We start from the raw sequence: 72089 nt of genomic DNA, 5'->3' as shown, positions 1-72089 counted from the left end.
CATTTGGATGTTCTTTCTGAAAATATTGAAGCCTGCCTGGGTGGACCACTTCGGGGGCCGATTTTGAGTTTGTGTTTCCACACAAACTGTCTTTGTAATCTTGTTAATCTAGTTTTTTTTCTCCTCTGTAAAAAAAGGTAATTTACTTTGATGCATCGCATGTGACTTATTTTTTTAGTACACATGGAAGGGTGCTCATAAAGTATGGCTATATAATTCAGGGTCTGGGTTTCCTCAAAAACTAGTTAGACTCTTAAAGAAGTTCCAGAGTCTACTCAAAACTAATGGTAACATGCATATGGATTATTAGTCATCTGTACACAGGAAATAAAGAAAACTTTATTAAAAGATCATATGAAAAAAAAAGGACATTTTGAGATGTTACAAACTAAGATACATAAATGTTTTGTTTGTCATTAATAATTTCCCTTTCGAGTGTTTACAAAGTGTGTACAAACATTGATTTTGTTGTTGTTATGATAAAACACCCTACTAAGCATTGCTAACAAATTTGTCTAAACATTTGAAAGCTCCTATATAATTTAAGATTTAATAAGATAAGTCTTAAGCTTTAAAAACAATTTTGGTTAGAATAACGTTATGGGTTTATGCTCAAGATCTGTCAATGTCCAAAATTAAAATAAAGATTTCAGATTTAGATTGGATTGCAATAAAAAAAAATTTCATTCTTTCTCTCTCTTTCTCACTTGTTCTCTCTCTCTTTCGCAATTTTGTGTTTGTCTATCGTTCTCCTTGTTTCCCTGCCTGTCCCACCTCTTGTGCACTACGTCTAGAGCCTATATCTAAACATGTATAGAGCATACCTTGAAAAGGAAGCCTTCACTCTCAGATCATCAGCTATACAGGCGACAACAATGGCTTCAAAAGTACCTGAAGAGAAGAAACTTCCATACGTCTTTCTGGGCAAGTCTGGCCTCAAAGTCTCCAACATGTGTCTTGGTACAATGACGTTTGGAGAATCATTTGTAAGTATTTTGAACTTACAAAAGCAATATTGTAAATATCATTTAATTAATGCGCTCGGTTTCGGAGTTTGAAATTTTTGGTACTCTTTTCAAATTGACTATGGAGACCCCATTAGTACGAACTGAGAAAGCTTTGTTACGGTCCTGCCCTTAGACCTTTTTGTCAGTCAAACGATTTCCTGCATTCTTTTGGGTTGCAGATTCGGGCAGAATTCCATCACTGATGAGCACAGATATAAGCAACACTATTAGAATATGGTAATTAATGGCTCATTAAGCGTTGAACTTACGTTTTGGATAGTCTTAGGTCTACTAAAAATTAATAGTCATTTTTGGGAGCACTTAAATATCAAAATACAGAATGTTGGTAGAGTCTTAAGCCCTTTTGCTACTTATCGAAAATTTTTCAGATTTGATTTGTTCGGATTACATATTTTTAAATTATTCCACTTCGATATACTGCTAACTCATATTTTTTTTTGTGGTCTTATCCGCGCAAAATTCTTACCATTAAAGCAGACGTTTTGTATTTTGCTTGTGTGCTGCACAACTAGGTTTGACCAGTAAAATCCTGGTATGACAGTAGTCTCTCTCAACACCCTGTGCTTCCCTCTTGCAGGTGATATGGGCTACTCACTTAGTGTCACAGTGTGTATTGAGTTTCTTTCTAAAAGAAACGTCTGTACCACACAATTAAAATGTTCTGAAAAGAGATTTGATCATGCATTACACTTTTTAAAAACGTTCCTATAAATGAGCGTGTATGTGTTTGTACAGTTTGGATCCCCCGGCCAGTGTGACGAAGCCACATCTCACCAGCTTATAAACCGTTATGTGGAATGGGGAGGCAATTTCTTGGACACTGCAGACATTTATGGCCGAGGCAACTCTGAAATGATCGTTGGCAGTTGGCTGGAAAGGTAAAGGTTTAAAAACCTAAGTAATTATTTGTCTCTGTTGAAAAAAAAATACATTTTACGTTTTTACATAGACCATCATTTAAAGTTTTGTTTTCTTAAAGAAGTCAAGATTGTATTTGTACGCCATATTAAATGAGAATGTTCTTATTTTGCTCAGACAAAAGAGAGATAACTTCGTGATTGCTACCAAGGTTCGTTTCACTATGGGCACGGAGACTAACGTCAATAACGTTGGACTCAGTCGACGTCACATCACCGCCAGCATCGACAACAGCCTGAGTCGACTTCATACCAACTATGTCGACCTGTATCAGGTAAGTTAGTCAAAGAATTCACAATAATTTAGGAAAATAGCTTTTTTAAAAAAATAACGAGTTTTGCAAATTTAAAAACAAAATAAATCAGCCATTAAGCCACGAATTCATATATGCGTTAGCATGTACGCATGCTCATTCAAAAAGTCCCGGAGCGGTGTGATTACCTTTCCTTTGCTCCACCAGATGACATGGCAGATATTCCTTGGTCATGACCTCTTTGCTTTCTAAAAATAAATAGGACAAGGTACACCACACTTGAAATGTAAACATTAGACTTGATAACAAATATATAGATCTCCTATCTATGTCATGTCGCACCCTGTACAATAACGAAGATTTTGTTGCTAGCTTAGAGAAAGCCCCCTCCAACTTTCGAGGGGATGACCAAAGTATCTAATGTATGGTGTCCATTTGAAAGGCCCGCATTCTTAGCCTGCTATTTTTTTTTTATTTCTCTGTCTCCCTTGCAATTAATACGGTACAACTGGCACATTTTTAATTGATAAGGTACATCTTCAATGGACATTTTCTTATCGAGTCTGTCAATTACAGGATCAAAAATATTAAAATGAATAAAAGTCACGTTCAAAGGCGGATAGGCGAGATTTTTGTTTAGCTTGGAGAGATTAATGTTTTAATTAAAACTCATTACCAGCGAGAATGAAAAAGTACAGGAAAAGAAAAAGAACGATAAAGTCAATAATGATCAGGATTAAAATGTCGAACGTTGCCAGGTAGTAAGAAGAAGCTAATTTAAAAATTATCAGACCCATACTTTCAACTGATTTTAAAGAATCAATTCTAATGTGTTCCTATTATAAGAACTATCTCTTTAACTCAAACGTTTCCCTACACATCAGTCCCCTGGTTGGGGGGGGGGGGGTGTAGCCCTTTTTCATAACGGTTTCGCTCTATAAAAAATAACAAAAGTTATGGTAAAGATGCGTGACTCATTTATTTTTCCACCGCTCCTTTTATGGTCTAGAACAAACTTGCTGTGATACATATTCAACCAATGAAAGCATTAATAATGTGTTATTCTAAACGACCTTACGCTGCAGGAATACAATCTAAAAAGTAACAATAACTTTGGCTGTTTTATGTTACGTGATATACCTGAACATTTTATGCACCGTCCTAGGTAGACCATTAGCTGGACTGTCAAATAGAAGAACTTGAGTGTGCAAAGCTCACTGGAAAAGACTCCTTGCAATAATAAAACATTACAAAGCAAGCAAAATATAACAAATCCTTTTAAAAAAATACAACAAAGCTTATTTAAAAGGGGAAGAACACCTCCCTAAATAACTATATCTATCAATAATTTACAATTTAAAATCAAACAAAATAATTAGTTGCGAATAATTAATTTACTGATAGGTATTTTTAAAAATTGATTCATGTTTTGTTAGATACAATAAACAACTGTTTAAAGTATCAACTTGATAGGAGAATACGTGAGGGACAAATAGCGTTAACAATTATTTAAGGGGACTAAACCCAACAGATTTATCCATATCTGGGACATGGGCGCCCGCAGGTTGTTTTTTTTTGCAGGGGGGTGCAAGTTGCCACCTATGGCTCAAAGTCGTAGTTTCAATTTTCTTGTAACGGAGAATATTAAAGAAAAGAACTGATGCCCCCTCGCCTCCCAACCTTATAAACTGATGTCTCCTTGCCTCCCAACCCTATGAACTGATGTCCCCTTGCCTCCCAACCTTATGAACTGATGCCCCCTCGCCTCCCAATCCTATGAACTGATGCCCCCTTGCATCCCAACCCTATGAACTGATGCCCCTTTGCCTCCCAACCTTATGAACTGATGCCCCCTTGCCTCCCAACCTTATGAACTGATGCCCCCTTGCCTCCCAACCTTATGAACTGATGCCCCCTTGCCTCCCAATCCTATGAACTGATGCCCTCTTGCCTCCCAATCCTATGAACTGATGCCCTCTTGCCTCCCAATCCTATGAACTGATGCCCCCTTGCCTCCCAATCCTATGAACTGATGCCCCCTTGCCTCCCAATCCTATGAACTGATGCCCCCTTGCCTCCCAATCCTATGAACTGATGCCCCCTTGCCTCCCAATCCTATGAACTGATGCCCCCTTGCCTCCCAACCTTATGAACTGATGCCCCCTTGCCTCCCAACCTTATGAACTGATGCCCCCTTGCCTCCCAATCCTATGAACTGATGCCCCCTTGCCTCCCAATCCTATGAACTGATGCCCCCTTGCCTCCCAATCCTATGAACTGATGCCCCCTTGCCTTCCAATCCTATGAACTGATGCCCCCTTGCCTCCCAACCTTATGAACTGATGCCCCCTTGCCTCCCAACCTTATGAACTGATGCCCCCTTGCCTCCCAATCCTATGAACTGATGCCCCCTTGCCTCCCAATCCTATGAACTGATGCCCCCTTGCCTCCCAATCCTATGAACTGATGCCCCCTTGCCTCCCAATCCTATGAACTGATGACCCCTTGTCTCCCAACACTATGAACTGATGTCCCCTCGCCCCCTATGAGATAACTAGTGCACTGTTATTACTTGTTTCGTTAAATGAAAAAAAAACAACAACTAAACATGTGAACAAACTATTTACTGCACACATCCGTGCAACCCATGCCTCCCAACGGTCGATCAAACAAAAACTGCAAACGTTGACTGTGGCAGGCGAAACTGTCAAAAACTTTACTGATGAATTCCTTCTCGTGACGTTGGACACATTTGCGAAGTACGCTTAACGTGCAGTTCTGATATTCTTCTTGACTTTCCAACTCTTACATCGTTTTAGGTTGAACTGAGCATTAGTATTGCTCGAAAAGCGAGACAACGAAGAAACTAACCAATCAAGATGCGTAATGTAAAGCCGTGTTCTTTAATAACTCCCGAAATCCAAACATATGGCTTCGCTCGGTGTGTCTGTAGACTGCACATTTTCGGCAGCACCAACTCAATACCCGGTACCAAGTTTGTCTGTCAGCAGTCTCGACTTCCTCAAGATGCCATCCCTGAAGTTTTCCTCGATATGGTCAAGTTGGTTTTTGATTATGTCTTTAATGTGACTGAAAATGTGCTGTTGAGCGACCACTATGTTAAGTTGTACAGACTGCAACATCAGGGAAACTGGTTCAAGAACAGATGAATTATTGACGACGATTTAAAGAAAACCTGCACGTGTGGAGTCAGTGCCTGCTCCTCTTGTGTTTCATTTACAGCTATTTAAAGTTACGCCAAACAGTAACAAAAAAAAATCTCTTAAAGCGCGAATGAATTCGTATTTCACAGCCAATTATATCTCACACAAAAAAAAGCTAAATTTAGCTCCAACGTTCTCGCTTGGGACTGTTACGGTCTTTATGTGTGAAATAGATAATGTTCTTGATGACACCAACAGCATTATATATCTTTGAAACTTTATTCAGGTCATTGATAACAAAGTTAAGTCTGTGAGACGCGCAGAGAACAAAAGCTGCATTTGGATATATTTTTACGTATATTTGCTTGAACACAGTTCTGATTGCTAGCCATCATAGGGCAGCCATGGTAGCCTTGGCCAAGTACTTTGTTCATGTCTAGACAGTACATAAGGTATTGATGTTAGTCACAGGCAGTGCTTCTCTGAACAGAGGGACACAAACAATGAAGTCTTCTCGAGCACAATTGCTATCAACAAACCGAACGCTCAAAGACATTTTCTCAGTGCCTGACATGTGTAGTTTCATCATTACAATGCACAGCTAATGCAGTTAATTCAGGATGCTGTTGCTCGAATTTTTTTTTGGTTTTCTTGCTGCTGCCAGTGATACAAATTAACGTTTTGACTCAGACAATAGCATTTGAAGAACTTTATCTCTTGCATCGTAACCTGGTGGACGTGTTTCACCTATTTTATCTAGCGCTATCACCGACCGCAACTCAGCAAGACGTAAATACATTTACCAAGATGACTGCACTCTTCAATCCTGTTCAAAGAAACTTTAATATTTACCACTTCGAAAGACAGCTGGAAAGGATTTCTTCTCCAAGGAAAAAAAAACATTTATCATATTCTAGGCTTTAACTAAAAATAATAATAACTAGAATTATGAAGATAAGAAGAGAAATCGTTACGACTAACGTGCTACATAATATTTGACACCTTTATAATGCTATGAAGTGCAAGCCTTTAATAAAACGTATATGGTCGGCCATCAACTCCTGATTAGCCTATTCTAGTGGAAGCACGACTTGTTCAGTTGCTACTTAGAAGTTCATTGATTTGATGGTGCAAAGAAAAAAAAAATGGCTAGAATTTGGTTTCTCAGAATCCAGGGAGTTGCACCCCCCCCCCCCGCAGCGGGCGGGCGCCCATGATCTGGGAATACTGAAGGATTAGTTTCCCTTGCTACTATCAAATAAAATAATTTATTAACTGTAATTAACTGACTAGTTTGTTACTTTTAATTTAGTCTTGTCGATGCCAATGAATAATTGTGTGAAGTTTCAACTTGATCCGAGATTCGTTGTGGGAGAAATAGCGTGTAGACACTTTTTTCCAGACAGACAGAGTGAGCTGATATAAGTTTTGTAAAAAAAAAAAATAGGATGAAAAAGAATAGACTTACGTCCTATTTATAAAAACAACAACTTATTTCCCTGTGACTTGGTCCAGTTCTAAATTGTATCTTTCATTTGTAAAACTTGGTTTCCACCATTCGCCCTCGATCATTTTTTTTTCCTTTATGTTTCTCCCTATCGTGTAAAAAAAAATGTTCCCCCACTGTTGTTACCGGTCGTTGACTTGTAGCACCAAACTGCTAGTAGACAATTAGACCGTTGTAGGCGTATTGTATAATAACTAATAAGACTTCAAATAACATGAATAAGTTCTTTTAGTAAAAAAAACTAAATAGAACTTTCTTTATAATATTAAAAAAATCAAGTTGAAATGAGATAAAACAACAGTAGTAGACTTAAGTAATAATATTCTTTAACAAAATTGAACTCACTACAATAACACAAACTTTCAGTCTCACGTTCTGGAGTCGTCTCTACCAAGACCAAGTGACGAAAATGCCACCTATGTTGCATCATTTGCAACCAATCGTTAACCTCTTCCCACCATATAAACACACACACATTCTATCACACCCATACTTTAAGAGTATTCATTTTTAAAAGATAATTTTGACAGGTTAATTAATATTGTTTCAAAATCGCATCTCTCGAAAGACACATGGTTTTGATGACGCCACGCCCTTGGAAGAAACATTGCGCACTTTAGATGACCTTGTACGCTGCGGAAAGGTGCGTTATGTCGGAGCCAGCAACGTGACAGGGTGGCAGCTCCAGAAGATTATCAGCACCTCGGAGAAACTGGGTTTAAATCCAATAGCCAGCCTACAAGTAAGTCATTTGATTGGCATTTAATTTAATTTAATAATTTTAAAAATATACCAGCTATATGAAGACCCGTTCATAGTGGCGGAAATAAAAAGTAACAGAGTACGTTAGGCAGGTCAGAGAACAGAGGAGCAACGATTGTGCACCGGCAAAAACCAAAAGGCAGGCGCCCCAAAGGCAGACCACGGTAGCTTGATAACGTTGAGGCAGAGCTACAACAGCTCAAAGTCCGAGCACAGGGTAGATCAGAACAGAGAGATGTGATAAAGCAGGCTGGGTTCTCTAAGAGCTGTAGCGTCACTAGAATGGATGGAAATATTTCCTGCTCTAAAACTAGTCTAGCACAGTAATTATCTGCTCTTTGTTTCAATGTTTATTTTTAAAATCCATCTTCCATTCCTGAATAAAACAGAGAAAGAGAGAAGAAAAAAAAAAAGTGATTAGCAATGTGGGTGTGACGTCATGGAACAAAAGAAAAACTTAAGATTGGAAGACATTTTGAACTAAACTATGACAATGTCCAAAACATATTGAAAGATCACATCTTCCAGCTCAATGATTAAAACATTACGACAGAGTTTAGACATTTAATTTTCTATCTCTAAAAGGTGATTAAAAGTTTTAACTTGATTATACAAATACACTGCTTATTAATACATCAATATCGTGACACAGAATACACCCGAACCTCCAATTATGAAAATCAACCACGTAACTAAGAAAAAAAACCCTCTTTGATTGGCAATGATTTAATACAACTCAAGATAGGCCTACATCTTTAAAAACATTTGGGCTGATAGTAAGCTGAGAAAGAAAAGAAAGAACAGATGAAGTTACCCCAGCTATTAAAAAGAAAAAAGAGAATACATTTGAAAGCGATACTATTTGTGATCTACTTCCTCTGTCTTACAGTAGAACCACACATCTTATAGTTAGTACTGAGTTGTAGGCACGCAGTTAATGAACGTTGACCACGTTATTCACTATGATACAATTTATTTACTCTCGTTTCCACAGCAACAATACAGTCTCGCCAGCAGAGAGTCCGAACTAGAGCCTTTTCAAGTCTGCAAGTCAGCTGGCATTGGAGTCATGCCTTGGAGTCCACTCAAAGGGTAAATGTATTAAATGGTTCATTCGTACTGTCTTTCTATCTGGTTTTCTTTCTTTCTAGTTTTCTTTTATCTTTTAATTCAATCAAACAAACCAAAAATTGTTTCACTCTATTTTTTTATCTTCCCCTCTGATCAGCCAAGTGTTGTGTCCATACCTACCTAAACAATATTAACGATAGTATTAGTAGGCCTATGTCATATGTCTTTCAAGCTATCATGTTTATATTCCAACTAATTGAAGTAACTATCTGAATTTAGTGGGCTGCTTACTGGAAAGGTAAAACGAGGCGTGAAGCCCACAGAAGGTCGACTGGCTTTTGTGGCGGATAATGAAAACAAGGCCATTCAAGCGGCACCCTCCTGGAAGACATTCGATGATCAAATCTTTGACGTGATCGATGCACTCCAGGCTATTGCTAACAAATATGGTAAGCTTTAAATACCTCCTGTAGACAATTGTGTAGTCATTTTCGTTTACAATACTTCTGTGGACACTGGACACAGATCTCTAACGATTTTCCTAGAAATTTGAGAGTTAATGTAAATCTTTGGGGGTAAAAAATATTAGCTAATTGGCCAAACAAGGTTTTGATTTTTCTAAATATAGTCATCTTAAAATTTAATTTGGTCTGGAGATCTGGCGATCTATATCTTGAAAACACGTCAGTAACAATTCCCGATTATACTGACTTTACAGGACTAAAGTATTAAATTATACTGACTTTACAGGACTAAAGTATTAAATTATACTGACTTTACAGGACTAAAGTATTAAATTATACTGACTTTACAGGACTAAAGTATTAAATTATACTGACTTTACAGGACTAAAGTATTAAATTATACTGACTTTACAGGGCTAAAGTATTAAATTATACTGACTTTACAGGACTAAAGTATTAAATTATACTGACTTTACAGGACTAAAGTATTAAATCATACTGACTTTACAGGACTAAAGTATTAAATTAACAACCAGACGTTTAGGAACATTTTGCGCACTGTCTTACCTAGACCATGGCTAGACTATTGTCTTACCTAGACCATGGTTAGACTAGTGTCTTACCTAGACCATGGCTAGACTACTGTCTTACCTAGACCATGGCTAGACTACTGTCTTACCTAGACCATGGCTAGACTACTGTCTTACCTAGACCATGGCTAGACTACTGTCTTACCTAGACCATGGCTAGACTACTGTCTTTTTATGTTTCTAAGCCTGGATCTTATCACCAAACTAGAATTTTCTATTCCATATCTCTAACTAGATCTAGATCCAGTATTCTTGTCTATACTAGCCTACTTGTTTCTGGATCTCTATTTACAAACTAGAATCTTCTATAGGCTACCATATCTCTCACTATATCCAGTATTCTTGTCTAGACTACTGTCTTTTAATGTTACCAAACTAGAATTTTTATATGCACTGATTAGATTTATACATAGGCGTAACCATGACATTTTCGGGGGTTCGGGGGATTGCTGCGGGGTATATTTTTTTTATTCAATCATAAATTAGTTATGAGCAAAGTTATCGCTCTTAGAAGACGTTACCAGCTACACAGAGGGGGGATGGTCTTTATAACAAATAAAAAGTTCTTGTATGTTACTTGTTTTTTGGTCCTTTCGTAAAAATAAATTATAGGCTATTCAACCCAAATACACCTGCCTCTAAAAGTGCATCGACTGTAAAAATTGAAATAGGCTATCTGCTATAAATTCACCCAACGAACTTGCTGTTTTCAATTTTTTTCGCTTTAATTATCTCATGCGTGGTTGAGTGGTGTAGACCACTTCCCTACTTAACAAGGGGCTTTAGTTCGAATCTCGATGAAGAACAAGAACCTTAAATGAGACACTGAGTTGTTTTCTGAGCGTCTAAGGCAGTACGTAACCCCTCCTCTAGATACTCCCTCCTCCACATGACTAGAATAGAGATCGCACCAGAGCGCATTGAACATACGGGACGGGACAAACTATAGCAATATTTTAAAGTTATGTACAGTTTAAAATATCAACAACTTCCAGTTCTTAGACTAAAAGAATCCATTAACAGGCAGCCTTACAGGTTAAACAAAGTCCTCGGGATACACATTTGAGACCAAAAGAAAATCCGATGCCGAGGACAGAGCGCAAACAGCGAAAAGAAAACCTTAATCGACCATAGGCGGACAATGGTTATGCTTGCCCTGGATGTGGCAAAATATGTAGGTCACAGCTGAGAAATACTGCACTTCTCATTAATCTTCGGACTCGAAGACAAGCCTTATTATATATATATATATATATATATATATATATATATATATATATATAATGTCTTGAGGAAGTTGACAATACGCAGAGGAGGACTTATACAATAGGTCTAAACTACTCTAAACTGACTCACAACTCTTAATAAAACCGGTTAGTCATCTAGCTAGCCTTAGCTAGTCGCCTTTAGGCACACTTCTGTATTTATCTTGCCCTGTTTGTTTTCAAAGGTCGCAGTGTTCCTCAAGTTGCGCTTCGCTGGCTATTACAGAAGGATGTCGTGTCGTCCGTAGTACTAGGGGCAAGAACCATGTCTCAACTGGAAGACAACTTGGCTGCAGGAAATGGATGGTCTCTTACCAAACAGGAGGTAAGTGTGGGCCTAGGATGTCCTATTAGGCCTAATTTAATCACAATAAATTGAGCCGTATCATTTCAGAGATTGTCAGTTTTCAATAACCAATGATGAACACAGCTGGGACCAATATTTTTTTGAAAAGGGGTGGGGGGATGGCAGGGAGAGGACGCAGCAAGTAGGGGGGAGTATTTCCTCCCGTTGTCTGAGATTCTCTTTGAAGAAAAATTTCCTATAGGGCTCAAATGCGTTGCCGGAGGGAGGGGGGGGGGGGGGCGATCGCATGTGCATGTGAGCGTCTTTGTTGCATGGGCGTAGCCAGTATTTTTTTAGGATTGGGGGATGGGGTAATTTTTTTTCAAACCTTATTCGAGGTGGCAGTGTTTTCTATTGCTAGTAGAGACAGTCTTTGACGGAGCTTGCTTGCATCAACATTATTTTGTGTACCTCCACGATTATGTAGAAATAGATATTAGATGTATTATATACATTGTTATATTTTCTAAATGTACACTTTTTGTTTCACTTTTTTTTCTTGATCTCTCTTGCTTTGGCCAACAGATGCAGCAGTTGGATACCTTATCAAAGCCCAACATTACATATCCTTATGATATGGTATTTAAGATGAACGAGGATCGCCAGAACCCAAATTCTGATCATTACGTTAAATCTGTTGCAACCTGCTAGGCCAGTGGTCTTTGTTAGCAATACAATTGAGATCATGATATTTGATCCAAGAAGTTCGTAAATTCACACACAAGCGGAAAACGAGTTTCAAAAACAAATAGACTACAAAGGGAGATAGTGTTGTGAAGATTCCTTTTAGGCAATAATATTTCTAACAATGCTTGCTTTTTATACATAATTCTCGCAGTAGAAGGTCAAGATTGTACATTTTCTATTGTAGTTGATTGTAAAATAATAAAAACTTTATTTAAATGTGAATTATTGTTTTAAACATACAAGGCAGCGACATTGTTTAAAGAAACAGATTAATGTTATCAAATGTGCTAGTTTTGTAAGACACATCTCTGTATACTAGAAACGGGAGATGCGGAAGGAAAAATAGTTCTCTTAATTTCGGGCTGAACTGGTGGGTGTGGGCAGGTGTACAGTAAGCAACTTTGAAACTAAATTTATTTATTACGACTTATGATTAAATAATAGTTTTTTTTAAATTGATTTATATGTCGTTTCAACGGAAGTGGGAGGAATAAAGTTAAAAATTTGCAACAGACAGACAGACAGAGTGATTTGAGATAAGCGAGGTAGTAAAAAGATATTTACTTTGTTACGCCAAGAATAGGACATTGGAAGATTATAAAGTACACGCCACAATTACAATAATACTTTCTTTTGTGCACCAAATTATTTTGTGTTTAGTGTGAGTGCCACTACTGTATCAAGTAGGCCCTTATGTCGGGGTTCCACGATATTTGAAATATATCTTTGAAAAAAAAAATAAAACATGTTTTTAGAAAACAAAAGACGTTTTTTTGCTTCTTGACTTTTGTTCATGCATCCATTCATCCAGTTAATCCATTCTACACACTTGAGTGAGGCAGAGTACTTGGAGGGCGCAAAAACAAAATTTCGAATTGGATGAATCTTGTTCATTTATAGTGGGGAGTCTTTTTTTTTCTATTTGTACATTTCCCCCTTTAATTTGCATTCTCTTCATGGCTCAAATGATTTCCCTAGAAATTTGACAGTTTAGTTAAATATCTTTCGGGGGAAAAAAATAATACCTTATTGACCACTCAATGCAAACTCTGGTTTGGCCATTAAAATTTTTAAACACACAAAATTAAAAAAAAAATATTTTTATTTCAAACAAAGCTTATCTAAATGTAAGAATCGAGAAATCGCTGACACATGTAGCTACCTTCTTCTATATAAATCAAAATTAATTAATTACTATTAATTGATTAACTATTTTTTATTCATGCATTAGCGTTGACTATGAATAATTGTGCAGTTTCAACTTGATCAGAGATTGGGAAGTAGTAGAAAAACACAGATAGACGGAGTGAGTGAGCTAATATAAGCATTGTCAAAATATAAGCATCTTAGTACATTTCGCTAAGGCTTTTTTCACGACCTCCGCGGGAGTTATCACAAGAGACTCAAAGGTGTCTTTGTATTGGTGCCAAACCCGATGGAAAGATTTCTTGCAATAAAGAAACACTTGGAAATATACATAGAGGAGAAATGAAAAAGTATTGATTTCAAAATATGTTTTTTTTTTATATTACGGTTCTTGCTATGTGGATTTTGAATGAGATGTGACTCAAACGGTCAGAGCTGACTCCTTCCCCACAGATTGACTTTCCTATTCTAAAATGGTCAGACGTTTATCATAAAGGGCTTTTCCCTCAAGGAAAGCAATTTGGTTATTTCAATTCTCATTCATTAGACATTTTCATACTAAAGTTTATAAGGTGCTCTTTGTGGCATTTATGTTTGTTTGTAAAATGTTTTCCATGTTTCGGATGTTCCTTCAGAGTGAAAGATAATCTACTACTTAGTCTAAACCTACAGCAGCGGACAGGGATTCAACCCTGGACCATCTAGACGACAGTCAAGCGCGGCTAGCGCGCATACCACATGACGAGACAGTAATCAATAATGCTAAAAAAAAAGGGCACACAATTTATTTCATGGTCATTATATGGCTTTAAAATTGTATAGTTTATCAATACCATAAACCAGTGATGGGCAAACTACGGCCTGCTGGCAAAGTCTGGCCACAGGTAAGGTTTAGTTCGGCTCGCGACATGTTTTGTGATAATTATTAAAAATAACAAACTTCATTCACAATGTAAGAATTTAACTTTTCAATATCATATCAGATCAATCATTGGAGTAATATTGAGAAATTAAAATTCTATGATTCACTCAAAGTGTTCCATGAGTAGCCTAAATTAAAATTCTATTATTCACTCAAAGTGTTCCATGAGTAGCATAAATTAAAATTCTATGATTCACTCAAAGTGTTCCATGAGTAGCCTAAATTAAAATTCTATGATTCACTCAAAGTGTTCCATGAGTAGCCTAAATTAAAATTCTATGATTCACTCAAAGTGTTCCATGAGTAGCCTAAATTAAAATTCTATGATTCACTCAAAGTGTTCCATGAGTAGCCTAAATTAAAATTCTATGATTCACTCAAAGTGTTCCATGAGCAGCCTAAATTAAAATTCTATGATTCACTCAAAGTGTTCCATGAGTAGCCTAAATTAAAATTCTATGATTCACACAAAGTGTTTCATGTGCAGCCTAAATTAAAATTCTATGATTCACTCAAAGTGTTCCATGAGAAGCCTAAATTAAAATTCTATGATTCACTCAAAGTGTTCCATGAGTAGCCTAAATTAAAATTCTATGATTCACTCAAAGTGTTCCATGATTAGCCTAAATTAAAATTCTATGATTCACTCAAAGTGTTCCATGAGTAGCCTAAATTAAAATTCTATGATTCACACAAAGTGCTCCATGTGCAGCTAAATTAAAATTCTATGATTCACACAAAGTGTTCCATGAGTAGCCTAAATTAAAATTCTATGATTCACTCAAAGTGTTCCATGAGTAGCCTAAATTAAAATTCTATGATTCACACAAAGTGTTTCATGTGCAGCCTAAATTAAAATTCTATGATTCACACAAAGTGCTCCATGTGCAGCCTAAATTAAAATTCTATGATTCACACAAAGTGTTCCATGAGTAGCCTAAATTAAAATTCTATGATTCACACAAAGTGCTCCATGTGCAGCTAAATTAAAATTCTATGATTCACACAAAGTGTTCCATGAGTAGCCTAAATTAAAATTCTATGATTCACTCAAAGTGTTCCATGAGTAGCCTAAATTAAAATTCTATGATTCACACAAAGTGTTTCATGTGCAGCCTAAATTAAAATTCTATGATTCACACAAAGTGCTCCATGTGCAGCCTAAATTAAAATTCTATGATTCACTCAAAGTGTTCCATGAGTAGCCTAAATTAAAATTCTATGATTCACTCAAAGTGTTCCATGTGCAGCCTAAATTAAAATTCTATGATTCACTCAAAGTGTTCCATGTGCAGCCTAAATTAAAATTCTATGATTCACTCAAAGTGTTCCATGTGCAGCCTAAATTAAAATTCTATGATTCACTCAAAGTGTTCCATGAGTAGCCTAAATTAAAATTCTATGATTCACTCATAGTGTTCCATGAGTAGCCTAAATTAAAATTCTATGATTCACTCAAAGTGTTCCATGTGCAGCCTAAATTAAAATTCTATGATTCACACAAAGTGTTCCATGTGCAGCCTAAATTAAAATTCTATGATTCACTCAAAGTGTTCCATGTGCAGCCTAAATTAAAATTCTATGATTCACTCAAAGTGTTCCATGAGTAGCCTAAATTAAAATTCTATGATTCACACAAAGTGTTCCATGTGCACCCTAAATTAAAATTCTATGATTCACTCAAAGTGTTCCATGTGCAGCCTAAATTAAAATTCTATGATTCACACAAAGTGTTCCATGTGCAGCCTAAATTAAAATTCTATGATTCACTCAAAGTGTTCCATGTGCAGCCTAAATTAAAATTCTATGATTCACTCAAAGTGTTCCATGAGTAGCCTAAATTAAAATTCTATGATTCACACAAAGTGTTCCATGTGCAGCCTAAATTAAAATTCTATGATTCACTCAAAGTGTTCCATGTGCAGCCTAAATTAAAATTCTATGATTCACTCAAAGTGTTCCATGAGAAGCCTAAATTAAAATTCTATGATTCACACAAAGTGTTCCATGAGTAGCCTAAATTAAAATTCTATGATTCACTCAAAGTGTTCCATGAGTAGCCTAAATTAAAATTCTATGATTCACACAAAGTGCTCCATGTGCAGCTAAATTAAAATTCTATGATTCACACAAAGTGTTCCATGTGCAACCTAAATTAAAATTCTATGATTCACTCAAAATGTTCCATGTGCAGCCTAAATTAAAATTCTATGATTCACTCAAAGTGTTCCATGAGTAGCCTAAATTAAAATTCTATGATTCACACAAAGTGTTCCATGAGTAGCCTAAATTAAAATTCTATGATTCACACAAAGTGTTCCATGAGTAGTCTAAATTAAAATTCTATGATTCACTCAAAGTGTTCCATGTGCAGCATAAATTAAAATTCTATGATTCACTCAAAGTGTTCCATGAGTAGCCTAAATTAAAATTCTATGATTCACTCAAAGTGTTCCTTGTGCAGCCTAAATTAAAATTCTATGATTCACACAAAGTGTTCCATGTGCAGCCTAAATTAAAATTCTATGATTCACTCAAAGTGTTCCATGAGTAGCCTAAATTAAAATTCTATGATTCACACAAAGTGTTCCATGAGTAGTCTAAATTAAAATTCTATGATTCACTCAAAGTGTTCCATGTGCAGCCTAAATTAAAATTCTATGATTCACTCAAAGTGTTCCATGAGAAGCCTAAATTAAAATTCTATGATTCACTCAAAGTGTTCCATGAGTAGCCTAAATTAAAATTCTATGATTCACTCAAAGTGTTCCATGAGTAGCCTAAATTAAAATTCTATGATTCACACAAAGTGTTTCATGAGTAGCCTAAATTAAAATTCTATGATTCACTCAAAGTGTTCCATGAGTAGCCTAAATTAAAATTCTATGATTCACTCAAAGTGTTCCATGAGTAGCCTAAATTAAAATTCTATGATTCACTCAAAGTGTTCCATGTGCAGCCTAAATTAAAATTCTATGATTCACTCAAAGTGTTCCATGTGCAGCCTAAATTAAAATTCTATGATTCACTCAAAGTGTTCCATGAGTAGCCTAAATTAAAATTCTATGATTCACTCATAGTGTTCCATGAGTAGCCTAAATTAAAATTCTATGATTCACTCAAAGTGTTCCATGTGCAGCCTAAATTAAAATTCTATGATTCACACAAAGTGTTCCATGTGCAGCCTAAATTAAAATTCTATGATTCACTCAAAGTGTTCCATGTGCAGCCTAAATTAAAATTCTATGATTCACTCAAAGTGTTCCATGAGTAGCCTAAATTAAAATTCTATGATTCACACAAAGTGTTCCATGTGCACCCTAAATTAAAATTCTATGATTCACTCAAAGTGTTCCATGTGCAGCCTAAATTAAAATTCTATGATTCACACAAAGTGTTCCATGTGCAGCCTAAATTAAAATTCTATGATTCACTCAAAGTGTTCCATGTGCAGCCTAAATTAAAATTCTATGATTCACTCAAAGTGTTCCATGAGTAGCCTAAATTAAAATTCTATGATTCACACAAAGTGTTCCATGTGCAGCCTAAATTAAAATTCTATGATTCACTCAAAGTGTTCCATGTGCAGCCTAAATTAAAATTCTATGATTCACTCAAAGTGTTCCATGAGAAGCCTAAATTAAAATTCTATGATTCACACAAAGTGTTCCATGAGTAGCCTAAATTAAAATTCTATGATTCACTCAAAGTGTTCCATGAGTAGCCTAAATTAAAATTCTATGATTCACACAAAGTGCTCCATGTGCAGCTAAATTAAAATTCTATGATTCACACAAAGTGTTCCATGTGCAACCTAAATTAAAATTCTATGATTCACTCAAAATGTTCCATGTGCAGCCTAAATTAAAATTCTATGATTCACTCAAAGTGTTCCATGAGTAGCCTAAATTAAAATTCTATGATTCACACAAAGTGTTCCATGAGTAGCCTAAATTAAAATTCTATGATTCACACAAAGTGTTCCATGAGTAGTCTAAATTAAAATTCTATGATTCACTCAAAGTGTTCCATGTGCAGCATAAATTAAAATTCTATGATTCACTCAAAGTGTTCCATGAGTAGCCTAAATTAAAATTCTATGATTCACTCAAAGTGTTCCTTGTGCAGCCTAAATTAAAATTCTATGATTCACACAAAGTGTTCCATGTGCAGCCTAAATTAAAATTCTATGATTCACTCAAAGTGTTCCATGAGTAGCCTAAATTAAAATTCTATGATTCACACAAAGTGTTCCATGAGTAGTCTAAATTAAAATTCTATGATTCACTCAAAGTGTTCCATGTGCAGCCTAAATTAAAATTCTATGATTCACTCAAAGTGTTCCATGAGAAGCCTAAATTAAAATTCTATGATTCACTCAAAGTGTTCCATGAGTAGCCTAAATTAAAATTCTATGATTCACTCAAAGTGTTCCATGAGTAGCCTAAATTAAAATTCTATGATTCACACAAAGTGTTTCATGAGTAGCCTAAATTAAAATTCTATGATTCACTCAAAGTGTTCCATGAGTAGCCTAAATTAAAAATTCTATGATTCACTCAAAGTGTTCCATGAGTAGCCTAAATTAAAATTCTATGATTCACTCAAAGTGTTCCATGTGCAGCCTAAATTAAAATTCTATGATTCACTCAAAGTGTTCCATGAGAAGCCTAAATTAAAATTCTATGATTCACTCAAAGTGTTCCATGAGTAGCCTAAATTAAAATTCTATGATTCACACAAAGTGTTTCATGTGCAGCCTAAATTAAAATTCTATGATTCACACAAAGTGTTCCATGAGTAGCCTGAAATAAAATTCTATGATTCACACAAAGTGTTTCATGTGCAGCCTAAATTAAAATTCTATGATTCACACAAAGTGTTCCACGAGTAGCCTAAATTAAAATTCTATGATTCACTCAAAGTGTTCCATGAGTAGCCTAAATTAAAATTCTATGATTCACACAAAGTGTTTCATGTGCAGCCTAAATTAAAATTCTATGATTCACTCAAAGTGTTCCATGTGCAGCCTAAATTAAAATTCTATGATTCACACAAGGTGTTCCATGAGCAGCCTAAATTAAAATTCTATGATTCACACAAAGTGTTCCATGTGCAGCCTAAATTAAAATTCTATGATTCACTCAAAGTGTTCCATGTGCAGCCTAAATTAAAATTCTATGATTCACACAAAATGTTCCATGTGCAGCCTAAATTAAAATTCTATAATTCACACAAAGTGTTCCATGAGTACCCTAAATTAAAATTCTATGATTCACACAAAGTGCTCCATGTGCAGCTAAATTAAAATTCTATGATTCACTCAAAGTGTTCCATGTGCAGCCTAAATTAAAATTCTATGATTCACTCAAAGTGTTCCATGAGTAGCCTAAATTAAAATTCTATGATTCACTCAAAGTGTTTCATGTGCAGCCTAAATTAAAATTCTATGATTCACTCAAAGTGTTCCATGGGACCATGAGTAGCCTAAATTAAAATTCTATGATTCACTCAAAGTGTTCCATGAGTAGCCTAAATTAAAATTCTATGATTCACTCAAAGTGTTCCATGTGCAGCCTAAATTAAAATTCTATGATTCACACAAAGTGTGCCATGTGCAGCCTAAATTAAAATTCTATGATTCATTCGAAGTGTTCCATGTGCAGCCTAAATTAAAATTCTATGATTCACTCAAAGTGTTCCATGAGTAGCCTAAATTAAAATTCTATGATTCACACAAAGTGTTCCATGTGCAGCCTAAATTAAAATTCTATGATTCACACGAAGTGTTCCATGAGTAGCCTAAATTAAAATTCTATGATTCACACGAAGTGTTCCATGATTAGCCTAAATTAAAATTCTATGATTCACACGAAGTGTTCCATGAGTAGCCTAAATTAAAATTCTATGATTCACACAAAGTGTTCCATGTGCAGCCTATATTAAAATTCTATGATTCACTCAAAGTGTTCCATGAGTAGCCTAAATTAAAATTCTATTATTCACTCAAAGTGTTCCATGTGCAGCCTAAATTAAAATTCTATGATTCACTCAAAGTGTTCCATGTGCAGCCTAAATTAAAATTCTATGATTCACTCAAAGTGTTCCACGTGCAGCCTAAATTAAAATTCTATGAATCACTCAAAGTGTTCCATGAGTAGCCTAAATTAAAATTCTATGATTCACTCAAAGTTTTCCATGAGTAGCCTAAATTAAAATTCTATGATTCACTCAAAGTGTTCCATGTGCAGCCTAAATTAAAATTCTATGATTCACACAAAGTGTTCCATGAGTAGCCTAAATTAAAATTCTATGATTCACTCAAAGTTTTCCATGAGTAGCCTAAATTAAAATTCTATGATTCACTCAAAGTGTTCCATGAGTAGCCTAAATTAAAATTCTATGATTCACTCAAAGTTTTCCATGAGTAGCCTAAATTAAAATTCTATGATTCACTCAAAGTTTTCCATGTGCAGCCTAAATTAAAATTCTATGATTCACTCAAATTTTGGTGTACGTTTTTAAGCACTGTCGGATCCGAGGGTGGGGGCGTAGGGGCGATCGGTCTTAAGATGAGTTGATGTGGAAGTACTTTTTTTTTTCAATTTTAATAGAATTGAAATGAAACCTAGAGCGTTTCTAAGAACTTAATGTATCAGGACATATCAATGCCAAACACAATACTCTTGATGCATTTATTATTTATGAGGAACGAACGAAGGTCAAAAGTCTCCCTAAAAAATCATTCGGTAAAGCAATGGAATCACCTCAAACATTTCTACATAGTCCCAACTAGACGTCTACAGTGCCGTGTTGAAAGTTTTTCAAATGCTCAAAGATTGCATTGACTTTTTATATCCTAATATAGCTGTGAGTAGCTATGTCAGAAATAGATTGATGGATGAAGTGCTCAGTTCAGTTGTCATAATTACGCCCGAAGCTGATAAGAAAAACTATTATGACAACAGTGGTAACAACTCGTTGGTTACATTTTGATTTCATTAAATCTTGTATCAAATTTCTGTATTTTCTACAAAAAGAAATTACGCCCCGCGTCATTTTTTATTCTATTTTGGCACGCTCCCCAAAAAGTGTGCCCATCCCTGCCCTATAGGCCTGCTATACATTCAAACAATACTTCCATATTCTGTATTTCGGAAACACCGAAAATCATACTATGCATAACTTTGCCTCCGTTTTATGGAAATCTCATCTATGACTACGGGTGATTATTACTTGTATTTGATACACGTCAATTTATATGAGTTAGTGCCCTTACGTAAAGAAAACAAGACACACCTCCTTTCTACAACTTATAGAGCGATTAGTTTGCGCGTAATAACTAGATTTTAAAAAGGAAAGTTTGTATTTCATTGTTTACAACATTGGCCTATAGGCCTAATTTTATTGTCCATGTTAAAATGTAATATAAATTAAAATACAACTTTTAATAATAATGGGCGCCATGTAGTCATGTATGCCTACATATAAAAAGCACAATCAAAACACTAAGCTTTTAGACAAATCCATACATGGTACACAATCTTCAGGTGTTAATATAATTGATCGTAATTAATTTAATTCACATAATAGAGATTTATGTAATAAATTAACATAGATTTGTGTGCAAAAAGAAACTTAGAAAAAACAAGATTACAGCCAAATCGAATTTACCAATGGACAGGGAATATTCAAGCCATTATCTTGTTTTGATCGTTTAATTAAAGTTTTAAAGTAACAAAAATTAAAAAAAAATGTTCACTTAAAAGCAAACATGACAACACAGTATCGATGATAAGACTTTTATAATTCTTCAGGAAAAATGACTTGAAATAGAGCTCCTTTAACAGTAGAGCTGCGTTAACGGACCACATAAGAACAGCCTGGAAACCTCCCAGATACGTACCTCTCCCCAACACTTTCGGTGAACACATTGGAGTAGATGGGCTAAGTAATTACAATAAAAGTCATGAGTAGCAATATCTATTTTAACTAAATGCACATGCTATAATCATTTGACATGTCTTTTAAAGAATATTATAAATTTATATTAGAAATATTCAGTAAAAAAGCGATTTTAAAAAAGGCTACAATGGCGATGATACATAAAAGTGCCTGTACAGTTTATTTTATGATCCATTCTTTTTTTTTTATATGTTATTTTAGAAGTATTTGAAGGCTAAATGTGTGACTTCAACCTCTTTTTTTCTTAATGGAATAAAATGACTCGTGAATATCATTGATTATATATTAAACCTCCAGATAACATATGTTCTGGAAGCTAAAACTCGGGACTAGCGAGACTTGTCCTTGTGGAGCATCACCATAGAATGCTGACTATGTCCTTCAAAGCTGCATACTTTATCAAGAGAACCGAACAAGACACTGATCCCAAAACCCTCCTATAGAAGAAAAACTATATAGAGAACTGCCTGATCTGGAAACCACTGCCCGGTTCATCTCAGATATGGGATTACTGATCTGAGCTCTTGTAGAAATAAATTGTGAACGAAGAAGATTAAAACTCCACAGAGTTCATGTACTAATTATGGTATATAATTTTATAATTTGCACACTTCTTTTTGTGTTGTGTCCAAAGATAGATAATGTAAAAAAAAAAATGTGACAGACATAAATTTTGACATTTAAGTTTTAAAATATAAAAAATTCAAAAAATTACTGCACATGAGTGGCGTCAACAGATGTTTATCAAACACTTGATGCAGCGTCCCGAAATGCGTCATTAAGTGCAAACTATTTGCCTTGAAGAGTTTCGATTGTTTATTTCGTCATTCAATCCCAAAAATATGACGTAATCAAATATTCCTCTCTTTTTCTACTGAGAATATTTTGTCTTAACATTTTACACCATAAATCGATGAAGGGTTAAAAAAAAAAAAAAGGGTAAAATTTACCTTCAGCAAAAACATCGTGTCTTTGGAGAACGGCTTGTCGATAATTGTAGTTTATCAAGTCTTCCAGCCTGGAAGAAAAGTTGAGTGCGCAGGAAGGACAAAAGTTCCAAGTTATATAGAAAGACAATGCAGTCTTGGATCAGTTGCTAATCATTCCACTTCTCAAAATATTGTGTCGTAGACTGCTTGGCAATGGCAATATGACGATGCCTATTTATAGCAGCACAATACTAAAGGGAGATAAATGTTAAGGAAAAAGAAACTTATCGAGCAATGATGTCATTGTAGTGCAAAAAAAAAAAAAAAAAAGGCCGTTGAGACTGTGGTTGGTGGTGTATTTCAATAGCTTCATTTTAATGCTTAGTATTATTGTGTGGCTGATATAGAAAATGGCTGCGTGACTGAGTCTGCTAAGTGTTATGACGTAACAGTCCTAAACTCTCATCTACGATGTAAATGTGTAAAAAAAATTGTAAAAAATAAAATGGACGACTTTAAACAAAAAAACAACAACAATAACTATGACATCATAAATCAACATCAACTTCAGTTTGAACTAGAATATCAATTAGATTTAGATCTTATTGTTTTACTATGCCGTGGATTCCTGGCCAGCCTGTGTTGAAACCATGGGCGTAGCCGGTGTAGTCAGAAATTTGTTTTTGAGAGGGCTATTTGGGAGGAAGAGATTTTTCGTTTCTTTACACACATCCGCGCACAATATATCTATTTATATTTTCGAAACTTCCATGATGCTGTCATTTATTTTATTGTAGAAGTTCTCTACTACCTCCTCTTCGGAGGTTGGAGCCTACTCTTCAATATATGTTATATTGAGAGATCTAGTCCCAACTCGAAATATCCAGTTGTTAACAGGGTTGCAGCTTCTAATGCAATAATAATAATAATAATAATTGTATTTATAAAGAGCTGTTAACAAACAAAATGTAGGCTCAAGGCGCTGTAATAACATTACAAACACAAACACGACAGCTAAAATGACAATTAATCTAAAAAAGTTTTAAACAGATAGGTCTTAATGTTCTTCTTAAAAGTGGTGTAGCATGTTGTTTGTCTGAGATCAATGGGGAGTGAGTTCCAAACCTTTGGTCCATGCAGTGAAAAAGCCCGCAGACCGTAGCTTTTGAGGGAGAAACGTGGCACCACTAAAAGTCCATTGAGTCCAATTAGCTTTCTCTTTGTGTTGCCGGTTCCTTTCATCGCCATTGTACCAGATCGTGTGACCTTCTTCTTGTATTTACAAAGCGTACACCAACTCAAACTGCGCGTCTGTCTAGTTAAAAGTGTGTACACGTAATTTCTCCCACACCCATTCTCGGATCAAGGTGAAACTTCGCACAATAATTCATTGACATAGACAAGATAAGGAATCAATTTTAAAAAAAGTACACATGTAGACAATTAATTACTGTTAATTAATTATTTTGTTTAATAATAACTAGGGATCCTATCACTTCGGTATTCACAGATATGGCTACATTTGTTGGGTTAAATAATTGTTAACGCTATTTCTCCCTCACGCATTCCCCAATCAAGTTGTTACTTTAAACAATTATTTATTGTACCTAACAAAACATGAATGAATAAACAAAAATATTCAATTAGTCATTCATTATTGATAATTAATTATTTAATTATTAATTAATTAATTATTTTGTTATCAAATAATGGAAATAACTTGTACATTTTTGGTAGATATAGTTTTAAGGATGGAGTTCTTCCCATTTAGATAAGCTTTATTGTTGTTTTTTTTTTTGTTTTTTTTTAAGGATTTTAAAAATATTTTGCTTGTTTATATTGTCTCCACAACCTGTCCATCAGACTTCTGAGAGGCCGAAAAGTTCCAATAACGGTGCTCATGTTTGGTAACTTTATTGTTTTAATGTGTGTCTTATTACACTATTCTTCGCTTCCGAAACCCTGCGACACCTCAGCAAGTAACGCGGTCATTGTTAAATATTGTTAGCCGGGCCTCGACCGATCCGGCACGGATTTCAATGGTTTCGTCTTTGTCCTAACATTTTACTGAGGTTTAATAAGTCTTGGTGACACCCATCTCTTCTCCAAGACCAATTATTCCTTTGACACCCATCTCTTCTCCAAGACCAATTATTCCTTTGACACCCATCTCTTCTCCAAGACCAATTATTCCTTTGACACCCATCTCTTCTTCAAGACCAATTATTCCTTTGACACCTAGCTCTTCTCCTAGACCAATTATTCCTTTGACACCCATCTCTTCTCCAAGACCAATTATTCCTTTGACACCCATCTCTTCTCCAAGACCAATTATTCCTTTGACACCCATCTCTTCTCCAAGACCAATTATTCCTTTGACACCCATCTCTTCTCCAAGACCAATTATTCCTTTGACACCCATCTCTTCTCCAAGACCAATTTTTCCTTTGACACCCATCTCTTCTCCAAGACCAATTTTTCCTTTGACACCCATCTCTTCTCCAAGACCAATTATTCCTTTGACACCCATCTCTTCTCCAAGACCAATTAATCCTTTGACACCCATCTCGTCTCCAAGACCAATTATTCCTTTGACACCCATCTCTTCTCCAAGACCAATTTTTCCTTTGACACCCATCTCTTCTCCAAGACCAATTTTTCCTTTGACACCCATCTCTTCTCCAAGACCAATTTTTCCTTTGACACCCATCTCTTCTCCAAGACCAATTATTCCTTTGACACCTATCTCTTCTCCAAGACCAATTTTTCTTTTGACACCTATCTCTTCTCCAAGACCAATTATTCCTTGGAGTTTTCTCCCCAAGATAGAAAGTCTTACATGACTAATGCGTTCCATCTGCTCATTCCTTTTTTAAAGATTGATGGTGGTTTTGGTCCGCACCGGATATTTCATTTCTCCGGTACCTACCACATCTAGTTTCCCTATCCGCCAACTGAGGAGGCGCTCGATAGGAGAAAACTCCACATGACTGTATCAAAGAAGTTCTGAATAAAGAGATCCTCCTTGTTATGGAAGAATGGAATACCAGGATAGGAAAGGATGCATTTGAGTCAAGAGAAACTAACGACAGAGGCTCTTAACGTTTGCCAGCAGCTATAAACTCACTGTAGCTTGATAGGAGAAAACTCCACACGAATGCACCTAACACCTTATTCCCACATCAACCATAAAGAACAACTACGTGGCACGCAACAGATAACAAAATGTACAGCCAGATCGACTTTATTATGTTTCCTTTGAGGTCAAATCATGCATCAACAAAGCCAAAACCGGAACTTTTCCTGGAGCTGACATAGTCAGCAAGCATGACATGGTATTGAATCGCAAGCCTACGAACCCAGGCATTAAATAAGACTCGACTCGACATTGAAACATTCATAGACCCTAACGTTGTTGCAAGGGAATTTGTGGGCCCCTTCCCCCCCCCCCTCCCCCAATGAAATAAATAAAAATAAGCAGTGAAAAAATAAAATTACGCACTTATTACAAACCTGCTCGTTGTCAGGGGGAGGTATGGCGAGGGTGAATATGTTACTTTGATATTTTGGTATGATAGTTACATCGCTTGTTTTGCGTATCCCACAGGTTATGAATGTGAATAGTTTTGCACGTGTTATGAACTGAATGGTTTAGTCTTCTTTGAATATGCGAGAGAGTGTGTTAGTCAGTGATGTCTTGTTCCCGGTCCAGGAAGGTTGGACAGTCGCTTCCTGGACTGGACTATTTCTTGAGAGTGATATAAGTGTGTGCTTTATTAAATATTAAAGTATTATCGTTATTCAATACAGCTGGAGTTAGAGTTGAAGTATATTGAGTATTAATTGTTCCTACTTAAGTAACCCTTAATGAGCCAAGCAAGTATTAATTAATTGGAATTGAGTAGCCTAATTGTGTAACCCCTAACGAGCCAAGTCAAGCAAAGCAAGAATAGAACCCAGACACTCGTCTATATCTAAATAGACAATTCATTATATCGCAATTTCCGTAGTAGAGACAGCGTTAGACTAGTAAACGTAGAATCATAGTGCTCTACTATGTTTGATATGTGATCCATGTTTAAACCTGTGTGAGGCCCCCATCAATTTGAGGCTTTACGGAGTCTAGTTTGCCTATGCCTGAGCTAAAAATGAACTCAAATGAAATCTTTGATTTATGTGATGCAAGAAGAGAACTAAAATAGAACGAGAGAAACATTAAAATTACTTTGTTAAAAAGACGAAACCTCCATTATGCGACTTATTGAGCGATTGTTTTTGTCTTTAAAAAGTAATGAATGTTAGATAATAAAACAATTTTTTAAAACTTTATTTGATATCAAACAAAAAATAAAGTTCCAATAATCATTTAACTAATTGGTTGATTTTTAAGATTGATTCATGTTTTATTATGTACAATAAATAATTGTTTCAAGTTTCAACTTTATCCGAGAATGGGTGTGGGAGAAATAACGTATTTAATTCTCTAAGGGTACGAAAGTCTACATATTTAGCCATATCTTTGAATACTGAAGGATTAATTTCCTTTGATGGAATCAAACAAAATAATTAATTACCAGTAATTAATTGACAATATTTTTTTTATTGATTCATGCCAATGAACAATTATACGAACTTTCAGCTTGATCCGAGAATGGGTGTTGAAGAAATAACGAGAACAAACTTTGTACCAGACAGACAGACAGAGTGAGTCGATATAAGGTTTGTAATTAATATAACGCGATGTTCACACTATATTTATAGTTTTAGTTTATGTAATTGTGTGATTCTAATTAATTTAGGTCTACTATTAAATTAACAACAACAGCACACACAAAAAAAAACAAACTCATGTAAACATAGTCTACATAACTATTAGGTTAACTTGACCTTCACCTTGCAGTTCTGCTAATTTCCGTTGTCTGCTCTTTCCTCATCCGGCTTCGTGTCAGCGCGTGTATTTGATGATCGATATGTCTATCAATATCGCAGCTTCCCCCAGCAGACACGCCTGTACTTGGGTGAGGACAGTAGACAAACAAAGCTTGTGTTTAGCATCACACGGACTCTTTAATGGATTAGCTCTTGATACATTATGTCTTTTTTTTTTTTGTTTCGTGAGATAAATATTATTCCATGATTTGAAACTTGGCTGCCTCTGGTGTTTTCAAGCATATCTGACGGAAGTTTTTTTTATAATTTTTTTTTGGACATACTTTATAAAGTACCTTACATTCTACACTATTTCATCCGCGCTTTTTGTTTTTTACTTTGTAGGATTTTAGTAAATTTTACAGGGTCTAGGTCAGTGAGGCTTTAACTTTTTCGGCCCCGCGTACTACATTTCCACAACAATGTCACGGGCTGATCATCTAAAAAAAAAAACACGTCAAATCCAATATTAGGCCTACCAATCCTCAATATCATCGTTGTGCACTATAGGTAGCAGTTTTGATATGATTGCCTACTGCAGTTTGGACTTGAACCTTGATAACGTCGCTGGTTGACTTCCGTCAAATCTGAGAGCGATTCTGCTGACATATCTGATAGATCAATGTATAAATGGTCCAAACAGATAGCGACAATGCTGTCTCCTCGAAATGACGCTACTCAAATATTAGCACGTGGATAGGCGGAGTTAATGAACGTCTTTGAACACGTTTTCTTTCATCTAAATTTTGATCTATCTTTTGGTTCTTTTTTTTACAAAGCCTTTATCAACTCTGTCTCGTGAACTCGATATATCTCCCACACCCTTTCGCGGATCAAGCTGAAACTTTACACAATTAATAATAGTACTTAACAAAACAAGATTAAATACAAAAAATCAACCAAGGGAAATTAATCCCTCAGTATTAAGATATATGGCTAAATATGTGGGGTTTTGTCCCCTCATATAAGTGTGAACATTCTTTCTCCCACACCCATTCTCGGATCAAGTTGAAACTTTAAACGCTTATTTATTGTACCCGACAAGACATGAATTAATAAAAAATCTACCAATTGGTCAAATAATTGTCGGTAGTTAATTATTTTGCTTTAGATGGAATAAGGGAAATAACTTCTACATTATTGAGATATATAGTTGTAAGGGTAGAGTTCCTCCCGTTAGTTTGTTAAGGTTATTGTTTTTTTGGCGCAATGAAGTATCAGCAAGCTGAAAAGAGGTAGAGAAAAAAAAGAGGCCAGTTAGGGTATCGAACCCACGACATTCGCGTTATTAGCACGTGGCTCTAGCATCACAGTTTACCAGCAATACATCTATGTGCGAAATGTTACCTTGAAACAAAAAAAAACATTTAAAAAAAATATTTAAAAAAAAAACATTCCCCTTTGTACAACTTCTAGAGTGATTATTTTGCTCTATATAACTAATAAATGTTAGATGAAAGAAAAGAAGAGGGTACATTTTTACCCAGCCCCATCCACCCTGACGAGAAAAAATCCTGGTAAGCCAAACCGAATGTACAAATCTACTACATTTTATAATATTTTACTGATAGGTATTTAAATCTAGATCTAGAAGACGATGCGCATATGTCCTTACCTTGATTTATTGAACTCTTCAATTATATTCCTACATGCGGAAATACCCGAAGACGTATAGTTCGTTCAAGATAAATATGTCCTGGTTCTCTAGTCAAATTTAAATATTTCTATAACGGTCAAACTAAGCTTTTGCCAGTGTGGCCAACCAGCTAGTAATTATTTTCCCAACGATATACAGAAACGGTGAAATTTCTAGGAAAGTCGTTAGAGCCGTTTTCAAGCTCGTGTCCAGGTTCCACCCTCTGCCCACGCTCCATAAAGTTCCAGATTTCACGAACTTAAAGAGTTGAATAGAGGTATTATAATAAGTGTATTTTTTTTCATCCTTTTATTTCGTTGAATTGAACGCGCATTCGCACCATTCCACATTCACACCAGGCTGTGCACTTGTGCTTTCAACTTAACACCTTCAGTGTAGTCCAGTAGGGCGTCGGCACCCCTGTCCTGTCTGAGGGCTCCCAACGGTATCTGGCTATGTTGATTGAATGGGCAAAATCGGTCCGTGCCGTGTACACAGCGCACCGTCCCCGTTTCTGGACCCCACTCGCTATAAGTGGCCGAGAACAGTGCTAACTGCGGGGAGCTTGTCTCATATTCCTATAATGTAACCGCCACTGTTCCGTGCAAGGACCGCCATTCCAGCCACGGGTTTGATGACGGCCCCCTTTGTGGAACGGCGTGGCGTTTTTTTCCCATCCCAACCCTGAGTGAGAGAAAAAAAACAACAAAAGCTCACACAGGGCCTGGTTCGCTACTCGTACTTAGCCTATCTAAGTAAAAGCGCTATTACACCAGCGTAGCTCATTTCTTTTCTGCCTCGATAGAGAACAACATCGGACAGATAAGTTAACTTAAGACTATTTTGTGTTAATTTTTTGTTATTTTTTGTTTGTTTTGTAGCTGATGAAGGCCTCGTGGCCCAAACGTCCTTTGTTTTACTTGGTCCGGCAGGGTTACATATATGCATGTTTTTCGTATTTTCTATACAGTCGTTTACCCCTGCAGCAGTAAATCTTTGTTTCTATCCACTACGCTTGGTTTTAGGTATCCAGCACCTTTCCCCTTTCCACCAACAATTTCAGACGCAAATATACAAGAAAAAGAAATAGAATCGGACTAGAAATGAATAATTGGATTTTTATTTTTGACAAAGTTTAAAGTTTGATCATCTAAATAGCAGACTTTAACGCTAGACAATATAACACGTAGCGCCTCTCACCATGAAAACAGACATGACAAGAGAGAGCGAGGGCACCTGCTTTTTTTTTTTTTTGACGTCACTGTATTATCATTGCTAATTCAGACATTGTCCAGCATTCTTGGACAGCCTGGATTGTCTCCACACTAATTAAGTTGATCAAATGCGTTGATTACAAATGAAATCAAAGCTAACGCCGCTTTTAGAATTTCAAAAATGGAACAGGAATCATTTAAAGACGATTATTTTCTATCACAAAAATGTGACAGGGAAAGGGACAGAATATAATTAGGCTAAAATGAAACTTGTCTCAAGAGGCGATATATATGGATGGCTGCCTGGTCGCAGCCAAGGGGGTTTTGATTTTAAACCCCCTACCGGGGGGTTTTGAGTTTAAAACCCCATAACAAGGGGTTTTGAGTTTAAAACCTGCTACCAGGGGTTTTTGCAGTTAAATCCCCCTCTTCTATAAAAAAAAACAACAAAAAAAAAATGCAAACGACAATCCCCAAATTCCAAAAGCACAGTCTATGAGAATTTTGATTTTAAAACCCCCTCCAAAATTTACGATAAACCCCCTCTTCAATATGAAAAAAAAAAAGCAAATTATGCACTCAAAATGTTATGAGCGTAGCTAAATGGGTTTTGACTTAGTTTTAAGTTTAAACTCCCATCCAGTGGAGTTTGAAGCTAAAAATACATCTTCAACATAAAAAAAAACAAATTACACACTCTAAAATCTATGAACGTAGCCAAAGGGTTTTGAGTTTAAACCCCCCGCCAGCGGGATTTGAATCTAAAAAATACATCTTCAACGTAAAAAAAAAAGCAAATTACGCACTCAAAATGCTATGAGCATTGCCACTAATCTAAAAACACTATTTAATAATGTCGACCCTGGGAAGGTACTGGGCTTTATTCGGGAAGTGGGGCTATCTACGAAGATCTGATTTCTGAATTTGTGAACATGCACTATTTACATTAGATTTTTACCAAATATTTAAATTTTTACTACCTTTACTATTTTAACTGTGAATAGACCTTGATTTTAATTATATGACTGTATAGAATCTGGCCCTTGTTGTTTAGAGAGAGAGTAGTCCTTAAGGGACTGCAGGCACGACATGGCCTAAATTGTGCCGATGTGCCTCAAATCAAAAAATCAAATCAAATCAAACCAAAAGGGGTTTTGAGTTTAAATCCCCCTTCAGAATGGTTTGATGTTAAAAAATACCTCTTCAATATAAAAAAAGCAAATTACACCTAAAATTATTTGAGCGTAGCCAAACCAATTGGGGGTTTTGAGTTTAAACTCCTCTCCTCCAGATGGTTTTGAGTTTAAAATCCCCTACAGAGCGTTTTGAGGTGGAAAACCTCTATCTTTAATATTATTATAAAGCAAACTACAGTTACCAAATTCTATGATCGTAGCTAAATGGGGTTTTCAATTTAAAAAAAAACAAACTAAGTCCTGAGATTTTTTAGTTTTAAACCCCCAACAGATGATTTTGACGATAAAACTTCCCTTTTCGATATAAAATCTAAAGCAAACTACAGTCACCTGATTCCAAGAGCGTATTCAAGAGAGGTTACACATTTCTACCAATGGCGGGGCTCCATTAATAAAGTGCCGTGAATAGTCATCTGCCGAAATTGAAAAACACTAAATATGGCTCAACAAAGATGGCTAAGACAGATTTTAGGAGTCAGTTATAGAGATCGGGTCTAAATCAAGGAAATCCTATGACAAACTGAAATTACGCATAATAAGAAATGGGATGATATCCTACTACAACTAGGCGCCTCACATTCATAGAGGTCCTCAGAGCAGGTGAGAAGAGGCTTCAGACATTACCACTGACAGAGTTTTGTGGAAACAGCTTGAAGGCAAATCCGCCGAACGGCGGTGGAGGGTCGAAGTCAGTAAGAATTGCACACTAGGTTTTTGAAATAAGACTTTTAAATAGCAGGAAAATGCACTGTAGATACCTCAGAATATGCATTTTGATGGCATTCAATACCAGAAATAGTGCTCTTAGCGGCGGGGCTCCGCCTTGCGCTGGGGGGAGCTCCTAACGCTCCCCCAGATCCCCTTGCTAGAAATGGCTGGGAGTCAACAATTTTTCCACTAACTACAGGAAAAACCTATTCTAAGGTACAATAAACGTGTTCCGAAATGAAGGGTCAGAATGTAATAAAGATTATGTACACATACATACATACAAATATTTTTTCCGCGGGGGGGGGGGTGAAAAAAATCCCCCCCTAACCCCCCCCACCCGAAAAAAAAATCCTGGCTACGACCATGATATATTATTATTATATTATATTATTTCAAGTGCTTGAATCACAATTTTTTTCATATTGACATAAAAAATCCACTTCATACAGTTATATAATCTAGATCTATATATATATAGCTAGTCGACCGGTGGCGTAGCATACGCATTTAGTCATGCATGTTTTAACCAATGACCTAAATTCTGCCCAGTCACTGGTTTTCCTGGCTTGTTCAGGCAACCCATTCCATGCTCTAATAGCACTAGGGAAGAAGGAGCACTTGTACAAATTTGTCCTAGCATATGGAACGAGGAATGTCCCTTTAACTTTATGTCTTTCTGAGTATTTTATTAGATTTTGTTTTTGTATTTGAAGATTATGGTTTAGTATTTTATGTATAATGGCTACTTTAATTTTAAGTCTTCTATCCTGAAGGCTTTCTAAATTTAGTGATTTTACTAAAGGTGTTACTCTAGTCAAATGTGAATATTCGCTTATTTTGAATCTCACTGCTCTATTTTGTGTCTGTTCCAGTTTCTTAATGTTTTCTTGAGTTGAGGGGTCCCAGATATCGGTTCCATATTCTATTATTGGCCTAACTAATGTTAAATAACATTTTAGTTCTATGTTTTTATTTGAGTTATAGAAATTTCTTTTAATAAACCCTAATGCTTTGTTTGATTTTTTGATAGTTTCATCAATATGGGGATTCCATGACAGTTTTCATTTATTATAACACCTAGGTATTTTGTGTTTTTAGTCTGTGTTACCGGTTTACCATGAATAAGATAAGTGGAATTAATTTGTTTTAGTTTTTTTGTTACTCTTCATAAATGACATATTTTTGGTGGAAAGATATGCTTCAATTTGATTCCCATTTCTGTAATTCATCTAATTCTCTTTGTAAAATGTATGTATCTTGTGTTGTTTTTTATTGTTCTATATATTATGCGATCGTCTGCAAATAATCTGACTTTTGTTCCTGAACTAATGCAATTTGGTAAACCATTTATGTAAATTAAAAATACTAGTGGACCAAACACTGTTCCCTGAGGTAGGGCCTACACCTGAGTTTACTGTTATTGGTGTTGATTTAAAGCCAATTATTATTACAGTTTGTTCTCTCCCTATCAAAAAATCTTTAATCCACTGATGCAATGAACCATCAATGCCAAAATATTTTAAAGCAAACTATGGGGGTGAACTTTGTCAAAAGCCTTGGAAAAATCTAGTAAGATATTATAGCATCTATTTGCTCACTATCATCTAAACCTTTTGAAAAATCATGAATTAGTCCTATTAGTTGTGTTTCACATGATCTATATTTCCTAAAGCTATGTTGGTATGGAGTACGGACATTATGTTTGTCTAAGTGGTTTATAATGTTACATATTCTGTGTTCTAGGATTTTACATGTGATGCTGGTAAGTGATACTGGTCTGTAGTTTCTTGGGTCAGATTTTTCTCCTTTTTTAAATAGGGGGTGACAATTCAAGAAAAACCGGAAGCTTTCTATTAACACTAACTATAACTATTATTATTGTTGCATTCACTCAAAATAAACTTTTGCTAAATGGGAACCTTGTGCCTCATGTAGTTTGACAATGTTGGAAATGTCGGGCTTTAAATTAGTCAAAGCGAGGCAAATATGTCACCTCATGGAATAATAAATTCGTCAAAAACAAGTTCTGGAAGATTGGTAAACTCTTTTTGAAACATTATGACAAAAGAGATTTGATGTCTCAATAAAAGAGAAAATGATTAGCTTTGAATCTATAAAGGTCAGTTTCTTTCCTTGCAGTCGCAGGTTCATTTCAGTTATTTGCGTTAGATGTCTTCCGGTTCCATCAGCATGTAGAAATCTTCAACTTGTTCGAATATATTAATATTTTATCGAATTTTCCTTATTACACCAGTGTCAGCGGTTGTATAGCAGCAAACGGCTTTTTTTTCCTTGTAAGAACTGTAGACCTAAGTTAAAATGTCTGTTTTTTATTAGACATTGATTTTGTAAAAACTTATATTTAGACTAATTAAATGATTAGCAAAAAGTTCAACTGTTAACACATGTACTTTTATACATACTGCATCTAGTCTATAACAAGTGAAGAAAAAAAAAAAAGAAACTCCGAGGTACACATTTAGACTTCATTTTACAGAAACAAAAGCAGCGGGGCGGCATTTTATGTTTTCACAAGCAGGTGGTCACGATCCTCGCGGCGTCCCTGCCTATATGATACAATATTCGCTGTGTATAGGTCTATAAAATTAAGATCTAACTGCAAATAAGTCAACAAATTCGTACAAGTGCTTCTTCTTTCCTAGTGCCATTAGAGAATTAAATGTGTTGCCTGAATTAGCCAGGAAAACCAGCGACTTGGCAGAGTTTAAGTCATATATTAACATGCATGACTAGATTGACACTTGGAACGTAATGGACCTCATTCACCAAAACGAACAGTCACGTAATACCTAATACTATTCGACCGCTATTTTTCAGGGCCAGCCTTAGGCCACTGCAACCTATGCGACCGCAGTGGGCCCCGCACTTTCATAGGACCCGCACTTTCATAGGACCCGCGCTAATTCAAGGTGTAGAAATTATTAAATTAAACCATTTTATAACTTAAAACAGATTTCCCTCGCCCTCCTGGCGATTTACCAGGAGCTCCTAAAAATCTCCCGAAATCACAAAATATACGAAAAATTCCTTAAATTATACGGAAATATATAGACAAAAATTGTCATTTTGGGGTGTCATTCAATATGGAAAACTCCAATCCTACGCGCGATAAATAAAAACGGCATTATGCATTAGCGTAATTGTGTAATCTGGTGAAAGAAGCTTCTCGCACCTCAAACTAATGAAGAATTACTTGAGGTCAACAATTCTCGTAAATTAATTGAAGCATTTGGCAATTCTTGCTTTTGAGCGTTATCTATGTAGGAAATAAAATTTTTATGATATTTATGATATACTGTATGACTTCGCAACACGCAAGTAGTTCTGTACGTAGTAAAGAATGAATAAAATGCATAGACGAATTTATTTTCTTATACAAACTCTTAAATTTCACTTATTGTCCGCTTCCCTACCCAAACTTGGCCCCGCGAAATCCGTTTCGCATAGGGCCCCACAATGCTTAAGTCCGGCCCTGCTATTTAGTGACAGGTGAATATACATAGTAGTTACTTGTTCTTTTTCCATGACTTCTTGGTCACAATGGTTAAGTCTGGCGTTGCTATTTAGTGTTTGTAAAATGTTTGTTAGTAAAATGTTTTACATGTTTCGGATTTTCCTTCAGAGTTGACGATAGTTTGCTTCCTAGTCCAAACCTCCCACAGGACAAAGGGGGATGGGAGCAGGCAGGGTTTGACAGTCCAGCGCGCAGCCATCCGTATCGATGTGTGAATATCCACTTATTCTGCAGAAATAAGAGAGTGATCTTTCCTTTACTTCTTCTTCTCGTCCAAACTCTTGAGGGAATAGGAGAATTATATATATAGATTAATAAAACAACGAAAAAAACTGTCACGTGATAACCATTGTTGGTTAAAATTAGATCGTAATTTGTAGTGAAGAGATACAGAAGCACGTTACTCAATGTTGTTTGCTTACGATTGGTGAATGAGGTCCATTCCCTTTTTTTTTCTTTGAAGTAACGTCTGAAATAAATGAGATAAAAAAAAAGATCTTTAGTAGGGGCAGTATCGTCACTAGGGGATGCGGACCGCACCGGGTGACACCCACCAGGGGGAAAATGCATTTTTAAAAAGCACTTTTCAAGACAAATTTTTCAAAATTGAAGTAAGTGTCAGTAGCTAGATATTCAAACATATGTATGCTTGCTTAGTATGCCCTATTTATATTTTGCTTATATATTATTTTCGTAGTATAAAACATTACGTGATTACAAAAAAAAAAAAGGGGGAGTGGCTGAATGCTATTGCTATTTTTTTTTAAGGAAAAATGTAGTTGTTTAGGCATTGTAGTTACTCCATAGTTGAGTTTCATGTTCATCAAGTAAAAACGACATTATTACCATTTGTAAGAAATTCAATGAAATGAAGTGACGTTATTTTATCTTTTAATCTTAACTTTAAAACAAAAAATTCTTTAGCAAAAAAAAAAAAAACGATTATTTTGAAGAAGACATTTCACTTCATCTTTTCCAACACGATTCTAGAGTCTGCCACCTTCTAACGTCAGAATGGGCAATGTTTCTCGTGACGTCTTTTGCATGGACTGAACATGCAAACTTATACATGTTATGCTTGCCCTGGAAGTGGCAAAATATGTAGGTCACATCTGGGGCTCATGAGGCTGCGTAGCCACGGGAAATACTGCATTCCTCATTAATATCCGGACTCGAAGACGAGCCTTATTATTGATATTAATCTCTCTCTCTCTCTCTCTCTCTCTCTCTCTCTCTATATATATATATATATATATATATATATATATATATATATATATATATATATATATATATATATATATATATATATGACTGGAGGGGTGGAGAAAAAAATACCCCCACCCCGAAAAAAATCCTGGCTACGCCCATGCAACAGCCTATATGTTGGTTTTCCAGGCTTCGCTCAATGATGGTTAACGGGACGAAATTTTGTTAAGTGCATGATCTGCTTCTTCAGAAGCAGTTGAGAAACACTACTATATTGTAAAATAGTTTCCGTGATCAGGTCTTTAATAACCTTTAATTTAAAAAATTATTTCAAATCAACTTTTCGAATTTCAGTAGTTTTACATTTTTAATTATGTAATATAACTATTGATAAAATGTAACTAAATTTTAAAATACATCCGACAATCATTTTCCAGTGTAAAAATCAATTAATTACCTTACCTTATGGTAAAAAAAACAACAACAAAAAAACTTACGATATTTTTTTGGGGGGGGGGGGGGGGAGGGAAGAAATTTTTTACGTTGGTGGGGCAGGGTGAGCTTTCCGCTCTGGCACTGGGTGACACCGAAGTATAGTGACACCACTGAGTAGGCCTATGGGGCTTTGTCAAGACCTAAAAATAATTACAATTTAAAAAAAAGCCACTTTTGCAAATAAACTAAGGATGGATCGAAAGGCGTCAATAATTTTCGCTCACTTATTTATAATATTACATCTATACAAATTTTTAATACACAATATAGAGATATATCATCATATGTCTTTATATTATATTTATACCCAACAGCTACTCTAACGGTACGTTTACTGTAGTTTTTTAAATTTTAATACAGAGCTCCAAGGGAAATCAATAGTGATGAATGATCGAACTCAAAATCTACCTAGATCTAGTCCTGGAATCGCAACGCATCCAGGTGCCAGGTGTTTAAACAAATGAAAATGGAAGAAAAGCGACTGTCACCGTTGAACGAGAAAATCTCAAAATATAAGATTATGACGTAAAGGGAGGGTGTCACGTGATCACAACCCATCGGTAGGTTCACTAACTGTGCGTCACTTTCCAATATGGCGGCACAGACAACACAGTCGAAAACTGGGGCCAAAAATCCAGGAGAACTGGTCCGCGGTCAAGTTTTTGAGGTCGGACCTCGTTATACAAATTTAACTTACATTGGAGAAGGTGCATATGGCATGGTCGTGTAAGTATGGTTCCTTATCTAATTTTTGTTGATGTTAAATAGTGGGAGCTTCCGCGTCTAATGACCGGTGACGTCCCCTGTCTATATTAGCTCTGGCATAATAACGCAGCCAACCAGCCGTTAGATTGATTACCGATACTCGTTGAGAATGTGCTAATACTTAGAATCTTAGACTTAGTGAATCTTGGTGTAGAGCTCTATAAGATTGCCTTATGACTTATGAAATCTGTATCTAGATTTGCTTGCTTGTTACTGAAAGATCTAGATCTAGACTCTACAGTTACAGACTCTACTTAGAGTTAGTCTTAACTTTTAAGACTCACTCAGTCGAACAAGTACAAGTCTTAGGTCTTAGATCTAGAATCACTTCTATTTCTAATCTAAGATTGGAATCCCAGTAAGGCAAGGGACAAGGGTCTCTTCTAATCTAGTTCACTCTAGTTCTATTCTATACTACTATTCTAGATCAGATCTAGTTCTAGACATCTAGAGTCTAGTATTGTTGGTATTCTAGATCTAGTTTTAAATGTTATCAGAGTCCAGACAGCTGTAAGTCCATATGAAGATGATGGAATAGATCTGTCTATATAATTATATTATACTGTATTAAGTATCTAGAATCTAGTTATGATACTATTTTGCCTTTTTGGATTACTAGTGCTAGTAACTCTGCAATGTAGAATCAAAGCAAAAAATCTAATTGTACTTTTCCTGGTTACTAAAGTTGGACTATCTCTGGCGTGTTAAGTGAACCAGTGAAAATCTTCAGTGATGGCAAAAGTAGCCCCTTCATGAGAATCTCCAGTTCTAAGTTCAGCTAAAACATGGAGTGCATAAGGGATGTTTAAAAACTTCTCTTGGACAGGACAGTACAAACATATATATATATAGTAAAAGTGTCTCTTGTAGCAGAGTAACATGCTCAAGCCCAAAAATATGCCATTGTATCCTTTGTATTAATATTTAAAATATATGTCCTAAATTCTTTCTGATTCATTGGTATTTCTTGAGATTTCTAATCTATAAACTTTCATGTATAACTGTTTATCTCCTGAGTAGCAGTACACACTGCTTTACTACCATGTAGAATCTAGATCTAAGTGTTCTGCTTTCAAACATGACCATAATGTTTATCGGCCATCAAAGCTACACGTTATAACTGATCTTGGTACCCTCCTGATCTTATTTGATATCAACACATATTGGCTATAAAGTGCACCTGGTGTGTACTTCTGCTCAAAACTGTTGGCTAAAGTTGAAGCAATGATTACAAGCAGTAGACAAAAATAGATTGCATGCACCATCAGACATACTTGAATGACAGGCTCAGAATCAACTCTTCAGACATTTAGTAGTAACACATCTCATAGCCCAAACAAGTAAATAATAAATAACCCAAATGCATCCTGGTCACAAATAAAAATGCAGACGAATGTTAAAGCAGCTTAAAGCTTATTAAATGTAAAACAGCTATTATGAAGAGGAAGAATTGACTGAACTATGTAGACATTAATAAAAATGTTCAATAAACTGTACAATATCAGCTTCTCCCCATTACCTCCACACCCTCTCAACCACAGACACACACACACACACTGAAAATAAAATAGTTTTCTAAGTACAGAGTATCAAATTTTCCCATCTCTAAGAAAGACCACAATTAAGTATAGTCCATACCATGTGTATGGCAGTTGAGAACATCATGAACTTTGAGCCTTGCAGCTCTGTAGCAGATAACTGGTTAGAAGAAGAAAAAAAAATATGTACTTGCTGTTCGTACACATATTCCAAATATATCATCATTATAGTTATATATATATATTTATATTTTCAGCTCTGCTCTAGATAATCACACAAAAACAAAAGTTGCAATTAAGAAGATCTCACCATTTGAACACCAGACCTACTGTCAAAGGACACTGAGAGAAATAAAAATTTTAACACGGTTTAAACATGAAAACGTAAGTGCCTTGGATTATCATTATTTATTGAGTAAAACCTTCATTGTCCAATCCAGCCTTGAAGATATGTTTGTAAAATTTAAGGAATTCCTTTTTTTATTTTAATTTTTCTTTTATTGTTAGGTTTTTTAAATTTGTATCTTTATAAATTTTATTTAAAACAAGCACATTATATTTTGAAGTATTAGATTTGTGCATTATCAGTTGTAAAACAAATAAAAAAATAAATAAACAACAAAGCAAACAAAACAATTAAAGTATCTTTTTTTGAATTTTTAAATTTCAATCTTTAATTTCCATAAAGTTATAAGAAATGATATTCTTAGCTACTCTTAATTTTTAAATTTAGTTACAAAAAACATTAACTAGTTTGAAAGCATATATTTAAATGAATCATATTGCACCATCATGTGACCATTGTTTAGGTTGATTTTTTTTTTCTTCTGTTAATTACTTCAACTGACTTTGCCTTTCAGATTATTGACATCAGAGACATTCTTAGAGCTCCTACTGTGGAAGAGATGAAAGATGTGTATCCTTTATTATTCCTGTATATTCCATTTGCTAACTTTCATGTAGAATAAATATAAAATTTAAGTTAAAAATTGCCCTTAACCTAACTCTTCAGTTATATAGTTCAGTGTTTAATGGAAACTGATATGTACAAATTGTTGAAGACACAGCAACTAAGCAATGATCATGTCTGCTACTTCTTGTATCAGATCCTCAGAGGGCTTAAATATATACACTCAGCTAATGTGCTGCACAGAGATTTAAAGCCAAGTAATTTGCTCCTTAATACAACATGTGATCTGAAGGTATAATAGACGTATTTGTCTGTGTCTACTTAGTGTAATGCGATGCGTACATATACATGTATAACACACAATAATGTGACTAACCATTGAAAATGGGTTTTAGTAATAACATGGGTGGAGGCGCAGTGGCTGAACGGTTGATCACTTGGTTTCCGAACCGAGGTCCCAGGTTAAAAGCCTGGTAAAGACTGGGATTTTTAATTTCGGGATCTGAATTCGCCCAGCTTTATTGGGTACCTGACATAAGTTATGGAAAGTAAAGGCAGTTGGACATTGTGCTTGTTACATGACACCCCATTTAGCGTGGGCCACAGAAACAGATGACCTTTACATCAACTGCCCTATAGATCGCAATGTCTGAAAGGGGAACTGTACATTTAATATCATGGATTGCTAACTGGTCTTAGGGTATGCACTTCTATCATCTGTATGGTGTCAAGTTTGAGCTGTCTACTTACATCCCTCTCTACTGCTCTGCAGGAGTTTGGGCGTGGACATAATTGCTTCCTGGAATCATTTCAAAGAATTTGCGTGGCACTATGTCCAAATAACATTGTTCTATCCCTTCTCTCTCTGATGTTCAGGTCTTGAAGGGAAGATTTATTTTTTTTTTTACTGTGTTTAATAATGTCTCTGGATTTTTACAACTTTCCAAAGGCTTTCTGTTTTATTGGAAACAGTATGATAATAAAAAAAATAATTAAAAACATTTTTATCTAGAAAAAAAAAGTTTTTATTTATTAAATAAGTTTTGAACAAAAATATAGTATAATGTATTAATTTTCTTTTTCTCTTTTGTCAATTAGATCTGTGATTTTGGTCTAGCCAGAGTAGCTGATCCAGACCATGACCATACAGGTTTTCTGACTGAGTATGTTGCCACTAGGTGGTATAGAGCTCCAGAGATTATGCTCAACTCTAAGGGATACACTAAATCTAGTATCCTTTTAAAGTCATTATCATTAATTTGATTTTTTAATGTTTTATTATAAGTATTTGTGTATCTTGTGGGGCTTGGTGTGGTAAAGTGCCTGGCTTCCAAACCCAGTTGTCTTAGGTTAAGATGTTGGTGAAGACTGGGATTTCAAATAACATGATCTTTAGTCCAGTCAACTCTAATGGGTACCTGACATATATTGGGGGAAGTAAAGGTAGTTGGCCATCATGCTGACCAACCATTGGTCATGGAAACTTGAGCTTTACATCAACTGCCCTCATAGATTGCAAGATCTGAAAGAGGTTCTTTATTAGAGTATCTTAATGACACTTTTCAGAATGTTTTTCGGTGAGCTAAAAGGTGGTCTGTGTAACAGAGATTCCCACATGAAAGCACTTTAAAGACCAGCTTAGGCGCCAACTTGCTTTAACTGACATAGAAGAGAGCACCTGGTTGCCTGCTGTTCCAGAACAAGACAGCTGGAGTTCACTAAAGCCGCGGAATACACATTTGATACCTAAAGAAAATCTGCTGCCCAGGACAGACGTAGGCAAAAAGAACAGAACCACAAAAAGAACCACCGTCAAACAATGGTTATGCCTGTCCTGGATGTGGCAAAATATGTAGGTCACAGGTGGGACTGCATTCCTCATTAATCTTCAGAATCGAATACACGCCTTATTATTATTTGATCATCAGAATTGAATAAGATTATTAAGTTTATCATTTAAGAGTAAACAAAAAATCATCAAAGCATTTCAAAAACAAACTAAACAAAATCTTGGATGGCTATGCACCAGAGACGCCTTCTTCACTACTTCACTCTGAAGCAAACAGGAAAGATCTTTAAAAAGACTGCAGTAGACAATATGTAGCCTTGAATTAAGTAAAAGCTCCCCTTTCAGACCTTTCGATGTATAGGGTGGGTGATATAAATAGTAGAGACTTATAAAGTTGTAAACTTGTAAAGTTTTTCTCTCAGACCTTGCGATCTATGGGGCGAATGATGTTAATGTCATCTGTTAATTTGACCAATGGTTAACAAGGGTGTCATGTGGCCAGCACAGCAACAAACAACCTTTACTTTCCCCAACTAAGATTAGATTTGAGTGGACTCAGGGGCCCCCTAAAAATCACGAAATTTATAATCCCAGTCTTCACCAAGATTCAAACCCAGGACTCCAGGTTCAGAAGCCAAACACTCAACCACCCCGTCCCCTCCTTGAGTTAAAATTTTAAATATTTTAATAGCTACGTGCATGGCGGCAGAAACCTTAAGATAAAAGTTTATATAGCTCAGTGAGTTAGAGATAGTTGAATATTAAAAGCAAAATTTGCTTCTCAATGTAGTAATGTTGAAAAAATCCATTGATAATTGACCTTTCTTTTATAAATTGAAGACCTGATGTTGCATGCTGTATTTCAGATGGTCTAAATAAATAATGTAGATGTCTCACAAATTATAACATATTTCACTTGATATCTTGTATTATTATGTCCTATATTTTCTTTAACCTATGTTCAGTTGATGTATGGTCTGTAGGATGTATTCTAGCAGAAATGTTGGCCAATCGCCCACTGTTTCCAGGAAAGCACTGTATCCTTAACAGCAAACCATTTTAGACATTTTTTTTATGCTCTTGGTCTCAATAATTATTAGTAATTAGATAGACACTTTCTTCTTGATAGTCCAACATTTCAATATACAACATACTTAGTAATTTGATGTGGCATTAATGTATGCATTCTATATTTTTGAATATAGACTTAAATTGTAATTTAGCACAGTATGAGAAAGCTGGAATGTTTTATTTTAAACAATAAATTATTCTTTTTCGTATATTGTCTTATACCCTTGAAAATCTAAATCTTATCTTAACAGAGTTCTTTGAAGTACAGCTAACCTTTCATAATCCATCACTCCCCTGGTCATGTAACTGCCATATTATCAAGAGTCAACTTGGCCTCACTGTAGAACATATTTTCCATGGCTGCCTCAGATACCAGGACATAAAAGAAAATATTGTAATTCAAACAACCTTAAAACACTGGGAAAGTGCTGGGTTTTATCTGGGAAGTAGGATTGGCGGATAACATTTTAAAGAGTTTAATTTGGGACAAAGTCCATATGTATACACAATAGATTCTTATTAACTGAACAAGAAAAATTGTACCCATGAATTATAAACTTATTTTAGCACCTGTATAGCTTAAAAACATTCCTACTGTTCAAGTTGAATGGTGGAGGAGGTCTTTGAAGGACTAAAAGCATGACATGGCCTAAATTGTGCCAATGTGCCCTAAAACCAAACCAGTAGCTGAGGTCAAGTAAATCTTCTAAAATTAAGCCCTACTGTTATTATAATCAAACACGGTTTGTGACAATAATATCTAATATTATATTATCATTATCTGTACGGCAGTGCTGAACAACTGAAGAAAACAGCACACTTTTTTTCCTTGGCACAGTCTGCAAAAGAGCTCACAGCTCAGCAGCAATAAAGCTGGCTAGAAGAAGAAGAATATTATCATTATAAGAAGATACAAAATATGTTCATGTAACTAATGCCTATTTTCCCACAAGTTTTGCTTGTTGGATGCTTAGTTTAAAAAAAATCAAAGACAAGATAATTAAGTATTACACTTTTGACACACAAATTTGTTGACAGCCCTTGTCGATTAGTAGTACGACTGTATAATGTTACACACAATCTCATACCTAATTTGCATCAACACTTGCATAATTTAAATACCAAACAATTCTGTATTAACACTATCTGTCTTTTCAATTCTGGGATTTCGGGAGACCTTAAGTAGCTATCGCATCTAGCAATATTGATTCAACATATTTTGTCAATAGAGTAACGTAAGACATCCTTTTTAAATTTCGTTAGAAATGTTATAAAATATGGGCATATTTTTTTAAATGAGTCAATTTTTAGAGAATTATAAGTCATCATTTTTAGAGCTAGATTCAGAATATAGTCTCATTGAACTTATGTCACACTTAATGATTTATTTGCCCTGTTTGTAATGTCCAAAACATAATGGTCATCTTTGAGCCCAAGCACCTAAACTGAACTCCATGAATACAATAATTAAATTAGACTTTTAACTCTTTCTGTCCTAATTAATGATATCATCAATGATTTGACCCCTTTAAATTAATTTTTTTTTGTTTTTAGAAAGTATAACTTGCGTGTTATATAAAAAGATGCATGCTTTCTCCTATAATTCTATACCAAAAGTAATGTTTTCTGATTATAAACAAAAATGTAATTGAAGTTTAATCCTAACAGAAAGTGGAAAATAATTTTTGAGCTAATGATTTAATAGTACCTTTATTTGGAGTGGAGGAGGGCTAGGAATCTTAATTGGACAGGATAGATAAATAGCACAAAAATTATCTTAGCTTTTCCCTTTGGGGGTTAGGTAGTGGGCTAAAAATAATTAAAGCTGGCATGATTTGTTGAAATTAAACATTAAATAAAACTCTTGGTTGGGGGGGGGGGGGGGTAGAATTTATGAGCTAACTATAAGTATGTTTGTCATTTTTTGTCTTAACCTATTAAGATCTTGATCAATTGAACCATATTCTTGGTGTGCTAGGCTCTCCAAGTCAAGATGACTTACAGTGTATTATCAATGACAAGGTATGACTTGATCATTCAGGACCAAGTTGTAGAGATGTATAAATATGAACTAGTAAAAGCTCAATATATTTCATATATTATATATATATAGTTTCTTTTCATTTTCATCTGTTCTGACTAAAGATTTAGCTTAATAGTTTTGATTTGATTGTAGACTTAGAAGTTAGTATTTAATAGACGTTAGTATTTAATAATTTGTTTTGAAATGAGTTGTGTTGTTTCTTCCTCTAGGCTAGAGGCTATATCCAATCATTACCATATAAACCTAAAGTACCTTGGCAAAAATTGTTCCCTAATGCTGATGTGAAGGGTAAGTGGAACTGTCATTTATTAAAATTGGTGATACCTTCACACTATAACTTATTGTAGACTGTTAGTGTGATAAGGGAATAAAAAAAATATGGGGGGGGGGGGGGGGGATTATCTTTATGTAGGCAATGAGATTTTGAGGGTTAATTTTTTTTTCCTTGTCTTGTAGATCTATTAGTAATATTGAATTAAAGCAACATTATACATTAAAAAAAACAAACAATTTTGTGTAGTTTAGCTCTGAAAGCAACCTATTTCATACCAAACAGGATGGTTCTACTCTCAATTATGTTTTCTAATATTGAGATGCATTTTTAGAAAAAAAAATATACACATTTTATTAACTATATTTTTAATGTCTGATTTCCATTTGTTTTAGAATAACTTTTCAAAAAAAAAGAAAATAAAAGTAAATGGGAACAATATGCCATAAAACTCATGCTAAAATATGTATCCTAGAATGTGTCAATATTTAGTCAATGACTCTATTGTTTCAATCAGTTGTCAAAGTTTCAGAGATTTTCTAGGCCTAATTCTAGGATCAGTGTATTACAAGCTTTAAACACCCTATAGATGTGACATGATAAATAGCCATTTGGGATTATGGAAGTACTTTGAGGGATTGAGTGGTGTTTTTAAGGGTCTCCCCCTTTTCGGAATGGATCAGTTCTAGGCCCAGTACTGTTCACTATGTATACATACCTACTCAGCGGTGTCATACAGCCAACTGGCATCATATGCCACATCTTTGCCCTCGACTCACAGTTATACAATTCCTCAGTACCCTCAAAGGTGTTGCATCTGGCACCAAAAATCAGTCGTACCGTTGCAAGGGTGAGCAATTGGATGGTTGAAAACGAGGAGTAAGAAGAAGAAGAAGGATGGTTGAGAATAAGCTCAAGATGAATGGAGGCAAGAGAGAAATAATTAAGATTGTCACTTGGAACAACATCTCAAAAGTCAAGAGCACAGATTCTCTTTTTATCACGAACTGACAGGTTCCTTATGTCCATTTAGTGTGGAATCTTGGGAGTTTTCTTTGATTCAACATTATCTTTCGACCCACACATAAGTCAGCTCTGCAAGAGTCTTTATCTGCAGCTGCTCAGATTAGGCCAGATCCAACCATATTTAACAATGGAGTCAACAACTCTCCCGCCTTGACTACTGCAACACCATGATAGCAGGTATACCTGATGACAAAATCGTCAAGCTGCAATGAATTCAGAACAACCCCTCATGAATAGTCCTAAGAAGATTCTGCTCCTACTCTCTTGCGCACACTCCATTGGCTTCCTGTGAAAGCAAGAATCGACTGCAAGGTGGCCACACTTTGCCATCAGTGTGTTTATAATAAAGAAATGCGCGTGTACCTTAGCGAACTGATGTAATCACTCCATAAGTCCTTCAAAGAGCCCTGCCAAGTTTCTCCCTCAAAAGCTACAGTCTGCAGGCTTTTTCTGTGCATGGACCAAAGGTTTGGAAATCACTCCCCATTGATCTCAGACAGACAACATGCTACTCTTCAATCAAAAGAAAAACATTAAGACTATCTGTTCAAAACTTTTTTAGATTAGTTTGTCATTTTAGCTCTCATGCTTATGTCTGTAATGTTATCACAGCGCTTTGAGCCTACATTTTGTAAATAAAATTATTATTATTATTAAAAGCCTGACCTTGGCTATGAGCAATTTTTGTCTCTCTAATAACCTTGATTGCTGTCTTGAAAGATTCAACATTATTTACCAGAATGTGTTCTGCTTTTTCCTAGTCCTCTGTGCTTTGGTGGCATCGTGATTGTAATTCTTTTCAAACTGTCTAAAATACATGCATTTTGGGCTGCTACTGGTCTAGGTCTACCTGTTTGTCACTCTGGGATACCATACATCCATACGATCTCATCTTCTCAAAAGTCTCCAAAGCTCACTTCCCTTGTCAAACTAGTGCTCAAGGTTTCCTTTCAAAATGAAGAACAGTTTTAGAGATTGTTTATTGCAAATTCTGATGCCCTGCCCTCAGTGAAGCATCTAAATACAATGGAGCCATTCTCTCAGTAACCATGATGAAGCTGAATTACCACATTCTTAGGACCCAGGGATGTTCTTAAATTGTTTTTCTTACTATGAGCCCTCTTCAATCCCCATCTTCTATTTATCTTCTTTTTGCAACTTTCTCTCAAGTACAGAAGATTTGAGTGGTACTTATGTCTTCCTATAGAACAGTGTGTAGGCTTGGCATAGACTATGTGAAGTTTAGCTAAGTATGCTATTAACCTTTGTCACCATGTCTTATATTTATCTTTAATTTTGCAGCATTGGACCTGCTTGAGAAAATGTTAACTTTCAACCCAAATAAGAGAATAACTGTAGAAGAGGCACTTGCTCATCCATACCTTGAACAATATTATGATCCCGCTGATGAGGTAACATGAATCAACAAAATTGTGTTACAAATAAAAGTTTCTGAACTTAATATTTACATTGTTGTCTAGCATTGCTATTAATTCTAATAGTTACACTTTTTATCTTTGTAAAATATACTTAGTATTAGGTTTTTCTATCCAACTTTATTTAGAGATAAAAAATATCTATAATAATGAAATAATGATGTTTGTAATTTATGCATGTTTTTATTTGCGTTTCCCTAGCCTGTTGCAGAGGAGCCCTTTACATTTGAGATGGAATTAGATGATTTACCTAAAGAAAGACTTAAAGAACTTATTTTTCAAGAAACTGTGCAAATAGGAGCAAGAAACAGGGAATGAATTGTCCACTATAGTAAGTGCTTGTATTTGTTTTTAATTTCTAATTGTTGGCCTCCGTCATAGAACGACTATGGTTCATCTCGCACACTATTTTGGAGAGACACTCTCGACCACAAATAGCGCAGGTTTAAGGTGGCTTTTGCTTCGGTGATTGAGGGGCTGGCCATTTTTTGCATTGTACGTTTTTCTTCCAGAGCTGGGGCCCATGTTCTTTCACTGTCCATAGCTTTCTTGGTCACTGTCTCTCTCCATCTGGTGCGGTCTAGAGCTATGTCCTCCCAATGGTCAGTATTGATGTTCACTGATTTGAGGTCTCGTTTTATTACATCTATTTAACGGAGGTGGGGGCGACCAGTTTTTCTTGAGCCAGTCGCGAGTTGTCCATAGAGGATGACTTTCGGGATGCGATTGTCCTTCATCCGGCGAACATGTCCAAGCCAGCATAAGCTGTCTGAGGGCTGTAAAGATGCTGGCAATACCTGTTCCCTCAAGGATCTCAGTATTGCGCACTTTTTCTTTCCATGTGATATTCAAGATCCTACAGAGATATCCCAAATGGAATGAGTTTAGTTTTCTCTCTTGCATTGCATAGGTGGTCCATGATTCACTGCCATACATTAGTGTACTCATAACACATGCCTTGTAGATTTCCATTTTGGTCACTGTAGTGAGTCTTTGATACAATTAAAAAGAATTATATAATCCTATTTTTTTAAACTGAATATTCTAATTTTATTAGAAGTGATCACGATGCCAAATTTATATAATGATGTTCAATTTGTCTCTTTGAATAGAAATGGCAATCAAAGGGAAATAAAACTTAATAGACATAATAGAATAATTGAGAGTTTTTTTACAAAGCATAACAAATGAGAGATTTTTTACAAAGCGTATATCAACTCACACTTTCTGTCTGGTAAAAAGTTTACACACATTTTTTCTCCCGATACCCAATTCCAGATCAAGTTAAAACTTTGCACAATTATTCATCAAACCTGACAAAAAATGAGTCATTAAAAAAATGAACAATAAGTCAATTAGTTATTTAATTGTTGGTAATTAATTTTTTAAAATTTTAAAATAAGGGGAATTAATACTACTTATTGAGAGATGTGGATATATACATATATATATATATATGATTTAGTCCCCTTATTACGTTTTGACACGTTTTTTCTCCCTTTTCCCATTTTTTTGATCAAGTATAAATTTTGCATGATTATTCATATTCGATAACAATATGAGAATCAATCCAAAAATTGACCAATTAGTTAATCATTTAGTACTAATTATTAATTTTGTTTTATTAAGTAGAAAGGAAGATAAACCCATAATTTTCTGATAAATGGCATTACTTATCAATTCCTTCCCTAAATATGCTTTGTTTTTTAAAGTTTTTTTTTCTTTCTATTGCTTGTTTTAAAAGTTCATTTAGGAATTGCTCAAGAAAAATGCATTTTTTTTTCTACTTCGTGGGAATATGATTTTAATGTATTTTAGCCCTTGCCTCATATGTCTTGTGTAATGCACTTTTCAATAGTTCTTAAAAATAATCATTTCATAAGGAAAACTGAATGCAATAGGGATGGGAGGAGTTTGGTGAAAGTGCTCTTTTTATTTGACCACACCATGTACTAGGAATTGGTTTCAGGGTCATAGAACCAGGCCTCATCAAGAGAGTGCAGACTTTCCTTGAATCTTGGGGTAAAATGATTTGCAAAGATTAGGAGCTCTTTGTCCTAGGGAAAGCAGGTTAGGAATCCATTCAACAGGTTTTTTTTTTCAGAAATGCAGGTCTTTATTCAAGATTCTCAACATATGCAAAAGTGTTCTTTAAAGTTATTTAACCATCTTCCTTACAGTGGGGCTATGAAGCTTAGAGTTGGAGCTCCATGTCTCATTACAGTTATTTAGTTTCTAATTCTCATTTTCTTCTGTCCCTATGGAAAGTCATACAAAAACTAAAGAGATACAACTCTTTGTGAAGTTCACTTTTGTTTTTCACTTCATTTAGCGAGCATGTATTAATTTGTTTCTTGTTTCTATGTTATCTAAAGGAAAAACAAGTAAATTTATAGAGACAGGTATGATTAGAGAATGCCCATTAACTCTTGACAGAATGTATTGGACTAAATGAATTTAATACAAAGAGAAAAAACAAATACACAGACTTTTATAAATTGACTATTAAGATCAAGAACTAGATGAGCTATCACTCACTTAGATTATACTCATTCTATGAGATTATACTACAAAATAACAAAAATTCCAATCACTAAACTTTCTTCAGTAAATTAACTATATAACAAGTCACATTCATTAATCTTTTAACTTTTCTTTTCAGTCTGGTGAAGACTAAATTGAAGGTGTATGTTTTGTGGTGCTGTCTGCCAAAGGTCTGCTGTACATATCTTTTGAGATCAACCCTTACACTACAGACTTAAGATTTCTCATTCTATCCAACTAGCGAGTGGAGCTCCCAGGCAGATATCAGTTCTCCATAAAAGCTGTAGAGATTTCATTGTTTTAGATTACTACCTATACAGTTCTGTGCTTCAGAATTTTGTTGCCATCTTGACAGGGTTTCTTTTTTAAATTGATTCTTTGGTATTCTGTGTTAGTTACTTTTTCTTTAGTGTACTTTAAATGATAAAACATATTGTTTTCAAAAGAGAATCTAGAGCTTTGTATTGGTAATATTCATACTATTTAATTACATTGTCCTCTGGATTTCTTGTCAACTTTTAAAGAGAACTGAAAGTGAACTCTTCATGCTTGTACATCTAACTATTCCTTTTCGTGTTAAATGATTTCTTGTCACAATGTGGGCATACATATGTATGTTTATATGTACTCTCCAAATTCTGTTTTCTGTAATGATGTTTTGTTTTTGTATTAGAAAGTTTAAAGTGCAATTTGATAATGAATAACATTTTTTTTTTATAATTTGAAGAATAATCAAAGTTAGATATAATGAATAAAAAACTTTTAATTTAATTTTATGATTTTGATCAAATAGAAAAAAAACAACTGATTCCTTGTCCAAAATATGTTAGCATATTTGTGTTGTAGTGTGTCTTATTAGCTCTTAATAATTGCAGCTTGAACCCTGCCCTGGCTTATTGTATTAGTGAGGCACATAGAGATAGATCATTAGCATTTTTTGCATCCATCACAGTGACCTACTACTGTGTGCTTCAAAGTTTTAGTTGAACGCATTATCTTCATCAGAATCTCCAGATGTTTTCTTTGTTGAATGGGCCTTGAAACAGTTGTGTGTGTGTGTGTGCGATTTGTATTTTTTTGCTCTACATTTTACTGTGTAAAAAAAAACTCATTTGTAGTGTGAATGTTACAGATTGATTTGATTGTAGCACAATTTAAAATGTATCACAAACAAATGATTATTGCTAAAATATTCACTAATTTAAAGTAAATGAGACTTGTGTTTAAATTAAAAAAAAAAGTACAAAAAACTAATATTTTGGAAATAAAATTTTCTCTACCAAATGTCTGTGTTTGAATAGCAAAAAGAGAATTTATTTATTATGAAATACTTTGATAGGCTAGACAAATAGGAGAGAGTTGATCAGTTGCATTGTTTGATTAGTTCTGTGATTTCACTTTTTTGTTCTTACATGCCATACGCAAATCATGGTTATTTTCTTTTTATATAAATATATACATTTATAAAAACAATTTTTGTTTTCATCCGTATTTACTTCTACGTTCATGTCCTTCATTGTGTTTTAGTGATGTAGATAGTCAAGTATTGAAGGTTGTACAGTTCATATGTTGCTCACCCCATCCCCCTTTTTTTTTTTATACCTAAATGCTTGCATTAATGTTCCCCCCCTCCCGTTCCTACACCAAACTGTACAGTTTCCTTCTTTGCATTCTTGTCCATTGCTAGTATTTTATTTGTTTATATACTCAAATATATATATAACCTTGTGCTATTCCATTTGTTCTTTTTTATTTATTACAGTTTCTTGATCACCAACATGTTTAAGCCAAGTACTCATTTCTACTTGTATCTTTTATTGTTTAGACTACTTTTCTCTTTAGCAGAATATTAACAATAATTGGACCTGAAATTATTTTTTTTTACAATTCATTTACTAATTTTAGAAATCATTCAAAATATAATATCAGAATAGATTGTTTTGACAGTACTGTTCAGAAACAGAGATTTCGAGGATAATGTATTCATTCTCCTTACTTCAACTGGGACAGTTAATACCCTCTTATATTTGTTGGACTTTGTTAATTACATTAGTTCACCTGACTCCTTACACATTTAGAAAGATACAGTTTCTTTGAAATGTAGTATTGATGACTTGTATATATAAATATCACATTTTGTCTTCTTTCTATTTTGTTATACAATGTGTGTGTAATATTAAATGTTTGCCATTGCCAATGTAATAGTTATGTGCTTATTATGATAATACAATGATAATACTGCACTATTTTATATTCATATCAAAGATTATATTATAATCAATCTTTAGTTGTTTTTTTTGTTTGTTTGTTTTCTGTTGATGTGCCTACACATAGCTGTGTCTAATGTTTCCTGCTTTAGATCATGTAGATCAATGAATTAAAAAAGAGAAAACAAAGAAGTTTGTTTCATTTTGGTTGTCTTTTCAATGAAGGTATTTCTGTTAGTGTTTTCATTAATGACCTTTTCAAATTCACCTGCAGTTTAAGAGTTGAACATATAACTGTTTTCCTTGATAGAGATAACAGCAAAGAAAATCTTGAAAGTTTATTTTGTTTAAACAAGAGTTCACTCCCATACAATGAAATGAGCTTTTTTCTCCAATTCTACTTAAGGGTAAGGCATATTGTGTGACACTAGAACATATACCACTTTTTCTTCTTGCTTATAGTTGTTCATCAAATCAGCTATTTTCTTTATTGCTGCTAACTATGGCTATTATACAGCATGGTTTTATTTCATTGACAATATGTTTGACTTTTAGAATGTAAGCATATACATTTGTTGGTATAAAAAATTAAAAGGTAGTTTTTAATGACACAAGTTCTACTTCTAAATTAGAAAAAATGTCCTGTTTGTGGCCAGCCTATTTTTGTTTGTTTTTAAAAGCAGACCTTGTGAATAGTTTTTTCTAAGCTTTAGAAAATGAGTATTGTATTAAAAGAATCAAACTATTTGCAAGTGTTCTCAGAGGCAGAGCAGTTCATGAACTTCAATGACTATAAATAGCATACAAGCCTTTGTTCAAAATTTAAGTTTGATGCTAAATAATTGAAAGAACCAAGTATTAAGTGTGGGAACATTTCATGTAATTAAGCACAATTGATATAACTTGCTATAACATAATAACATATCTCAAACTTTGTGTTTCAATGTCAAACCATTGTATGTCCACTCATGAACATGCTGGATCAAGCTACATTAATGTGTTCTGTCATGTCTTGGTGTCTTTTTGTTTTTTTTGCTTTGTGCTGTTTCCTACCAAAAAAAAAAAACAAATCTGTATTCATCAAGTTTCTCCCTACCATCCAATGTGTAGTCTTATCAGCCCTTTTGTTTTTCTTATTGATACCATCTTTTAACTTCTTTTTATTGTGTTCAACGCAAATACACAAAAATTACTAAAATAAATGGTAAAAACAGCTGGTGTTTTTGTTAGCTTTCTTTTACAATTTTCTTTGTATCTGATGTTGTATTGTTACAATAGATGAAATGTTCCTGGCATGTGGTGTTTCAGAAATAACCAATTAGGATCTCTGTGTCTTAAGTCAAGTCTGCTCTTTTTCTGAGCAGCCTAGTAATGACTAGCAAAAGAAAGTAAAATGCTGAGGATGGAGTTCTCATGTCTGACATTGTTAATTGGGTAACAGAAAAAAAAAAGGTAGCTATTAAGTTCATGCAATAATACTAGCAAAGTCAAGTAGAAGTGAACTAAACTACTAAGAAGGTATTTGTGTGTGTCAGGAAATCCCTTTAGATCTAGTTTTCTTTTTATTGAAATACATTTTAATCTAGCGAATAAAGATTTTTTGTTTGTTTGCTACAGAGTATAATTTTGAATGTACTATTTTCTTGGACTAAAGAATATATATGTTCATGGCAAAGTACGAATTCAGGCATTTTATAGAATAAATGTAATGGCCAAAACCCGAAGTGTGACCAGTCCTTGAACTGGCCGACCATTTCGCTTTGTAACAAAACATGATGTTATCCTGTGCCTGGTGCACACATTGTCTTTAATATGTATGGGAGGTGGGGGAGGATATCCATAGCCTGGCCTCAGGTTCATATCATAGTTCGTTAAATGTATTCACCATACAGTCCAAACCTTTATAGCCTTTTTTTTTAGAGAGGTGGCCGAGAATATACCTATTCTTTTTAAAACTAAACTATAGTATAGTAAGGTGACAAAAAATGTTTTATGTTTTTAGGCAAAGGTTGTGCATGTTAGTAAAGTTTTCTATATACTTGCATTCCTGTAAGAAGGTAGGTCAAGGATCAAAAAGCTAGTTTGATAAATCTTGACATTATAGTAATCTGACCGATTTGTCGGTGGCATTTTACGTCTCGAGAGACAATCTTTTCCCTTTGCAACTTCTTGACCGATTTGTAGTATATCATATAATTATCATTAAAACTAAGGTATTAAAAAAAAACTCAAAACCTATGCATGACAATTCCCTGCCGACTTTGGCCTATAGGGAGGCATGGTGCTAAATCGCTTGGCTTCCGAACCAGAAAGTCAGGGCGGCACCTCTTAGTCCACCCAGCTGAAATGGGTACCCGAAATAAGTTGGGAAAAGGTAAAGGCGGTGGGTTGTTGTGCTGGCCACATGATACCCTCGTTAACCGTAGGCCACAGAAACAGATGACTTTAACATTATCTGCTCTATAGACCGCATGGTTTGAAAGGTGAATTTTACTTGACTTTTGGCCAATAGTCCCTAGCCATTTCGTGAACTGGCCATTCATTTGGCATATCGGCCGTTCAATGTAAGATAAGATAATTTTTATTGATCCAATCAAATGGAAATTCAGTTTGACAACAATTGACAACCTCAGCGTAACTACTGTAACAATAACATTATAGATGCAGTTACGAACAACAATCACACACAAAACACATACACACTCACAACCGGCGCTTTATGAATAAGACTTCTATGAACATCTCGATGATGACAGATGATCTTGTAACACTCCGTAAGTCTGACCGACAGTGGGATGAAGGAGTTTTTAAATCTTTCTGATTTAGTTCTAATGTGAAGCAATAATGGCCAGTTGTCCAAATAGTTTGGCAGATTTTGGGCTTTGGCCTTAACATAAAAGAAATAAACCACATGAGATGGCCTTGATTATAATTTGCCATCTCAAAATTGCACGTTTGTGAAAATCCAGGAGAACCATGAAGTTAGGACACAAATACAAAATCGTGCCCTGTTTTAAGGTTTAAACATTTACAGTAGGCCCTATTTTTTGTAATTTTTTAAACAAAACCCAATAATATGAAAGCTGAGTAAATCTTTGGAGCAATTTATATGGGCATAGAAACTACTCTATATACCTTACATGGTAGGCAAAGGTTGGATGGATACTATAAGATATTATGAATGAACAGATTACTAATCCTACAACAAGGTGTTGTCATTTAAAGCCCTTTCAAGTAGGCTAACTCCATCTTGAAACATGGAACAAGTGACTGACATTAAACTACTGAGTATATCTAGGTTGGCACTCGCTGATATGGTGCTTCCCAAATATCAATAGAGATGATGAGGTAGACTTCCGTGGTGCACGTACAATGCAGCTTTTAGCATACTTCAAGGACAAGTGTGGCAAAGGAGAGGACCACAAAACTCAAAGTGCTGTAGTGCTCCCTTTACCCTTATACGCATCAGGGTCTTGGACCTTATAGTCCCGCCACATCAAAAAGTTAAACTCCTTCCACCTACGCTGTCGAAGGAAAATTCATAAGGGGCATAGGTCTGACCATATACTGAAATCCTAAAGTTGTCTAATTATATATGAACTAACTTGAACAGTATCCATACCACAGTAAAAAGGTCCCAATTTCTATGGACATGTGGTCCGAGTGCCAGACAATCGCCTTCACAAACGACTTCTGTACGAGGAGCTGTGTGCAGGAAAGAGCTCACAAGGGGGTCAATACAAGCGCTATAAAGACACTCTAAAGAGCTCCTTCAAGGAGTATGATATTGACATTTACGCTGCTGGGAAGCACTATCTCTCGATAGCTCCTCATGGCGTGAAGCTGTGAATCACGAGATACGAAGCAAGAAGAGTGGCCAGCGTGAAATAGCATCAAACCAAAAAAAAGCTGAGAGAAGAAGCAGGCCTACTGCAACTGACCAAACCTACCCATGCAACGTATGCGGCCGGCCTTTCAAAGAGAGGATTAGACTTTTCAGTCATCTTCAGGTTGATAGGAAATGAGATATGTGCTAATCTTCGACTACGAAGGAGGAGCCCTCTCGCTATATATATATGCACTTCTATATATATATCTATATATATATACTGGATATATCAAGTGGACACTGCTAAGATCATAAAAAAAAATATTTACTGTTTAAATGGTTTAAAAGAAAATACTTTAGATGTTCTATTTTTTTTAAAAATAGCATATCTGCAACCAGACTTGTTATAAAATGTAAACAAGAACCTTATTTTGGGTACTCGTCAAACTGGAAATTGCAATGAATGTAGTGTGAATTTTAAAGTCAACAAAACAACAACAAAAGTACCAGTAACGGGTATGTTTTAGTTTGAATTAATTAACCATTGTCAAGGATAGAAAATGTCCTATATATATTTGAAGAAAATGGCTAGAATGTCCGAACTACTGAATTGTACATTACTAATTAAATACTTCTAGTCTTAAAACTTGGATTCTATTCTTGATAACAAGCTGAAATGGTTTGTCTAGCTTATAGCTGCCCATTTAACTAGTTTCACTCATTAGCCATCAGCTAACAGATCTCTGATTTTAACTTTTTTTTTTTTACTCAAGATCCTATTTCAATCCTAACAGCTCCTGTGACTGCTTTGGTTATCTGACATTTAGCTGTGGTAATTTTGGTCAAATAAAAAAATTCATAGAACTTATTTCTTTCGAAAACAAGTAGATACTCTAGTTTTTTTAGTATTTTATGTGCAGTTAGAGACAAACATGAAAAAAAAAAAATCTAAAACAAAATATAAAGCCTGATTGAATCTACCTTAATTACAACTATATATGGCCCCTGTCTCAAAAGACAATCAATACACCCAGATGAGTTACTGGTGTCTGTTTCTAAGACTACCTAATTAAAATGTATATTACTCAATAGTCACAAATGATCAAAGCCAGACCGTCTCCATATGTTATAACATGACTGTTTAGATAAGATGCTTAGAAAATGAAAACAGAGGAGATCATTACAGATATTCGGTAGTGAAAGAGAAAGACCCATTTCAGTATATCCTGCAAATAAAGGAAGGAGAGAATACATTCCTGTTTCAAAGTAACAAGAAGCTCTATAGCAATAGCAAGAAGCTCAAAGAAAATTGGAACACTTCAGAATATTAGGTGAAATATTAGGTGAAATAATTAAAAAAAACAAAACTTTTACTTTAATATTTCAGCTATATTTATACACAAAAATGAACGTATAAAATACAAAATATGTAGTAAACGTGTTTCTAAAATTGAAAATACAGTACATGTATCTACATAAATTTCCATGAGCAAAACAATCTGATTGTAATTGTGCAGGGGAGTAAAAGGTTGTTTACTTGCTCGAGAAACAGGAGAGCTTTACTTTCCCAGTCTTGGGCTGACAGGAGATGTTACCATATGAACATCATATCAAGTAGTTGGTAGAACACAGCCAATGTATCAGGATATAAAAGTCACTTTAAGTAAGGACTTTGAAGCAAACAAGATTGAAACCTACTATACATTAATTAGCTATTTTAATGAAACAATGGAAGCAGTCATCTCAAACAGAATACTGTATCAGAAATTGTGCAGAACAAAAAAAGGTTTTATTTAGAAGTATCATTTGTTTGTTCATTTCCTTCAGTACTTGGATTCTCTTGTAATGTAACATTGGCAGGACTGGCTGAGGTGTCGGACACTGACAAAGTTAAAAGTGAAGTTACCACTGGAGGACTGGTTTCAGGAGACTCACCCTTGCCACTTGTCCTAACAGCTAAGTGCTCTGTCTGAGCAGCGGCTGCTGGCAGAGGGCTAGCCTGTTGAATGTCTTGCACAGCTGGTGTGTCCTTGTGCACAAGGTCTTCATCTGATGTTGACATTGGCTCCAAGTTCAGAACTGTAGAGGGAACATTTGGGAGGGCTGAATCAGATCCCATTGAGGGCTTTGCTATCACTGTGATAGAATTTGGGTCCATTAGATCATTGAGGTTAGTCACAACTGGTTGTATGCTGCCTGGAGGAGATTCAGCTGATAGCATTAGAACTTCATCTACAGGCTCATCAGTAAGGTTATTTATATCCATATATGGCTTATCCATCTCTGCCACAGGATCTGAAGACTTGGTATCAGAAGATAGTTCTGTGTTGAATTCTGACTCAGTAAATAAAGATTTGGAAACAGAGGACTTAATTATGCTGTCATTTTCTTTGGAAAGAGATGTACCCGGTTTAATGGCTGCTGACTCATTCAATGTTATTTTAGGTGTTTCTGGCTTACTGCCAGAAGAAAATGTTTTGTCTGGTTTTGGGTCTACAGTCCTGAAATTCAGCAGCCTTGATCGCCCTGGTGAGTTTCCTAAAGAAGCTTTCCTTTTAGCTTCTTTTTCTGCAAATCTTTGTAAATGTTGCTTTCTGAGTGAGTTCATTATATCTTCCATCTTAGCTACTTTTTTCTCTGTTCTTGGAGTGCGACCCCCTACAGAAAAAAAAAAAAAAAAAAGAAGTATAAGTACTGCTTTTACCTGATCAAACAAGAATACCTGCTTGTTTGATAATATTCTGTTTTAAGTTTGTACGGCCTCCTTCAGTCACACAATGACTATGGATCATCGCATGGAAATGAATGTCTGGGCATTAGCTATGGTCACAGTCCCCCCCCCCCCCCCATATGAAGCTGATCTATCCAAAGTGCTGTTACAGTTTGTGATCAGCGACATCACAGGTTCTGCCAAGGTGTATTACCATGTGCTGCAAGCTACGCAAAGGTTGCCTGCTCCTGATTTTTCCTCAGGGTTGAGTCCCGAAGCCTTTCCCATATTTATAGCTTACCAAACAAAAAGTATACAATATATGGCCTCTTACTTTTATGAATAAAGGTTTTTAATGTTTAAATTTCATTTTTAGGTTGATCATGAGCCCAACTAAAGATTTTAGTTACCTAAAAAAGACATTTGTAATAATAATTGTTTTCGAATGGTGACACCTATGAAACATTTTTGTGTAAAACATCTATTAAAAATGATGAAGTGAAATAAAATGGAACAAACAATTAGCGTATTTACCTATATGATTAGAACATTGTTTAATAAATAAATGTATGAACTTTAGTGAAATAAACTGTGTTAAAGCTAATTAGATTTGATCAAACTCTTATAAAATATGAACACTTTGAACCAAGTGTATGACCTTCCTAAACACTCAAAAATTGTTTTATTTTTCTAAATGTTTTATTATTACTTTTAAAATTAAAAAATGCAATGGAAGGGAAACAAGAGGTGATACCATTGCTATGCTTTACTTTAACTCAAAGACATAATTTTTCTTAATGCTTTCAAATTTTAAGGATGGGCTATGTGGCTCAAAACAATAATGTAAAAAATGTTTTTCAAAAAATGTTCAAAGTGTTGTAAACACAAATTAGGCCTGATTCATGCACTCTTAAACTTAATCAGGAAGCTTTAGTTTAGATTAAAAGGATAGAAATAGTGTCTACAATCAATCACAATAAAATAGAAATTACTTTACAATTCTAGTTTTACCAAGTAGGCAGGGAAGGTAAATTAAAACTAAAATTGTATTTAGTTTCCTATGTAGGAGATTTCTGCAGCTTTCTAGTTCTTTCTTGGTTAAAAAGGATATAAATATGAGAGACAAGCTCGTTTGGTGGACTTTCATAAGTTCTTAGTTTGGTATTAAGTTATTTCTGAGAATTTGGTTTTGAAATAGAATTATATTGTGCATTCTAACTTGGTATTTTGATTGTGTATATTAATTCTATGATTTCAATTTAAATGATTAAATATTATAATTCCTTAAGAGGATTTCCCACCAATACTTATATCCCAGCTACATTGTTGAGTTACTAAATCTAGTGTTTAGAAATGCAGAATTGTATCCATCACCTAAACGCCAGCAAAAACAATACTCTTGTTTTCAATCCCTTCTTTGAAAGATGACTGACAGTTCTGGTTCACAGAATTAAAAATTTTGGTTTTATATATTAATGAATGATTGACATTTTTATCCTCAGGACTACCTCCCCTTTTCAGAGCTTTATGAGACTCCACTATCCAAAGACTGGGATTTTTTAATTCCGGGATCTTCGGACGTCTCTGAGTCCACACAGCTCTACTGGGTACCTGACATTAGTTGGTGAAAAGTAAAGGCGGTTGATGACCTTTACATCATCTGCCCTATAGACCACAATGTCTGAAAGGGGAACTTTACTTTTTTTTACTATCGAAAGTTAGCTGAAGGCTAATGATTGAAATGGATGTTGAAGAATCATAATAATTAGATTTACTTGAAGTGTAGCATCCATGTTGTTAGAACCTGCTGTTTAATGAAAATAAAAGAAGTTTGAAACTGAAAATTATTTAAATACCTGGCACTGCCCTTGGGGTTAATTTGGTGCTGGCATCTGTCTGGAACTCATCAAAGTCAAAGGCACTGGCTTCAGGTGCTCTGTGAAAAATGTTTTTACAAAATATATTTAAAAAAAAAAAAGACCAATTAGACTACACAATCAAATTTTTATAATACTAAATACACAGTCAATCATTTATAATTCCTTCAAACTCTTCTACCCTGGATCACAAATTTATCTGACTGCATAGGTATCATATATAAACAATGAAGTTATCACATTGAGATTAATAATGATAATAAGGCTTGTCTTCGAGTCCGAAGATTAATGAGGAATGCAATATTTCTCGTGCCAAGCAATCCCAGCTGTGACCTTCATATTTTGCAACATCCAGGGCAAGCATAACCATTGAGATTAATAAACAATCCATAAAAAAAATTGACTACTGTATCATTCAAAAAACTTCTGCTCTATAAAGAATAAAGTCAGTAAATAAAGAATAAAGTCAGTAAATAAAGAGCACCTTAGCTCTTCTGGTCTTGAATCTTCTCCATCTTTGTCTGCTTGATCCTCTGCCCTGTTATCTTGTTTATATTGTTTGTCAGGAGCTCTGCGACCTGGACAGATCCATTTAATGGGCAATGGCCCCCCTTTAGCTTGTTCAAGTTTATCCAATATCATCATGATATCTTCTGGTCTGGGCTGCCATGCACCTGAAAAATAAAACGAACAGTAATAGTCAAGTATAGAGCTGTAAGATTTAAAACAAATGAGTATTCTCATCTGAGTAGAGTAACACCATTATTAAAATCACCAAACTTAAGAGAGAAACAGATAAAGATAAAGGTACATTTTTTATTACATATGTTAGGATTAGATTGTATAAAAAATGCTTCCCAAGTGAAATGGAGTCTGAATACAGGCTGTCTGAATCCGCCAGGAAAACTACTGACTTTGCAGAGATTAAGTCTTTAATTAACATGCATGACTTAACTATGGATGGGCAAAGGAAATTGATATCTTCTTTTTTAAAGGAACGTCTAATTAATAAGATAATTTAACAATTAACTACCTCTCTCATCACTGAAGTTATATTTCCCTTCCTCTGGTTCTTCAATTTTCCAGCCAGAAGATAAAGACTCATGACTCTCCATCTTTTTTGAAGTAATGTCTGTATTATATAAGATAAGAATTCCCTTGGTATTATCTAATAGAAGAAAAAAAAGTATTATAATATATATACTGAACTTTTTTTTTTACCACATTTTAATAATATGCATTTACAGTTAAGACAGGGTTTTGTAGTCTTAGTGGCCAATAACTTTTCTATACAAACAATGCAGAAAGGTTAAATTAATAGTACATTGGCCAAAATGTTTTTGGCTGAAATTGAAAGCACCTAGTTAAAAAGTCAAAATTAAAAAAAAAACATTTTGAGTTGCACCATAATATAAATATATCTAAAAGCTTGTTTGTGTGTACAGTTTTTATCTCCACTTATGAACAATAAAGCTTTTGAAATGTTTTGACATGTGTTGTAATGTTTTTATTGAGCCTAAGTTTAGATCTATATATTTTAAATGACACTTGGCTTAGCCAAGTCATGTCAACCTGTTAATTTAGTTGGCACTAGTAAGCTGTATTAAATAATTTTGGTCATGTGATGTACATGTCAGATGGATGTGGAATAAATGGATGTCGATAGATATGAGAATGGATCTTGCACTGAGCATGCCACACACACACAAATTACACTGCATTGCTGAATTAGAATACAGATTTGAAGGAAGGACAGAATGATAAGATCACTAGGTATAGATCTAATATTGATCAATAGACCAAGACAAATCAGCCCAAGTACAGATGAGTGATGGCATCTGTAAAGTAATCATAATGTTTACACTATCAATCTAGATAGCTATATTATTTATCCTCTGGACTATTACTCTCATCTCTAGATATATAATATATCTGCTGAGTAGCTATAAAATAAAGTATAATCACCATACTAGGTATTAGTTAAAAGATCTCTATCATCTACTAGATTATACTTGATGATGATCTAAACTAGATCTAGTACATTCTAGTCTTCTAGTATGAGCAGGGGTGCCACCCATGAGACCAAGTAAACCCTGAAACCCGAATTTCCAAATTTTACAAACCCTGAAATCATAAACCCCAAACTTTACCAACCCTGAAACGTACTGTACCGGTAAATAAAACTTAGTGCGCATGCAAAGCGAAAGTCTCCCGAATCGCAAGATATGAGACTGGTCGATTTTATTTAAAAATGGCGGCTCGCGCGATCGGAACTAGATCTAGCAAACTAAAATTAACGGGGAAAATGATAAATTTCAAAAAAAAATCTAAATCTACTAAAATCCCGGATTTTAACAAAATTGTAAAAGGCAAACCCAGAGGGGGAAAAATCTGACCCCTCAAAACCCGGATTTCCAGGTTATTCCGGAAAAGTAGCACCCCTGAGTATGAGGGACTAGTCTAAGTCTACTCACCCACTTTCTTAGTGACGTCTTAGTGGGATTTTTCGCATTTGGATTGTTGTAGCTCCGTATTGGCTAGATAAAAAAAAAAATCAAAAGGGAAGTAATTATGTAAAAAAAAAAAAACTGTTTGTAATTTATACAAAAAAAATTAGTTCTTTGTCAAAATAATGTTTAATAAACATGTGTAGGCCTATCTATAAATTGCTTATTGTGTGTTTTGTTTTCTTTAGATACTAAACAGTGATTGATTACATTTATTTTTGCTTTGAACATTAAAGAAAACATTGCATAAAAATATGTGAACACTCCAAAAAAGAAGTAGGTTATCATCAGTAAGACCACAGAAAGAACCGGATCAGGCGGCATAATATCACCTATTACCGAAATTTTTCGTTCAATATTGTAGAATTTTCTAAAATTTTAATACTGAGGCTATACTCTATCACAGTATCATATCATACTCTACTATATTATATTATTATAAATATAATATTTTTAAATATATGACTTGTAACTCTTGATTAGATAATTAATTTAATAGATACAATTAACAATATCATGAATACCGGCGATCTAATACGGGCGGTATCCATCAACTTCATCAAGATTTACAAAATTAAAAAATTTAGGAATTTAGAATCTAGATCTAGATGGAGATCTTTAACTTTAAGATTAGTATATAGATAGATATATAAATATTGAACTAGAATCTAGATCTTAATTTAATCTTAAGTTATGATTGAGTTGATCACAAACCCTCCAGATTTATTATATAGATCTAGAATCTAGATATAGATCTAGATCTATCATCTAGTCTAGATCTAGATTAGAATAATATTGTCTTACAAGTTATTTTAAACACCAGAGTAGCCCTCCCCTTGGATGATAAAAAGAAACATTCGCAAAATTGCTTTTTTTTCTCCCAAAACATATTTAGTTATATCTATGTCAGACCACCAGACTATGTTGATCTAGTCACAGACCTAGATCTAGATCAATAGATCTAGATTATATTCACCATCATCTCATTATCATAACAAAGCTCACTTTCCCTGTCAGTAGCAGTTCTGAGCAGAATATCATGAGAGATGCCGGTCCATTCTTTTATGTTGTCCATTCAGCTTTTCTCTGGACGACCTTTTCTTCATATTTAGTGGCGTCACAATGGGGGTGCGGGCCTCCACGGGTATCCCCACAAAGACTGTCAAAGGGTAACATTCAAGAGGAAAAAAATCACTTTTTTTGCAAAACTAAAGCATTTAAAAGAAAATAATAGAAGTTTGGGTCAGGTACGGCCTTCCCCCGCTATGAAGCTGCAGTGGGCCGAGACCAATCATTATAGACAGTCTGAACATCCCTGGCTATTCTCTGCCTCAACGTTGCACTTGGCTGGAAACGACCATTAAAGGAAGTGCTTAGGCTAAATGAATAGCACAAGAAAACTCCTGTGGGAGTGTCCAAGGGAACGCGAGAGTGGTCCCATTGCACGGAGCGGAGTTGAAAGAGAGCTCCCACGGCCCTGTCGATAATCCATGCGCCATCCATTCCTCAGGGGGCCGTTCTTCCCGGTGTACTCGACCTTCAGCCATGCATTCTAGCTCATGCGCCCGGAGTGTCGGATATATCGGAAATAGCAATGCTTTACATGGGCATTGACTTGGATCTCTTCCAGACAGAACGGTTATTCAAACAGGTGTTGTTGTTTTTTTAACTTTTGTTCAAACAGGTTTTTTTTTTTCAAACCTAGAGTTCGAAGAGCATTCGGCTCAGCTCTTTGACTATCAAACGGTCTGAACAATATCATAGGTCACAATATGTGGGCAGTTTAGACCAATAGCTCGTTGCCACATTCATAAGCTCTCCACTAGAAGAGTGGTTACCGTGTTGGGTTGAGAGGCCTGAGAAGATTTGAGCCATGAGTTCGAATTCAGGTCTTCTTCTTTTATATATAAACTAGTCGACCGGCGGCGTAGCATACGCCGCTATTTTGCAGGACCGGCCTTAGGCCATTGCAAACTATGCGATCGCAGTGGACCCCGCACTTTCATAGAACCCGCGCTAATACAAGGTGTAGGCCTATAAATTATAAATTAAACCATTTTATAACTTAAAACAGATTTCCCGCGCCCTCCAGTCGATTTACCAGGAGCTCCTGGAAATCTCCCGAAATTGCAAAATATACGAAAAAGTCCTTAAAATATACGGAAATATATAGACAAAAGTTGTCATTTTGGGATGTCATTCAATATGGAAAACGCCAATCCTACACGCGATAAATAAAAACGGCATTATGCAATACCCGTAATTGTGTAATCTGGGGAAAAAAGCTTCTCGCGCCTCAAACTATTGAAGAATTACTTAGGTCAACATTTCTCAAAGATAGATTGAAACATTTGGTTATTTTTGCTATTGAGCGTGATGTATGTAGGAAACAGAATTATCATGATATACTGTATGACTTTGCTACACGCAAGGCTCTTAAAGTAATTCTGTACGTAGTAAAGAATGAATAAAATGCATAGACGAATTTATTTTCTAATACAAATTCATTTCACTTATTGTCCGCTTCCCTACCCAAACCTGGACCCGCGAAATCCGTGAAATCAAGTCACAATGCTTAAGTCCGGCCCTGCTATTTAGTGACGTGTGAATATACATAGTAGATTACTTGTTCTCTTTCCATGACTTCTTGGTCACAATGGTTAAGTACGGCGCTGCTAGTTAGTGTTAGTAAAATGTTTGCTTGTAAAATGTTTCGGATGTTCCTTCAGAGGTGAAGATAGTTTACTTCTTAGTCCAAACCTACCGCAGGACGAAGGGGGATGGGTTTGACAGTCCAGCGCGCAGCCATCCGTAGCGACGTGTAAATACCCACTTGTTCTCCCCCCTCTTGTTTTTACGTGGGGTTACTATCCGCAGAAATAAGAGAGCGATCTTTCCTTTACTTCTTGCTCGTCCTAACTGTTGATTGAAGAAGAGAATTATATATATGGATAAATAAATTATATATATCTCTATATATAGGACTATATATTATTAATCATTTATCAATGCTTTTTTAGCGGCCCCCGAAAGGGGAAAAGACGCTATTAGTTTTGTGCGAAATGTCTGTCCGTCCATCCCGTTTAGATCTCATAAACTAGAAAAGATATTGAAAATCCGACATCACAATATTTTAGACCATTCAAAGTTCTGATGCAATGGCTACTTTTTTTTTTCTGAAAGCGAAAAATCTAATTTTTAAAATCAGTTATGCAAGGAGTTTTTTAAAGAGAAAAAGCTAATTTTCCTTAACCTTTTTTTACTGCGTTCTTTTTAAAATTTTTTTTTTGAAGATTTGATAAGACTTTGAGCATTTTCAAAAAAATTAGATCAATTATAAGACATCAGTTAGGCCAGGGGAGGCGCGGTGGCTGAGCGGTAAAGCGATTGGCTTCCGAACCTGAGGTCCCGGGTTCGAATCCTGGTGAAGACTGGGATTTTTAACTTTGGAATCTTTGGGCACCTCTGAGTCCACTCAGCTCTAATGGGTACCTGACATTAGTTGGGGAAAAGTAAAGGCGGTTGGACGTTGTGCTGGCTACATGACACCCTCGTTAACAAGGCCACAAAAACAGACGAACTTTACATCATCTGCTCTATAGACACAAGGTCTGAAAGGGGAACTAGTTAGGCCAGGTTCACATCTAACGTTACATTCACTTGCACCTATCCTTTGATCTGGTGGACCGTTGGGACACTACACAAGATCTGTTAAACTTCTTTCTCCATTCTTATCTCTCATTTGTCTTTGATATAATTTCATTTGGATGTTCTTTCTGAAAATATTGAAGCCTGCCTGGGTGGACCTTGTTCGGGGGCCGATTTTGAGTTTGTGTTTCCACACAAACTGTCTTTTGTAACCTTGATATTGTTAGTCTAGATTCATTACAAATTTAATTGCATGACTGACACTAACTAAATGATACAAGTACTCTTAATATAAGCTTTGCTAGTAGGTCTATTTCTACTATTGAGCTCTCTATTATATGATTAGTACGTGTTCTCCCCCCCCCCTTTTTTCTTGTTTTCTCGTGGACTATCCGCAGAGTGATTTTTCCATTACTTCTTGTTTAAACTTTTGAGGGAAGAAGAAAATTATATATACAGATGCAAACCTGAGATTGGAAAGAGGCCGCCCGTTTATTGTCAAACTATGAGTAAATCCTTCTAGAGTTTCCATCATAACATGCTCCAGAAATACGCTAAAAAAAAGCTGGAGAGAGAATAGGCCTACATCCTTGCCGCACTTGTATGGATGCCCTGAAACTTCCTAAAATTTGATTTTCAGAAGTAGCAAACCGAATTTTAGATCTAGGCATATATATGTCTGTGATCTAGGCTTAGGGTAATGTAGCGATTCTTTAAAACAAAACATTTAGCAGATTTGCAGAATTCCTATTTATTTTCTCGCAACTTGACACAATATAGTGACATAGTAACAAAGTCTACAATGAAATAGCTAAGTCCCATTTTCAAATGTAGCGATATATAGGACAGATTAGTGTTATGACTCTACATTGCGCACTGTCATTTGGCGCGACATTGTGTACCAGAGGACACGATAGAGAACAGAGGAAGGAAGATGGCCGATGATTAGAGATGTAAACAAGAAGGCCTGAGATGTGACTCTGGGTTTGGCTCTAGATCCAGTTTATAATTGATTATTAAACGTTCTGTTTTATATCACTTTCGTTGAGGTTAATTGCTAAGTTATAGCAATTGGTGTCAGAAGTGGGATCCTCAACGAAAGTGGAGAAGAAGGTCTAGATCTAGGTATAAGACATTGAACGATTCCATTTTCGGGTAGATCAACACAAGTTTTGGTTTTAGTTGATCAACGTTTTGATACGGGATGGCGTCTAAGAAAACACTTAGTCAACTGTCATTACTGGAACTTAGACAGGAACTCAGAGGTAGAGAGCTGAAGGTGAGCGGCAACAAGGAGGCACTCATAGAACGTATTAGGCAAAACATCATAGATGAAGAGCAGGATCCGGACACCTATTTGTTTGAAAAAGAACCGGATATGAGGGATCATTTTCAATCGATGCAAGAACAAATGAAGGAAGACTTGAAATCAGTAAAGGATGAACTTAAAGACGAATTAGGTAATAAACTGAGCTCAATAGCATCCTTTGTGTCTGAATTGAAAAATGACATAGACAGTTTCAAACAACAATTAAGAAATGAGGTAGCTGAATTAAGGTCCCAAATGGTGGGAGATGTTGATTCTAAAATTCAACAATTACGAAATGAAATGAAGGCGGAGCTGCAAAAGAAACAAGATGCGGGGGCCACTGTGACTGAAATGACGGGGAAGATTAAACCACCGGTGTTTGACGGCTCTGTGTCTTGGTCGGCGTATCGACTACAATTCGAGGCGGCGGCGCAAGTCAACAGATGGGTTACCAAGGCAGAGAAGGCAACTGGTCTCATGATGGCACTCAGAGGCAAGGCAGCCGAATTGTTACAGACTATGACGGATCGGACAGACTACGATGTCATGGTCAAAACAATGGAACTACGATACGGCAATGAACACCTGCAGGAAGTTTTTTGGATGCAATTAAAGAATCGACAACAGAAAAACGGAGAGACATTACAGGAATTAGCAGCAGACGTAGAACGCCTCACCCGTCTTGCTTACCCATCGGCAACACAGGAACTTTTGGATGTTCTGTTCACAGATGCTTTCATAGATGGAGTGCGAGATTCGGAACTTAAGAAGGCCATCCGAATAAGCGGAAAACGAAAAATCAACGAAGCCCTCATCTATGCCATGTCCTACGAGGCGGCCGAAGTTTCAGCGAGGAACATACACTATTGTCGGACGTTAAATGGGTCGGAAGAGGAGGATCTGCCTAGGCTGATCCGAAGAATGGTGGAAAAGTCTTTAAATGAACGGGAACATTATCAGACCTCAAGGCGTAGTAAAAAGACTTTTCGTTGTTGGAATTGTAACACTCCAGGTCATTTACGGAGGAATTGTAACATGTTGTTCCAAGGCCAAGGCTGTGCATCGGAATGTCAACCGCTACGGTCCACCGGGTTTAGGGAGCAAGGACTGGCAACTCAGAAAATCGGAACTCCGAGAATAACCACTCCTTTCAGAGTGTTAGAGCAAAGCAGAACCTTGAGAGTGAAAGGAAAGATTGGCGTTCGTTCTTATAGGTTCCTCTTGGACACAGGGGCTACGCGGTCGATAGTTAGACCCAGTCTGATAGGAGATCAAGAAATAATACGAGTGAATGGCTACACTCTTAAAACGGCAGGTGGCGAACTGTTACCTATATTAGGACAAATACGGCTTAGCTTTGAAATAGGAAGTCAACTATTTAGTCATGATTTTCTGATCGCTAATGTTGTCGACGATTGCATCCTTGGTCTGGATTTTATGCAGGAATTTGGTTTATCTCTAAACATTGGAAGTGGAACTGTACAATATGGACACATAGAGTTCCCATTGCTTGATGGTGGTGTGGAAGGCATTCAGGTGAAACGGATCGAACATACGACCATACCAAAATGGTCTAATCTGTCAGTAAACAGGTATCATAAAAGGGACAAACTGAAGGGGAACAAACTGGAAGGCCAGCTACATCCTAGAAGAGCGGAGATTGAAACATCAACCAATCATTGTTGTGGCTGTACGGGTAGTTACAAGGAAAGTGTTGGTGGTGGCCGCGCCGTCGATGATCATAATGACAAATCAGATGCATCTAGCTTTCAAGATAAAGAAAGTGGCAACCTTTTCAACGATAAGCGCAGACCCGAAAAGAAAACGCTAGATGAAGAAACTAGAGGAGTGACCTATAAGCAGAGTGAAACTATTGCTTTCGATGTCCGTGATATGAGTGCTTCAATGGGCATGACCAAATCAGACAACGTTGGGTCTGTGTCCAATACTTCTGTTTATCTACCAGTACTAACTCCAGACAGAAATTTAATAAGAACTGTACGTACGGCACCTCGAATGAACAATGCAAATACCAGAAAAACCATCAACAGGTCTGGACTTGACAAACGTGTGTACGTCTGCCTTCACAAAGCAGAGTAAAAGATGAATCAATTTCAGCGGAAACTGGACACTGATAATGTGGTTATGGACATGTGTAGTAAGGCATACCTTCTGGAGATGTCGGAAAATTACTGTGTGTTTTATGGCCTGGCCTCCAGTGGAACTCTAACTTTCATGCCAGAACTTCATCCGCAATGACAATTCTTCAGCTCTGTCGAAAATCTGGTCATGTTCGGGACGAACATAACTAAGGAGGGGGCAGTGTTATGACTCTACATTGCGCACTGTCATTTGGCGCGACATTGTGTACCAGAGGACACGATAGAGAACAGAGGAAGGAAGATGGCCGATGATTAGAGATGTAAACAAGAAGGCCTGAGATGTGACTCTGGGTTTGGCTCTAGATCCAGTTTATAATTGATTATTAAACGTTCTGTTTTATATCACTTTCGTTGAGGTTAATTGCTTAGTTATAGCAGTATGTTAAGATCATCTTTTTTTTTGTGGCCTATGGTTTACGGCCAACTGCCCGGGGCCAATCGGCCAACCGTTTTTACTTTTCCTAAACTAGTGCCAGGTATTTATTAGAGTTGGGTTAACTCGGA

General features: G+C 35.5%; 4 protein-coding genes across 10 annotated transcripts in view; 2 read left to right on the top strand and 2 right to left on the bottom strand.

Annotated features, from left to right (window-relative positions):
- Positions 1–12819, top strand: part of LOC106057373 (1-deoxyxylulose-5-phosphate synthase YajO-like) — an 18303-nt gene extending 5484 nt beyond the window's left edge. The window contains exons 3-10 of one of the 3 annotated variants that reach the window (XM_056005276.1): positions 818–986; positions 1764–1906; positions 2064–2220; positions 7439–7612; positions 8627–8724; positions 8983–9152; positions 11208–11347; positions 11894–12819. In XM_056005276.1, coding sequence (XP_055861251.1) covers positions 876–986; positions 1764–1906; positions 2064–2220; positions 7439–7612; positions 8627–8724; positions 8983–9152; positions 11208–11347; positions 11894–12019 — 1119 coding nt within the window. In that variant the 5' untranslated portion in view covers positions 818–875 and the 3' untranslated portion in view covers positions 12020–12819. Of the gene's footprint in view, positions 1–794; positions 987–1763; positions 1907–2063; positions 2221–7438; positions 7613–8626; positions 8725–8982; positions 9153–11207; positions 11348–11893 lie in introns of those variants that run through there. The other 2 variants (XM_056005275.1, XM_056005274.1) reach the window with 2 other exon arrangements.
- A 12272-nt stretch (positions 12820–25091) lies between these two features.
- On the bottom strand, positions 25092–25874 carry LOC129922132 (collagen alpha-2(IV) chain-like). The gene has a single exon (XM_056006784.1). It carries the CDS (start codon positions 25872–25874, stop codon positions 25092–25094), a length of 783 nt encoding a protein of 260 aa, XP_055862759.1.
- A 12629-nt stretch (positions 25875–38503) lies between these two features.
- On the top strand, positions 38504–54757 carry LOC106051311 (mitogen-activated protein kinase 1-like). The gene is made up of 11 exons (XM_013206472.2): positions 38504–38668; positions 40503–40629; positions 41106–41161; positions 41258–41447; positions 42254–42386; positions 43910–43981; positions 45958–46037; positions 46269–46347; positions 48659–48768; positions 48994–49123; positions 51455–54757. The coding sequence occupies exons 1-10, from the start codon at positions 38535–38537 to the stop codon at positions 49108–49110; spliced, it is 1098 nt and encodes a 365-aa protein (XP_013061926.1). The 5' UTR covers positions 38504–38534; the 3' UTR covers positions 49111–49123; positions 51455–54757.
- Positions 54758–58309: 3552 nt separating this feature from the next.
- Positions 58310–65318, bottom strand: LOC106051312 (uncharacterized). 5 transcript variants are annotated; one of them, XM_013206474.2, is made up of 6 exons: positions 65271–65318; positions 64434–64496; positions 62993–63127; positions 62444–62633; positions 61939–62018; positions 58310–60030 (listed from the first exon to the last, which is right to left on the bottom strand). In XM_013206474.2, the coding sequence occupies exons 3-6, from the start codon at positions 63072–63074 to the stop codon at positions 59162–59164; spliced, it is 1221 nt and encodes a 406-aa protein (XP_013061928.2). In that variant the 5' UTR covers positions 63075–63127; positions 64434–64496; positions 65271–65318; the 3' UTR covers positions 58310–59161. The 5 variants fall into 5 exon arrangements, with proteins under 5 accessions (XP_013061928.2, XP_013061927.2, XP_055861248.1 ...); XM_013206473.2 differs by having other exon boundaries at positions 65181–65275; XM_056005273.1 differs by having other exon boundaries at positions 62993–63091; positions 65181–65275.
- Between the last annotated feature and the right edge of the window lie 6771 nt (positions 65319–72089).

The sequence above is a fragment of the Biomphalaria glabrata genome, chromosome 12 (genome assembly GCF_947242115.1).
Source record: "Biomphalaria glabrata chromosome 12, xgBioGlab47.1, whole genome shotgun sequence".
In the NCBI taxonomy this organism is placed as follows: domain Eukaryota; kingdom Metazoa; phylum Mollusca; class Gastropoda; family Planorbidae; genus Biomphalaria; species Biomphalaria glabrata.
Note: the sequence above shows the minus strand (reverse complement) of the source record. Positions and strands in the feature narration are given on the sequence as shown.

Excerpts from the sequence above, each read along its gene's own strand:
- LOC129922132 (XM_056006784.1), bottom strand. The coding sequence starts at position 25,874 with ATGGAACGCATTAGTCATGTAAGACTTTCTATCTTGGGGAGAAAACTC.
- LOC106051311 (XM_013206472.2), top strand. The coding sequence starts at position 38,535 with ATGGCGGCACAGACAACACAGTCGAAAACTGGGGCCAAAAATCCAGGA. Across the intron at positions 43,982-45,957 it reads ACTGTTTCCAGGAAAGCACT|ATCTTGATCAATTGAACCAT; the intron begins GTATCCTTAACA and ends TAACCTATTAAG. Across the intron at positions 46,038-46,268 it reads AGTGTATTATCAATGACAAG|GCTAGAGGCTATATCCAATC; the intron begins GTATGACTTGAT and ends TTCTTCCTCTAG.
- LOC106051312 (XM_013206474.2), bottom strand. The coding sequence starts at position 63,074 with ATGGAGAGTCATGAGTCTTTATCTTCTGGCTGGAAAATTGAAGAACCA. Across the intron at positions 62,634-62,992 it reads TAACTTCAGTGATGAGAGAG|GTGCATGGCAGCCCAGACCA; the intron begins GTAGTTAATTGT and ends TTTATTTTTCAG. Across the intron at positions 62,019-62,443 it reads TCAAGACCAGAAGAGCTAAG|AGCACCTGAAGCCAGTGCCT; the intron begins GTGCTCTTTATT and ends CATTTTTCACAG.